Raw genomic sequence first — 72089 nt, forward strand, 5'->3', positions numbered from 1 at the left:
TCAATAGCATAAAAGTTACAAGGATTACCAACAGGGTGCAGCACTATTATTTTTTTTTTAATTTATGACAACAGCTAATTTCCAACCAAAAGGTGAGTGAGCGTAGCGAACGAACTTCAACCTGGAGGCGAGTTAGCGTAGCGAACGAGCTAACCTGAAGGCAAGTGAGCGCAGCGAACAAGCTCCAACCTAAAGGTGAGTGAGCGTAGCGAACGAACTTCAATCAGGACGAGAATGAGCCATGCGAATGCTTATGAAGTTAAACGGGGCGAAGCCCGCGGGTACAGCTAGTACACTATAAACGTAAACACTGTGTATACAGTGTTTGCTATTGAGATAATAGCAAACCCCCAAAATAACAAGTCACCCTTGATAACCAATTTCATTTTCAACTCAGAGAAGTAAGATGACATGCTTATGGAAAAACTGTGTGCTTTTAGCTCGGGAATGGTGGGGTGGAAATATACTAGTACCGAGCCAGGATGAGCCTGAAAGGCTATTGTTTACAACAGCAGTTGTAACGCACAGGCTCTTCCTACAGTGTGAGAGCAGTAGTATGTGATGGTGAGGGGGGGGGGGCGGAAGGGGACGACCAATGTGAACTAGACACAAGGGGCTGGTACTACTTAAGTGTACCATTATGAATGTATCCTCTGTATCTTTACTTCTGTGTTTTCAAATACCCTAGATTTTATTACCATTAATTACATGTTATTGCAAACTTTTTTTTGTAATCCCCATGAGTTACTTATTATCAAGGTTCTTTAGTAACTGATTGCTTCATCCAAGCTCTGCTATTGCTATATTTTGTGTTTACTAACACAAAATAAATTAAACTGGGTTTAGTATTGTCCTTCATTATTCTTTTTTGGACCTTTAAACAGCCATAATTTGTTATTTAACACTTGTGTATAAAGTAGCTGTGTGTCCTTCAAAGGTCAATCGATTAATCATGTTCTGTCGGTCAAGCCAACGCCTTCTACAACAGTCAGCTGTTTGGTCGCTACATATATCACATCTTGAGCTGTATTGTTGGAAGTTACTTGTTTGTTCCAGGAGGCAGTTCTTCACAAAAGATCCGAACTCTTATTGAGCTCTACTGGCTACTCTGCGAGGCGGTGCATCAAGCCAACGCCTTCTACGGCTGTCAACTGCTGGTTGCTGTTTTCTCTGCATTCATCCACATTGTCATCACTCTCTACTATTTCTTCTTGCACATATGGCCTACCATCAACCTGGACGAGATACCCTACTTGCTGATGCAGGGGTTATGGATTGTTACTCATGTTACGCATTTAATTCTCCTCATATGGCCAAGTACAGCTGTCACTGAAGCTGTGAGTTTTAAACTTAGATTTACACTATAATTTTAGAAAATGGAAATAACAATAATTTAATTTTTGTGTTTTTCAAACCTAAGAAAGGGTTATATGTATTTGAGATTTTACGATTAACATTCTGATGTAATGTTAACTTGTATTATTGGTGGAATAGTGGCTTGGCCGATAGCACAAGGAGTGTGAAACCACGGCAGCGCAGTTGAGGATTTGCAGCTCAGTTTTGTCACTTAAAATTGATCTGTATCGTTCATTTTAGATCTGTACCAGCTCACCCGCCTTGCTTTGCTGCATACATTCTAAGCACTGGCTTGAGGTCCATGTGGACAGGATCAACTCAAGGTTAAACGAGGTTGCCAATCTCATATAGTGGGTTAGCACTGTATCCACTTACTAAGCTATCCAAAGCCAATAAATTGTAGAAGTATCATCAAGTGGCATTCTCACAGGCAAATGCTGTAGATTCGTGGTCTTTAGGAAACGACTGTGTGATATCAGTCTAACACTTCTATCCTCCCTGGTTGTAAAAGTAGTAAGCCTCAGTAATTGTATCACCTAACATACCTAAGAGTTTAGTTTTCAGTGGAATTGCTATACTATGAAATACATGTTCAAAGAATGCAGATGGAATACAATATGGTGAGCTGGTAGCGCCACTGACATCTCTGGGCCCATGGCAGAGTTGTCGTGGGCTCAGATCCTGGTACCTTCCACTACTTTTTATCAGTACAGTTCACCCTTGTACTGTACTGGCTCACCTCTTGCTTTGCTGGATACGTTCCACGCCCAGGCCTCTGTGTACGAGCAAATGCAAGGTTAAAGAGGCTGAAAGGTCACACCTGAAAACATACTGCTTATACGAGCCCCTTTAAAAGTGTAATTCGTTGTCATGCTTCATAGTCTAAATCCTGCAATTATTGGCTTGAGTTTAATCATCTAATAGTTTCAGTTAAAATGAACATGATTACCTAAAAATTACATAATGTACTTTCTAGGCAGACGAAACTGCACCAATGATATGCAAGCTTATGAACAGGGACTTGGATCCAGAAATCAAGAAACAGGTAATATTTTCTCTTAAGAATTATGGATAATATTTATTTAACCATAGTAAATCTAACATGTGCGCTTTAAAACTCATTGATAAATCAAAATAACAAAATCTATCTACAGTCTTCTTTTTCAATTTTATTAATTCTTGCCTTTGATTTTGTTTTGTAAGGGCCATTTATACGAGCACTAATGACACATTTAACGAAGCGATAGCATCGTTTCATCGGGACAGTGGTACACCCATGCCGTCTGCGTTAGCTGAGCGCTGAGCGTTGCTAGAGCTACGTGTTGTCGAAGCGCACGTGAAATGATTGTTCCTAGCATTATTTATTGTTTAAAAGATTATCCAACTAGTGATGGACCAATTGGTAAAGATTGGCCCTATGCTTAAGTTGTCGATCAAGTTCTGATACGGTTCAGTAAAAAAAAAACGTGTTTTATTAAACATTGTAATTTGTTTTCTTTTTTTATGAAAATGTGTTATTAGCTATTATATATTTGAAAACTGCACAACTAAAAGCATTTCTATTTCTAAATTTTTAACGATCCTAAACAACCTAACTGGCTGGTATCCAGTAAATGACGCAACAACGCAGTGTCAGCCCTGTGTAGATCGGTAAACGCTAGCGATACGTGGTTTCCGCTGCACTTGTAGCGTCATATACAACATGGACATTTAGCACCCTGATTCCCACGACAAATGCGCCGCAGCATTAGCGTTTGTATAACAGAGCCCTAAGGTGTTAAAAATGTTTCTCTATCTATAATTAAAACTTTGTTTTGCAAACAACAATAACAATTTATATATTTTTTTCACAAAGTTGAGTGCCATACTTTTCTGATTTACAAACAGAGGCATTTCACACATTTTCTAAGCCTATACAGAAGTGGCCTAAAATAGTTTAAACGAACATCCATTGGTTACTATCATAAAACTTTGTGTATTATTGTTACAGCTGGAAACATTTTTGCTTCAATTGCTTCACCACAATGCCAGATTTTCAGCACTCGGATTTTTCCAGATTCATAGCCATATACTGACATCCGTAAGGAAATTCAAAATAGTATATTTATAACTGCCTACAACAAAACTAAGAGTTGCATATTTTACCCAATATTAACAAAAGCTTAGTTATAAAAAATCTTTCATGTAATACTATAAGGATAGGGTAATACTTTTTTTTACTCTTAGATTGTATTACTTTATTGTATTTTTGAGTGATAAACAAATAAATGAAAATTAAGTTACTGTTCCCAAGTAAATTTTACTTACATGTAACGTAAATGCTGAATGCAAATGAAATTTTGCTGAATTAAACTTTCCTTATAACTTTATAGGTAAAATTTTAATTAATTGCGAATGTCATATTGATATTGAACATTACAACCACTTTGGCAATTCCAGATGGCTGGGTCAGTGACGACGTACCTAGTTATCCTGATCCAGTTCCAGACGACCCCAGGGCCTAACACGATGGTGCAATCTTTACTTGCTGGCAATATTACTACAGTGTCTCCAAAACCTGATGTTTGAACGTTACGTGGATCAGAAAGAAGGATGTACTTTATACACTATCAGTATCACAAAAATTACAAAAAATGTACAAAAACAGTGTTGCTTGTGTGGAAACATGATTTAAATTCTCTATGTAATACTGGTGTTGCTTTAGATTTTTGATAGTGCGAAACTGAGCCCAGCTGTCCTTGATCATTTGCACTCTGGCCAAAGAAACAGCTGATCTCAGCAACAAAGCTACGCAGATAATCTCTCTCCATTCCACACTCATTATTCATTATATTTACTATAATAAGCTCCAAAGTGTGTGTCACTCTCTTAAAGAATTTAACTAAATAATTTGGATGTACATAGATTGTTTTTTGTTTTTACGTTCATTCACTATTTCATTACCCGATCATTACCAATTTTAGGCAGGGGTTTGTTTTGTTTAGGTGTTCTTGTTATTTATATATTTGAAAGTAGTAAATACAATTTAATGCACCAAATAAATTCTACTAAACCTCCGTTGTTTTATCTGAGTGTTCTCCAGTTCTTTCTTGTTTGTTACACCATACAATAAGTTTGGTTTACATTTTTAAGGTCCAGCACTAATTTACATCTTCTACTATCCTCAAAATAACAAGTTTTTTCTCAGGTTTGAAAGCTAAAAAGAACAAAATTTTCTGATCTGCAAAGATATATTGACCCTGCAAAAAAATAACTGGAATACAGCCAAGGGAGAAAATACAGGTGTATATAAAACCAGTTATTTATTGTCATTCATATTTGTATAAGAAGACTTTTACTAAGGATATTGAGGGAAACAGTGGTGGAACCATACCTAGGATTGTGGCTTATACAGACTTACAGGCACAAAAAACCCTCGATTGATATAAATCGTAAGTAAATCAGTAGTTTTTATCTCACAAACAGAAGCTGATATTTTTAGCTAAAAAAATAATCAAGGGCACAGTACAAAATGAGTTTCAGGATAGGCCTACTAGAAACAGTCTCCCTTAATATACAAAAATTGATCAAACCAGATCAACAACTTATTTTACATTTATTTACACCTATGAGACCATTACAAGAGTATAAACAGCTAAAACTAAAAATAAATAATCTCTCAGGGTACAACATAATCTAACTTTACACATATAAAATTCAAATTGTCATACACAATATCACAGGTAAACAAATTGCTTGTTATAAAAACTTGTTTGCCTAGTAGGAATATAATGACTCACTAGGACTGGTATTGTTTGATTCCCTTGAGTTCAACATAGGGCTGTTGAAGCCTCAACACCACAAACACGTCGTTGGCAAACACTCGTTGGAAAGGTAGCGGAGAGCCCATGAACAGTTTGGGACACAGAGGAGCCTGGTCCTTACTGACAGGGTCCTGGACATCCCACAGGTCTAGCAGATGACACCCATTCCTGACAATCAGGGAAATACAAGGTGAAAGAAAAACAAAGATGTGGAAGTTTATGAGATTGCATTTGAATACCCATGTGACTATAGAGATTATAGACTCTAGACTGTGTAGCTATCCTACTAAACCTATCCTACAAAACAGCACAGTAATATTTCTATGACAATGGTGATCTCAATTAGTCTCAAAGGTTAAAACTGCAACCCTCATCTTATTAACATGGTACAATTTTTTATTCACGACTCTAGTGTTTAAAATATTTGTGGTGCTTCAAAATATTGAGCAATCAAATTGTAGTAGGTCTTAAAAATGTTTTTTGTACGGTTCTAGTTCTTCTAAAAGAAAATGTATAACTCAGTAAAATGCTTACTTGCTTCTTCTGAAGCACCAGTGGTCTGAAATGACTAGATATTCCACCTTCATGGAAGACAGCGTTTTGAAAACATCGTCTGCTGAACTCCGGCTAAAAGCTGAGTACACCTTTAGTGTTCTTTCCCTGAAAAATAATATTCCATGAGCAATTTCAAACTTGAAAAATCTACAAGTTTGTTAGATGGATATTTTACTGTTTGTTCAAACTTTACTTTACTTCGTGGTTTATGATAGATTTTACTTATTTATTACTTCAAAGAACTTCTCTAATTATCTTAGCAATTCTAGACCAAACAATTACCTCATCGAGCAAAAAATAGCTTAACCTTATAGTACTCAAGTATCGGACCTTTTAGGTAATTAAATTAACAAATATTTCCACATTATGTCAAAACTCCATCAGCCAAGTATTTACCTAAGTCTGGCGTCCTCGTAGTGAGGGTGGTTGACTACGGGCCGCTTGGTAGACAACATGATGGCAGACATGACTGGCATCGGACCAGCAAACACTGCAGTGGTGGAGGTCCGAGTAGTGACCCACGTTAGCAGCTCCTCCAATGGTGGGTTAGAGTACTCTCCTGAATAAGTACAATCAAAATTACTGATCATGCTTTACTTTGGATCCATATCATAAGAGCGTAAAGAAAGGACTCTAAGAATTGAAATTGTCAGAGGTAACTTATTGCCTAACCACAGAATGCCATTTATACTTGGGGAAAGCGATAATTTTCTTTCAGGATTTTTAATAAAATTTTTAATGTCCTGACTAATTGTCCTATATTGATAGGAAGCAGCTAGAATTGTAGTAAATTAAGTAACAGGAGGTTGCTCTCACATTTGAGCTAGCCTGCTTAGTCGCAATGGACAACCATCGTACATTAATTACAGTAGAACTCGCATTAAGCGATAACCGTATTATCCGCCCTCGCTTGTAAAATATTACATTTTTGTTTGACTTTTAACAGACACTGATTTGAGAGCAGTTCAGTTTAACCAATGCTTTCTAGTGATCTTGTCATCTCCACTCCAACGCTCAGAAATGGGAATAACCGATAAAATAAGAGAGAGATAAAAAAATTTTAAATTAAAATTGTAATTTTTGTAGAGTAATTAAAGGTTTTTTAAAATTCATTTTCCTAATAGATCTTTTATAGTGTGTCAAACCGAAGCAAAACAGCGAGATCGTGTGTACAGAGAACAATTGGTATGTACTGTACACAAAATATTTGTACAAGCTTATTTATTTACATTTCTGAAAACAGCTGCAGTAATATGGTCTGGAGTAATATATTATTGCTAGAGTAAACAAACAAAGCACCTTGTAGGGAGGGGAGGGGAAGAGGGTCATCGACTCCAAGGTCAAGATAGTTCTTTTGTGACTCAGGCCTCCAGTGAGATGATATAAATGATCTCCTGTCTCATATCAAAATGGTTGCTTATCTTTAATTTTGACTACAAGTTCTGTACTGTATTACAATAGATTTTAAAAGCATCAATTAATATTACGCAAGGTATTAAAATGTTGCTCTCCATATCAAATAACTAACATTGGAGACCAGGTACTGTTAAGTATTCTGGATTTCCAATTTTGCCAAAAGGTGTCAAATAGTATTAATAAATGTTTCACTTATTTGTTACTTATTTTTAATAAGAAACAGAAGCTTAAGAAAATTAAACTAGTAAACAAAATGTCCAAACTTACCAATGATATTTCTTTGTTGTAAAATATTTGGTATGCCTTTAACACTCATTCCTCCGATAATGATGACCAGTAGGGCATACCTCACTTCATTTGTTTGTATTTTGTCTAGGTACTGGAATAAAAATAAATAAACTTGTAAGCACGTTTTGTGGGGTAGTACTTATTAGAGGTTAATTTTTACACTAAGTTCCTTTTGATCTCTTAAAGTCTGAGTAATTATATCACCATGAATATGCCTGGGCCGTGGTTTTTTTTAGCTTTTGAAGATATATTAAATGTAATTAAAACTGTACAAACTCATTTGCATTTGTACTAAAACATGTAGAATGTTTAAGTGCACTTTAGACATATAAATCTTACAGCGAGCACTTTAAATTTGGTATTTAGCAATGGTAATTAGGTACGGTATTTGGTAATTTTTTTAGTGATGCAATTTTAAAATTATGTTGGAAACTTTCAATGCATAATAACCAACTTACGTTTCACCAAATTTTAACACCAGATTGAATAATCAATATACTCTCAAGAACAGTTGCTATACATAATGCAAGAGTTTTAAAATTAGCAATCTACCTTTCTGGATGTAACTAACGATGAAATCAAACACAAATGAGGAGTGAAAAATAGCTTCAAGCGCATTACGAGCACAGCCATAACTGCAAAAGCTGCCATCTGGAGGATATTATAGGCAACTTCAGGCTCCACATGTTTAAAAGACCTAAAATAAAGAAATTGCATTAGAAGTTATATAGCGCATTTGAGCGACGCGAAGACATCAAAACGCTCTCTAAGACAATTTATTTCAAAACCTGAAAAGAAGCTTTTTCTTTCATGGTAGGATTTTCAAATTTTGCATGCTTACTAACAAATGTGCATTAGTAATAAAAAATAACACAAATATTGATAAAATAAGGTTGTTATTTATTTATTTTTATTTTTTTACTTACATTTGGAAACATTAAAATAAATCCATTCAAACCTTTATAAATATTATATTTTAATACAGGCAATTGTAATACAACGCTAGAAAAAAGTTTTATCAAAATATTTGCAAAAATAAAAAATTTTATGAACAGAACTTTTTTTATTACTAAACCTTCATTAGATTTTTATCTTATATCTTTTTGATATTATCACCAAGTTTGGTTGGTTAGGTTCGGTTATAAAAGTTTAATTTCATAAAATTAATTTAAGAATTTTTCTTAAATTGACATGAGGGGCTCTCCCACAATCCCCCACTCCTTCGCAGAAGAGGTTCTCATCGGTTTCTGACCAGGACCCTGAGACGCTAGTCGAACAAACCGGCATCACACTAACTCCGTCACTCACACACGGTCGAACTGACCAGTCCTTTTCGCAAAAATACAAGACACTAAATCTAGGAGAAGGGGGAGAGTGGGAAATTATTCATGTTGTTCCTAGAAAGATTCGGGTGAGGTACGGTGGCGATGAATACCACCGAGGCCCATTAAATACAAGTTTTACTAAAATTATTATCAATCCGGTCTTTTAAACCTGCATGTGAGTCCTCCCGGGTTAAGGATCTTGAACAATGGCATACTGACAGTAATTATATGTTTCCATAGAAACCATTTATTTTATTCATTCCCTAACACAGAAAAAGATTGCAAGATGAAAATGATTCCTCCTGTAAAAATTATTTAGAGGAAGAAAACAGGTTCAAGAAAGTTAAGTCTATTTGCCCCATTCAGAGGGTACTATGTAGAGCAGGCCTGGAAGATAAAACATCAGTGAAAACTTGGCAGAATTATTCCGTTCTTTTCACTACATAAGAACTAGCAGAGGGTCACAATAGTAAACAACCAAGCAGCAACTCCAGGGAAAATGGTATGTTATACTGTAGAACTTCTTGGAGGCCTGATAATGTGTTGTATTGCTTCAGTAAAACCAAAAGTATCCGCATAGTTGAAAGGATTGTTTAGTAGAGTAAAGTGTAGGGGTGTGCGAGTATTCGAACATCGAGCTTTTTCGAGCCGAATAGCGTCCTATTCGGCTCGGCTCGTGATTTTCAAAAAGTTCGAAATGTTCGAGCCGAATACTTTTTGAACTAGCAAATAAAACTTAAAATAGGAAATAAGGAACTAACTTTCATTTAAATTTAATCTCCGTTTCATAATTGTGTCAATATGTAATTCGATAAGCATAGCCTACATCATTACACGATGTTTGCTCAGTAAATACCGAACTGAACTGAAGAACGAAGAAGAACAGAAGAACCAACCAACCAGTGTTTCCACACGACAAAAAAAATAATCCCGCTTACTGGGTCGAGAAATCCCGTTTTATCCCGCTTTTAAATTCGTGAAAAATCCCGTTTTATCCCGCATGATTTTTTTGGTACAATACGTAGTATTAAACTTTACGTATCATTTTTATAAGTTGTTTAAACATCACTATTATATTTTGCTACAGTATTTAAACAATTGAGTTAATTAAGATTGCAGCGTCTTGGAAACGAAGTCGGGTCACAAGTTGACTTCTTCAATGAACAGTTGTCTTCCTTCAGAAGAAAATGCTCCAACATTATCTTTGTTATGCCTGTTTTGTAGCTGATGTTTGTTTGTTTTTCCTAAATCTCTTTCATTCTTGTTATTCATTCATAGATTTATTGTTGTTTGTTGTTATTTTTTCACGTTGAACTTAATGTCATCATAGTTTATATTTTGTTAAATCTTGAGGAGATATTTGTTGTTGTTGCTTTCAAAATCATATGCTTTTTCTGAAATCCAAATTAATATTAATTTTTTTTTTGTTATTATCTGTACAATACTTTGTTAATGTTATTATCTGTAATTTTTGCCACGTTGTTGTTTTCTTGTTATAATTTTGTTGCAAAGCTGCTTATTTGATTCATGGTCATTATGTTACTTATCTTGTATTTTTTGTTGTTATCTTTTCATTCTGCTCATGTGCTTAAAACACATATTTTGTAAATGGTGTATCCGTTGATATGAATAAATAAATAAATAAATAAATTTTTCTCTAAAATTGAGTAGAAAAAAAATTAAAATAGTCGTCACAGCTGAAAATCCCGTTTTATCCCGCATCCCGTTTTAATCCCGCTCATGGTCTAAAAATCCCGTTTTCGGGATAATAATCCCGCGAATGGAAACACTGCAACCAACGAAAGAATTACGCAATGACAAGACGAAATCAGCTGACTAAATCAACTAGCCAATGCCACTGCCGTCGACACTGCACATCATTTTTGCTGCAATGTTTGGATTGGACACTAAACTGAGACTGAGTGAGAAAGAATACTGGATTGAGAAGCACTGGAACGGCGACTTTGTTATAAAATCGACAATGTAAACAAATGACGTAACTGGTCCGGATCGAGTGCTAATAACAACATGGTTTGGACAAATCATTTTAAGCTATTTTAAATTTGCACTTTCCAGCCAGTAACACATTTGTTTATGTTTATGAACAATACCGTGTCTGTTTTAATCATGGCCGCCTTTAACTACAGGCCGCGGTCTGGTCGAATTGGCAACACATCGCAAGTGGTGTTGTTCAGTGACAGACGTCCGATAAGATAACATGGCAGACATGTGACATTAGCTCATTAAATCGCACTTTATTGATTTAAATTTATTAATATAAATTTATTAAAATATTGAAAATAAAACATACAGAATTGAAAACCGAAACAATATGAATTTATCTGTAGATTTTTAAGCGGAGTCAATAATGTCATAGTCCAGTAACCATTCGTTCGTAAATACACAAATACCATTAGCTGCTTCCAAACAAAAACAGCTGTTACAACACCACTTGCGACGTTGCCAGTTCGAAGGCCGCGGCCTGTAGTTAGAGGCGGCCGTGGTTTTAATATTCGTGGTATTAGCATTGACAAAGCGGGAACGCGTCAAGATGACACCACATCAACCAACCACCAACAAGAAGAAGCAGTTTAGGGTTGCATCATTGATTATACATCTTGGGGAAGAAGTATAATCAATGGTTGCGGGTTGATGTGGTGCACGTTGTCGTGGTGGCACCTCTTCCGTGTGGTGGCGGATTGTCGGGGTGGCACGTTAGTGCCTTCGTGCTTGGTGGCGGGTTGACGGTACAACCATATTAGTATATAATATTTGTGGATTTTTTATTCCATTAAAATCGTTATGATTGACCAACTTCGTATAAAGCAATTGCTTCGTCAATGATTTTAATCACATAATTGTTGACGTTACGCTTATTATGTTATAAAGGTACTATAATCAATGGTTAAAGATTGCATTTGGTTTTACTTTGTACTGCACGAATGTGAAAAAATCATATTGCGTGTTGCCGTTTCGTTTCTGAATCGTTGTTTGTTGTTATTGTTTTTGGTTTTACTTCTTGACTGTTATCTCTGTTTAGTGTTTGTTTACTTTTAAAATTTTTTATCTTTCTCTAGTCGTAACATTGTTATAATTTATTTGTTATTTTATAAAGTAGTTTGTTACAAAAATAGTTTCGCCCAAAATGTAGGAAGTGCGTGTATTTCTCTAGTCACGTCGTGTAATGAAAGTACAATTAGAACAGTTTGGACGTAGCGAGTTTAATTAATTTCGATTGTATTTGTAGTTTTTAAGGCCTGACCTTTTGTTTAGTTTACCGAGTTTCGTTCAAATTACAAGATGGATAGTGAAGATGAACAATGCATTGATGACCCACCAGCTGGACCTTCTACAAGTACTTCTGTTGAAGTGATCAACCCAGTTAGTCCTAGGCCTAGTTCTAGTATTACACAACCAGTTGGTCAGGCCATTATTTGGAAATATTTTACTAAGACAAGCTCCAAAGAAGCAAAATGTAATAGTTGCAAAAAAACCTTCAAAACTCCTACAGGGACTACATCGTCTATAATAAGACATTTGGAAAATAAACATGCTAACATATATAAACAATATGACACAGAACAGAAGGGATTTTTAAGTTTAAAAGCTGAACAAAAAAGGTCTAAAATGCCTAGGCCTACAGCCCCTAAGCAACTTAAAATAGATGAGCATTTTAGAACAACTGAGAAATTATCTTCCAACCATCCCAGATCGCAACTGATAACCAAGGCAATTGGAAAGTGGATGGCCAAAAGTTTCCATCCATATACTTTGGTTGAGGAAGATGGTTTCAGAAACCTAATGGGTATTGTGGAACCCAGATATCAAATACCTTCAAGAACGACCTTTTCTCGCAGTGTTATACCGGATCTTTTCAAAGAGACAAAAGTAAAAATATCAAATGATTTTAAAAATACAATGCAGGATTTAAAATCCTTATCTCTGACCTCTGATATCTGAACATCCGCAGCAAACGATTCATTTATCTCCCTGACAGGCCACTTTGTTGATCTAGATTTCAATATAAAATCTTATTGCTTGAGTAATTCTCATTTCCCCGAAGAACATAACGCTATAAATATTTCTTCTAAATTGATGGAATTACTAAATGATTGGAATCATCAACAAGGAACTGATTGTACTATTCCAGTTTTTTGTGTAACAGACAACGCTGCCAATATGGTCAGTGCAGCGTCGATGACACCATGGACGCATATACGGTGTTTTGCGCACACCCTTCAGTTAGCACTCAGCGATGCTAAAAAAGATGTTCCTGGTATGCTACACATGCTGGCCAAAGCTAGGGCTATTGTCAGCCACTACAAGCATAGTTCTTCCGCAAATACCAGACTAAACAAATTACAACAACAATTAGGCAAAACTCCCCTCCAACTTGTTCAAGACTGCGAGACAAGATGGAATTCTGAATACAACATGCTTTCTCGTCTTGTTACTCTAAAGCAGGCAATTTCAGCTGAACTATCGACATCAATAAAACCTAACAACCTCACTTCTACCGAATGGGACTTGGCTGAAGGCTATATACATATATTGAAACCACTTGATGATGCCACAAAATTATCTTCCAGTGGCTATCTTCCAACGTTATCAACAGTACTACCTCTGATTGATGGAATAAGAACTGTCATTAGACAATTCATTACATCTGGGGCAAGAGGCACAATGTTCGCTAGGGCCCTTGACAAGGCAATCAATGCAAGATTTCCGCCAGATGAATATCTACTTAGCAAACATTATCAATTGGCAATGCTGGTTGATCCGAGGTATAAGGCACTAATCCTAGATGATATCAACAAGAAGCTTGCAATTGACTTATTGGAGAGGGAAGCAATGAGTTTCTACGCTGAAGATAACCCACCAGCATCCATAGGTTCTTCTACTTCTGGTGGTCCAAAAGGTCAGTACAAGCTTTAGGGTAAGACCTAGTTGTATTTAGGCCTAGTATATTTTTAGTCAGCAGAATGGCTAAAATTATAAAGTTAGGGCCAAATCTTTGCCCTACTAGTTTATATAAAAAATGAAAACATTAATTTTATAATGCTCTACACAAGAGTTTGTTGAGGCTTTGACAATTACACTGAATGTAATGTTCTATGAGAGTACTGGATGTAGTAACAGCTTGATTAGTTTACTGAGTAAAAAAAAATGTTTTCTTATTGCGTTAGCCAAAAGGCGGGAATTTTGGAAGGATTTAAGAGGGCATTTTCTTTTTGTCAATATTGTCTTTATTGTTGTAGGCCTATTGGCATTTTACAACTTTTACTCATGAAAACCTATCAAGTTGAACAAGTATCAACCTTCTGTACTCTTTTCAGAGGGTCTACCAGAGATGTCATTATGGGGTCACCTCCAGTCTCTCTCACAAAGAACCAGACCGAGTTCAAAAGAAGATGCAGTGAAACAACATGTCCAGGCCTACATAAATTCTCCTTGCATACCAATGCAAGAAAATCCATGTTCATGGTGGAAACAGCATTCTCAATTATATGGACCAATCGCTTCAGTTGCAAAGCGTTATCTGGGGATTCCTGCCACTGAAGTAGCAAGTGAGAGAATCTTCTCGAGTGCCGGAAATGTGGTGAATGAAAGGCGCAGGTGTTTAACCCAGGAACACATTAGTGAATTGGTTTTTTTGCACCATAATATAGATATTTAAGATATTTCGAAAATGCACAAGGGACGTTTGGGTCATGGTTATGCACCCTCACAATCTCAAATCAATATCATTTTATGATACAAAGTACAAACGCTAACTAAGCTAACTAACTGCCATTGGCGTTCATTTTCATGTTACATGAAACATTATAAACATAACCACACTTTTTCATGAACTCTGGAAATACAAAATGTTGAGTGTTTGGTAGGCCTATATTTTTATAGTGCAATATAATTATTTTCTACATACATGGTTAAGTTATCCATTCAATTAGTTTTGTTGTTATCTGGTTACAGGTTGAGTTATCTGTTTAGGTCTAGGTTATATTTTTATATTCAAGATGTTGAGTGTTTGTTTGGTATATTTATATTTTTATAGTAGGCTATAATATAATTATTTTCTACATGCGTGGTTATGTTATCCATTCAATAATTTTTGTTAAATTTAGATAGTTTTTGAGTGTTCATGTTTTACTGCTGTAACTTTCTCTTGATCTCAGTAACTATCTTTACCATAGGCCAAGTGGCTTTCGATTACCATACTTTTGGGTTAGTTATAGCCAATTCAATTTTACAAAATAGGCTTACACACCTGAAACAAGGCACTGCCTAGTACTCATTTGAAATATAGCCTAATATAGCAGATAAAAAATGCTAAAGTTCTAAGTTAGGCTATATCTTTTGCGTAAGGAAGTAGTTTCCTGATTGAGTTATCTATTTACTGTACGTAGGCTTAAAAATATTTTTATATTCACAACGGTTTCTTATGTATTTTTTATTTGTTTAGCTGTTAATGTTTTTATTACTTGCCTAAAATAACATGGGCTGAACATTTTCATCTTGATCTCAGTTTCATGTTCCTAATTTTCTAGTATTATCTTATGATTAAATGTTTAAGATGATTTAACATTTTGTAGGCCTATAATTTCAATAACCACTGCCTTTTTTTGCTTGGTAAAATGTTGATGCAGGGTTTTGAAGTGTATCTTTTTGGTTACATTATTTATTTATGTAATATTGCTACCAGTTATTATTTAAAAAAAATTATTTCATCTCTTAGTTTTGGCATTTTTAATTGGATATCACTTTCAAAGTTTGTTTCATTTTCGAGTATGCAAGATACCATACAACAGTTTGTTGTATAGTTTTTTATTTATTACACTGTTAATTGTTTTCATCGATATTCCTTAAATAATATAGCCTAGTCATTTTCATTTTGATCTCGGTTTTATGTTGTTTATTTTATAGTAGGTAGCTGTTGATTTAATTTGTTAAGATGATTTAAGGAGTTGTATTAATTTCAACAAAATACTTCCTTTTTAGGAAATTAAAATGTAGTGTCAGGGTAAAGTGTGTATCCTAATCTTTAGTATGGATTTTTATTTGTTACATTATCTATTCATGTGTTATTGTTACCGTTATTTTTTCATCTCCTAGTTTTGGCATTATCAACTTGATCTCAGTTTCCAATGTTTGGTTAATTTTCAAATAGGCTATATTTCCAAGATAAATCTATTGTTTTGTATTGATATATTATTTACTTGTATAAAATAAATTTGCATTTTTATTAAGAATGTTATCTTGTATTTCCCATTAAACCTTTAATAAATAGGCCTAGTAGGATAAGCAAACTCATTGAATATATAGGGGCTTGGTAAAATACTTACTTATTAAACACCTATTTGAGTAAGTTTAAACAATTACATGTATTTTGTATCTTTATTTTTGCGTAAAAACAGGAATATACCACAAACTTTAGAAGGTTAAGGTTCGGCTCGAAAAAGCTCGAAGCTCGGAACTTTTTGCTTAAGTTCGGCTCGGCTCGGCTCGAACCTAAAAATCACTATTCGCACACCCCTAGTAAAGTGCCAAAGGATTTGCCATGGAAAAATGTTTGATAAACATGATGAAATGTAGGACATAATGCAACCATGGATGATGAAATTGAATCTCTGAGGAGAAACTCCAAGAGGAAGAACCTGAAGAGTTCTGCAACAACACTGACCACACTGTGAGCCAATTGAAGACACGTGGGGCAAGTCCTGAAGAAGATGGAACAGTATGAGTTAGAACCAACTTTTTAGTTTTAAGTATGCAATGTATCTATCTAGTATTAAGTATCTTTGTACCTAGTGTTAGTATTTTATGTATCTTGTAATAAAGTATCCGTGCGCTTTCCTACTTCAGCGTATACGGAGCGTCCCCTGGGTGGCGGATAGGGGGAAGGTCGGTGGATCTGCTTGTCAGATCTCCCGGCTAGGTCCGATGGACCCGCTGACCAGAAGTAGGTGAGGTCCTCCATTCATATTGGGGGTTGAGGTGATGGGCTAACCACCCTCCCTTGTAAAACAACCCTGGTTACGAATCGCCTATGAAATGCCTCGGGGAAGATGGATCACATCGGACAACGACCTTAGATGCGTCATAAGGACTTGAGATATGAAGGTGGAACGTTCGCTCTCTGGCTATGACAGGTGCTGTGGACATCATTAGCAGGGAACTGGAAAAGTACAAAATGGATGTGGTAGCCCTGCAGGAAAGTAGGTGACCATTTAATGGAATTATTAACGCTGGAAGTTTTATGTTAAACGACAGTGATAGAGATGATGACATACATCAAGCAGGAATGGGATTAGCCATGAATAAAAAGATTGTAGATATTCTTTTTTGACAAAAATATTGTCAAATTTGAGGTTGTGATTGAAAGACTTTGCTATGAAAGATTAAAAGGAAATTTAAAAACCTATCTGTGTTAAACATTTATGTTGCAATGGAGAATAAGAGTGATGACGAGAAAGATGATTTTTATGGTCAATTTAAATTCAGTATTTTGGCTCCTATACACTACAAGCTGATTAATTTTTTTTTTTAACTTTATTTAATTTACAATCTGAATTATCAAATAAATTGTTCGCTTGGCTCATATGCACTACGATCTGTAGAGTAAGTGAACCCTCTTCATTATTTTTATATGCCTATTAATATATAGATAAAGGCTCGTAGTGTATACGAGCTTGTAGTGCAAGTGAACCATCAAAATTATTTATTAGGCTCGTATACGCTATGATCTATAAAATAAATATATGATCTATAACACAATATTTGTTGATAATCAAGTATTGAACTAATTAGAAGACGCATCATTTTTAGGTTTGTCTATGGTCTAATCATAGATGAGAATCTAGCATGGGATAATCATAATATTATTAATAATCTTGTTCGAATAACATCTAGCAGCCTTTACGCGTTGAGGAAAATGGCTTTGTCATGTAATATTGAAATTTAAAAAGCAATCTATTATGCATTAATTCATTCACACATTGCCTATGGCATTTTTGTCAATGGATCGACTACAAAAAAACATGGACAAAGTTTTGCTCCATCAAAAAAGGGCATTGAGGGGTTTAGTATACTGAAAGTATTCACAGTCAACAGTCTTTTCAATTATGAGTCAATAAAACTTGTTTTGATCAATGATAAAATTGCATTAGGTAACAATGTTCATAAATAGAACACAAGATCATACCAATTCAAAGAGCAGCACAATTTGGAATTTTATAAGAAGAAAACTAGCTATTTAGGGAAAAAAATTTACACCACCTTCTAGAAACTTTAGAATTAGAAAAAACCCAAATAACTTTTTAAAATCATTAAGAAAACTAGATATTTCATGTACCAAAAAATGTACATTATATGGAATAAAATGATGATGATAACTATTTTGAGATTAGAAATTCATGGTATCGAACATCATTATATTATTTTAAAGCTATAAAGCGGAATTAACATAACTTCTTGCCATGTAAAAAAATGAGGTTAGCCTATTTACCTGAATACCAACGCCCGCTGGGCCCAATGTGTGCTGACCAGCAAGAGCACTAGACACACAGCTGGTAGCAGCCACGTCTCAAACAGCTTCATGATCGGTTCCCAACCGAGGACATCAAACTCCACAGCACAGGTGTACAACAGTGTGTGGAAGTCCTTGTAGCTGCTGATCTTTGACTTCAATATATTCAACACATGAGCCTGAAAAGATAGAATACATTGCAAGTTGGTTGAAATATTAAAGGAAATCATGGATAGAAAGGGTGTGTTGCAAACCAAAGTCAACTTTCGAAGCCTCAAAGATTATTTATTGGTCCAACGATGCCTAGTTTTATTTATCATTCTTTTCATCATGCTTATGAACACAAAAATTTCTTTTCTTACTAAAGAAGTTTTTTGCAGGTACTATAACAATAAGAACAGAAAACGATAGTAAAATGTGTGATTATAGGTGCATTTTACAAAGAATCTACGGATTCCGTAAACTTTCACAATGTGTATACAGTTTTGCTGGGAGGAAAGAAGATGTAAGAGAGGGTTTTGTTATATTTTGCTGTTATGGCAAACTGTACCTAACAAAATTAAAATTATTTTACTGTCTCATAAGATAAAATTCTGTAGAGGAATTAGTACTATTAAACTAATTAAAGTCTGACAAATGTGTAAGAATTTAAAACATAAAAGCATAGAAAGAAAATAATAAAAATAAGCTTTAAAATATATCAGCTTATGATAAAAAATCTTTGATGATCCGAGATACTGAAATAAGCTTTAAAACTGTATCACCCTCGTCGTAAACAGCCCAAGTTAATGTGAATCAATTGGTAAAAACATACTACATGCTAACATTGTGTAAGATTCCTTAGAAACTAAAAACATTCTGAATAAATTTTAGGGATGCAAAAGTATTAACGAAACTGTAAACAAACAAATAATTTCACAAACAAAAGTTCAAGGCCACTTACATCTTGATTAGCAGTGAACACTCTAGTTTTCATCAGCAGTGTGAAGGATGCAATGAAGACTAGAACCAGAAGAGATCTAACACTAACATGCCACCGTGTTGGCAACACTGGCGCAACGAACAGTAGAGCCACTGATGAAGACATGATCAGACACGTTAGTAGAGAAGTCAACAACATCTCATTGCCAAACATCACCACGAGACTTTGTATAACACCTATCTGCAACAAGAACAGAAGAGTTATTTTGGTTTAAACTAGTATAGGCCTATTAGTGGTTTAGTTTGTTGTTCCATCCAATATACAAATATTCATACGTGATTAGGTTAGTAGGGGAGGGTCTCTAAAACTAAACCAGTTTCACAACGTAGACATTAATTTTAGTCTATCTGGGTAGTAGGTCTAAATAGGTTCTGAGCCCTAAGAGTTTTTTTCTTGTTTTGCCAAGGAAAATGCTTATGTAAACGTCACACACTTTTAAGGAGAAGGAATCCAACCCCTCAAATTTGTGTGTGTGTGCTGGGGTTTGAACCCGTCCCACTCACATGCTAATTTCTAGATTGGAATCACAACCAAGTAATATTACTAGATAGCTCCAGCCTGAACCTTGGGCACCAGAACTAAGTATAAGGCATAAGCAAATTTTTTTACTTACAGCAAGTCCATAAATGATTATGAGCGTTGAGAACCGACTGGTGATGTTCAACAAGTAGAGAAGTAGTACGGCTGTCAACTGAGTGACAAGAAAGAACTGAGAAAACTGCCACAGAGTCAGACACAACAACGAAGAGAGGCCCAACAGGGTTACCTGGTCAATAACACAACAACATGAATACTTGCATTGAAAAAGATGTCTTGCCTATGTAATATCAGTACATTGACAACAATATATCATTCTCTTGCGCATAGCCACATTCCATACGGTATATCTTTGTATGGAGCTACAACAAAGAAAAGCCTTATCAAATCCTAAAATTACAGCAAAGGGCATTAAGACTAATCATGGGACTAAAAAACTATAAAAGTGTTAAAATTCATTTAAATACATTTTTGAAACTGCACTCATTGATAGAGAAAGTATACCAGATAACGCACAATTATGCTACAATACAAGAGGAAAAACCTTAAGAGAAAATAGTCCCGATCATCTTTTATTTTTAAATAAAAAGCCCACCTGTGCCGGAAGAAGGTTTTTACGTTAACTTCCAAATAATTTAAAAACCATTGACAGCATCAAATTTAAGAATTAAAAATATCTTATAGAAGTTGCTCCTTACTCCATTAAAGATTTGTTTCCTCAATTAAATAGATTTTATTGGTTGTTTCTAAGTATTGTATACATTTTAATTTTAAAAGTAATTTTAGCTTATAACTGTATTTACTAGGTTAGGAATTTTGACACTATTCAATGTACAATGTGATAAAGATTGAAATGAAACTAAATATGACAAAAACTGTATAATCTGGCTTTGTTCCAAGGGTTTTCAATTTTTCTTTACACTCAATAAGCCTTTCTGAGCGGGTTCAAAAGAGTTTTTAAGCCATCATCAGCTTAGGTCATTAATACTCAGAAAAATGTTTTTTTTCTATTTTTCAACTCTTTTTTACTTTTTATAACTCAAACTCAACTATCCTCTTGAAAATGACTTATTTTTAAACCACCCTCAGTAATTCGGCATTTTCATTAAAATGGCACAGACCTGTTTAATGTGGTTATTTTACAGAACTGCAAGTTTAAAAGATATCTACCTCACAGAAACTAACATATTGATTAATTCAACTGTCAGCGTCAAAATACCCATAACCTAAGTAAGAGGTTATTTGAGGGGGTACCCTTGAGCCAGTTTTATTTACAAGACATATTAACATGACAAAACTCACTTGGTAACCGTGGTGGTATTGGTAAACGTTATCCAAGATTATAATATACCTCAATCCTTAAAGACAACACAGATCAGAGAAATACAGGAGTAGTCCTACTGATTAAAATGATGACTTCCGATTTTTTTTTAAGTGGCAGCTTAAGACGTTCCCGTCAGTAAATGACACAACATTTTTATAACAGCTTTACTTCATGTTTTAAGAAAAGAAGAATTAAATAATTACAACAATTAAAACAACTTAACACACTAAACAAAAAGGTCACACCAAATCTTGATATACTGGTACTTGAAATTTTTTATACTACCAACCGAAGTAAATTTTCTACAATAAAAAAAATAAAATCAGGATGTCATACCTGCATGGCATGATATCTGTTGAAACCAGTTTCCTCCGAGCTGTGTCGGTTCTGGTTGAGAAATATCGTCACTGCCATCATGTGTAGCAGACAGAAAGGGTAAGCGAAGGTCTCGCGTAGAGGAGGAGCCCACTGCACTCTAGTGCACTAGCAACACATCATGTGACTTAAACTCTATTGCTCTACGAATTGGAAACAAATTCAATTTACTGGACTAGGAGTAATTATTTTCCACCTAAATAAATTTGTAGGCAGTGCATTCATATTCAATACAAATCTTACAATTTAGTCAAACCTTTAAACGTAATTATTTTAACCTTCACAAGTTTTTTTTATGTTTTTGTAAAAGAATTGTCCAAATCCTGGTTTTAATCCTATAGTCAGCTGTGTGTAACAAATTAAAAATGGCATCAGGGTTCGGCATTGATACAGGAGCCTGACAAGACCTATATCGGATGGGCTATTCAGACGATTATTATCATTAATAAGTAAGTTTTGACATTCAGGCTTGTTACTTACCTCACCATGATTATAGAAGAAGCATACAACTGCAATGATTCCTCCAAGTAACGATTCACTACAACAATCAATTGAATGTTATTTCAAAACAATATTAAAATCAGTGTTGAAAAGCGAGATATTTTATGAAGCATTGCTCAGTTGAGGAAATAGTAGCTAGCAGCTATAGCACGTTAGTTTTATAGCAAATTTTCCTATAGGGAAGTAGCTACGGTATTACTGTAGGTGGCACAGTAAGACATAGATGTTCCTTGAGGCTAAAAACACTATTCAAACAAATGTTTATATACATATAAATTTGGCTGGAAGGTGTAGGGCGGGATAAACTTTGAGTCATGGGAAAAGGGTATTGAGATTTTGAAATTTGCAAAAGTTGTTTTAACTTTTTTAAAATATGGAAATGCCCAATTTTTGTTGTGACATCATATAGAGCTAAAAATAACAGACAATTTTGTATAGCCTACTGAACCATGGACTGGTTATACAATTAAAGGTTACCGAGAAAATAAAAAAAAACTGTAAATTTAAAATTTTCATATGCCATTCTTACGGAGAAAAAGAAAAACTGTTGTAGTTTGTTTTTGTTGATACTATTTGGCAAATTTAATTATTCCATACTATACTATTAACATTTAGTCAAAAACCGCTTTTTCCTTTCCCCTTGCAGCAAACCTAAGTAGGCCTATTTATTTCTTAAATTTAATGTTAATAAAATGGGAAATAAATATGTTTGCTAATGGAAATCTATAAGTAAAATCCAATCAGACAAATTGAAATTCACTCAGTTTCTAGGTGTGCTGGGGCAGGGGGAATGTTGGCAATACCTAGTTTTGGCAGTTTAAAAGCTACTTCTAAAACACTTTTTTTTGTAATGCAGACAATATTTACATGAAATGCCTTAGAAAAAAAACTGTTTTTCTACTAATGTTTTAATAACATGTTAGGATTATTATGTACAAGGATAGGGATCAGCTAGCTTACCTGGTAGACAGAGTCCAGTTTAGCCTTGGTAAGACTCATAAAACAAATATCACTACACCAAAGACATAATATTTCGTCCCAGTTAGGGACTTCATCAGAAGGGAGAAGAAAGAAGACTGACTTTTTTAGCGAATTTCCCATATAGGGAATAAGCTATTACCGTAGTACTCATGGTAAGACCTGGACGCGGGACTGATTTTTTTTTTGTTTTGAGGTCCCTAGAGGCCAAAAACACCATCCGTTCAAATTCATATATATATATATATATATATATATATATATATATATATATATATTAAGCAAATCAAAATACCACAGTACCCTAAAAAATTTTTGATTTGCTTAATAACATTTAAAGTATACAATGATGTATACATTGATGTATACAATAACAAAATATATATTTATATATGTGTCCGTTAGCACGATAACTCTAGCAAAAATGATCCGATTTTGATGAAATTTGGTACAAACGTGTAAACCTACGTTTATTCTAACGAGTTTGCGATCCAGCATGATCGGACCATGGGAACGGGGGTTTACGTGGGGTTTTATGGGGTAAAAATAGGTTTTTCCCATTTTTGACCCAAAAAACATAAAATTTTGCAATTTCTTTCCAAACCATTTTGTAGAGCTTAAAAAAACAAATAATTTAGTATATTGAAGCGTTATTATGCGCCTAATGGTTACGGAGAAAATTAAAAAAAAATTGTAAATTTAAAATTCCCATGTTATTCTTATGGAGAATAAGTAAACTGTTGTAGTTTGCTTGTTTATGAACATATTTTGATCAAATTTGGAAAACGTTTTTATTTCTTACTAACTATTAACATAAAAAAAAAAAAAAAACAGTTTTACCCTCCCTGATGCAGCAAACCTAAGTACTTGTTAAACTAATTCTATTTCAATCGGGAATAAATGTCATATTTTTAAGTAGACATTTCAGTGTAAATCAAATCAGTCAAATGGAAATTTGCTTAGTCTGCAGGTTTGCTGCGGCGGGGGTATTTATATGTGTAGGTACAAATATCAAAATCCACAAGAGAGGTCTGAGAAACCTGTGTAGGCCTTTACACATTTACTATCTTTCAACGTATTTGTTTCCAAGGAAACAAAGGAACTGAAATTTAAGAAAAATATTTGTAAAGGCATAAGCAGCCTTCCCTGAGCTGAGCTAAACTAAGACAACACTATGTCCAGGAAGTCGTCAGACCGTAAGTACTCTTGAACTTGTTATTTTTCCCAAAGTCTTACTCTTAAATGGAACTCATTTGGTAAATGGTAAATAATTTTTGTAAGCCCTTCGATATTTGTAAACTGTTAAGATTTACTGTAAAGGTAATACTTTTGCGGAGTTAGGTATTTTTTTTACCAAACTGAATATTAGGTATACGAGGATCAATATTCCTAACTTAAAATAGTAAAATAGTATAAAGTAGGTAACTAATAAAAGTTGTGATATAGGGATATTTTCATGATGATTCCTATATTTGAAAACTGCCTTTAAGCCGGATTTTCCAAGACGCAGAAGAGGAGCGCGGAGAGCGGAAAAGCAATTAACATGGTGTTCCGCTCCGCTTCTGGGAAAGCAGTAACATTAAATTACCTAAGACAAGAGGAGTCCGCTATCCGCGCCTAGGAAATCAAAGCTTTAGCAAATAGAGAATATATCAGATTATAATTTTAAAGTTAATATTGAACTAGGGCGTTTACGAAGGCGTCGCTAATAGGATTGTAAAAGGGTCGTGCGGGTCCAGCTGGTAATGGCCCTGCAGGTCAGTTTGGGCTGCCTCAAGTTATGGTGGCAAGAAATATAACACTTTAGCTTGTTCAAAATTAACTATAAGTGAATAGCTCAATAACTTTTGTTAAGGTATTGGATATTGCTTTGCTTATTGAATGAAGTCAAGAAATTGACAACTAAAGTTTGCGATCGGCCGATCCTTTTCAGGTATATGTTCCTTTTTTATTATTTTCGATCCATAAAAAATTGCGTGGACATTAACGGTTTGTTATGAATTATGAAGATAAAAAGGGTTTACATTTAGGGAATTCCTAATTCAATTAATGATTGAATAACTCAAGCGTGGTTTTTCCTGAAACTAAATCAAAATTGATTTAGTTTCATGTTTCTTCTAGCTTGTCCCTTCCAGCATCCCGTTGGATCAGATTATGCTAAAGGTGCAAATTCATTAGAGATTGATAATCTAGGCGCTGAGCCTGAAGAATGATTATGCAAAATGCTGGTATAAAACACATTAAACACATTCTTTCATTTTGGAAATTGCTAAAGCAAATCCCTTAGGTACTCTGACAGGTATCTCTTCATGAGTTTCAGCAGACCGGGTAACATTTAGTTAAATGTTAAACCTCATTAATAGCACTGTGAGATCATATCTAATAAGGTATACTTACAGCTTATAAAGAAACCGTTTTCATACCTGTACCTATGGTCATGAAACTCTGGCAATTTTTGTTTGTTCTAGGATGCTAGGCATGACCCCCGGATTATTTTTAACATTACTTCAGGCTAGACCTAGTGGTTGGTTTGTCTCTTAGATAAAATCCATTGGTGATTTGGTGGGATTTGAACCCAGGACGGGCTGAAGTCCCACGCTCTAGATCAGCTCGCTCCCCGGCTATTTTAAATAAGTGTATGTTACAAGTTACATCCATTCCACAAATATTTGTGTATGGAAGTGGATAGAAAGGGTGTCAAAGATTGTAATGTCAGGAATGAGAGGCTAGACGGAGAGCCCACAGATATGTAAGGTACAGAGGAAACATGCTTATGGGACAACTGTGCACTTTGGGCTCTGGTATGTTGGGGCGGAAATATACTTGTGACAAGCAAGGAAGAGCCCAAACGGCAAGCACTGTGAAAATTCCAATCCCACAGGGCATAGGGTCTTCCTCCACCGTGAGCATTGCAGTAAATGAGAGCAATCGAGGCAGTCGGGACATTGCTCTAGACACCAGCTCTAGAGCTAGCCACCACTTAAGTGTATCATGAAGTGTATTGTCTGTTTCTTACTTCTCTGTGGAGAGCCTCGCTACAATATCAACCGTGTTACTCTCAATGCTAGGTTTACGTTTTTACGCAGGGAAAAAAACAGGTGAAAAATAACAGATTATATGACAATTGTTGAAAATTCTATCTCAATAAAACCAAAACGCAATTTATGTATTTATGTATAGTGTTTGTGATTTGTATCGCCTGCAAAAGCTAATGAGATAGAAATAATTTATAACATACTAGCTGTAACACGCGGGCTTTGCCCCATTTAACTTCTTAATTTTCAAGATGATCTCGTTCGCATGGCTCAATCACGTCCTGGTTGAAGTTCGTTCGCTACGCTCACTCACCTTTAGGTTGCAGCTCGTTCGCTGCGCTCACTTGCCTTCAGGTTAGCTCGTTCGCTACGCTCACTTGCCTTCAGGCTTTCACTTTGTTGGACTGCATACTATTTCACTTTAAAATTTAGTTTTTTTTTTCTACCGTGAAGGATCTGCTTTACCAGGAAATGTGTTATTTTGATCTATACATCTCAAACAGTTTAATCAAGTTTTTTCGTAACTTAAATGCAAACTGTGTAAGTAAGTTATTTAGTTTATGGCATGGAAATTTCATCTCATAATTGGGAAATCTTTTTTTCAGGAATTTATTGCTTAATCGTTTGAGATATAGGTGGTTTACGTGTTGATACTTCTTTTTCTGTGTGTCCGAATGTATGTGAGTCATACTATAATTTTGGTTAGTAATGAAAGCGTCAATTGGTGTAGTAGGTCTCTATAAAACTGTCCAATGAGCTGCAAGGTGCAGTAGAAACCAAAGTCGAATCATACCATACCATAACTCTCCCCGTAGTATTGAAAAGTGCAGACAAAATATACAGACCAGTTCAAGATAACGGAGGTCGAGATAAAAACAAACAGAGAGCTAAGAGAAATGTGTAAACACCCAGATATAGGGGTGCTTTCCAGAAGTAAAATGCTTAGATGGGCAGGCTATGCGTGGTGGATAGGAGATAAATCAACTTTTAAAAGTATATTTCTTAGTACCACAAGATAAAAGACCACTTGGAAGACCAAGAATTAGGTGGAAAGACCAAGTTATGAAATATCTCCTCAGACCGGGATCTAAATTAGAAGAGACAGGGGATGGAGAGAATGGGTGGCCAGAATCCTCATAAGGTGTCAGTCTGTGGTCACGGAGGTAAAGGTGCGGTAAGTACATATATAAGTGGTATATGCAATTGTAGCAACTCTACTCAATACCAGTGTATGTGAATCGGTCTCCAATCTCACTTCAAGTCTTTTCAAATCGACGCAACTGCTATTTTATGGTAAAATTATCGAATATAAAATGCATATCGCTATATTTTAGGTCTATAATCGGATGGAAGAAATAGGTAGTAACGTGACATTTGTTAGTAAGGTCAACAACTAAAAAATAACAATTAATTGTTAATTAGATTGTTTTGGGGGCAGTTTGCCCCAATTAAAACTGCCAGAATTTGTCACTGTGCGTGTAAACTAGATGTTCTGAACTATTCCGTTTTAATTGACTACTCGATTCCCGTACGTAGGACGGGCCAACAGCTCGTACTTATTATTATTGTTTCCATGGATTACACTAACAAATACATCTTTAACAAGCAAATTAACTACACCAGAAAATTTTCTTCTTGTATAAAATAACATGGAATATCGAGTAACCAATGTAGGTGAGCAAATATTTTAATTACATTTGGCTGGTTATTTAACTGGTTAAGACAATTGCCAAAAAAAAACTTATATTCATTTCAGTAGGCGAAAAACCTAAATTTCATTTTGAGTCTTAACGTTTGGGTTTATAATAAATCCCAAATATAATATAATAATAATATAATCTTAATATAATATTGTTCACAATTTATAATATTAAGATCACAATAATAATAATAATAAAGACATACAAGATTATTATTTTACCTATTGATTGAGAGAAACTACTCTTGATAATCAAAGGTGTAAATAAAGACATAATTTTTTAAAGCCGCGTCCCCACCAAACATGTTTGTCGAACAGTGTTTGACGGACATTTGTGATGTCCGCCGAACATTGTTCCGGTGTTGGTTTGGTAGAGACGCCTTCTCAAGCATTCTGAGCCTCAAGGTGGGTGTAGTGGTATGAAGCTGATGATTTAATTCTAGAAAGAAGGTTGTTGCCCATAACTGTTATGAGGGTGAAAAATAACAGATTATAAGATAATCGTTTAAAATTCTATCTCAATAAAAACAAAAAGTAAGGGTTCTTTTAAACTATCTATAAGGGTTGGTGAATTAGCAGCATCTACATCATAAGATTTGTTACTATTAACTAATCTATATATATAAAAGGCAAAGCCCTCACTGACTGACTGACTCACTCACTCATCACTAATTCTCCCACTTCCCACTTACCTAGGAGGCTGAAATTTGGTACACTGATTCTTTAGGCATTAAATAGGAAAACTAAGTGGTTTTTATTCTAATCGGACTCTCGGGCTCCGCCCCAGTGGCTCTGGAGTTTCCCATGTAAACCTAATGAGTACCCATATTTAAATGGAATTAATGAATCATAACAGCTGTTTCAATTAAACAAGTTGGTTCTGTTCTATGATTTTCAATAGCATTAAAGTTACAAGGATTACCAACAGAGTGCAGCACTATTATTTTTTTTTTTTATATATTTGACAACAGCTAATTTGAAACCAGAAGGTGAGTGAGCGTAGCGAACGAACTTCAACCCGGAGGCGAGGTAGCGTAGCGAACGAGCTAACCTGAAGGCAAGTGAGCGGAGCGAACGAGCTCCAACCGTAAAGGTGAGTGAGCGTAGCGAACGAACTTCAACCAGGACGTGATTGAACCATGCGAACGAGCTCACATATGAAGTTAAACGGGGCAAAGCCCGCGGGTACAGCTAGTATGGTACCTATTATTTGTTTCCAGGGAAACACTGGTTTGAAAGGATTCAGAAATTAAAAATGAAAGATGCCTGACAGCCAGCCGTAAGTAGTCTCTTATACGGATATTACCTAAGACAGCGCTGTGAAAATCTTCATATTGTGAGTAACGTCAACAGTGTGTCATCTCATTTTCATCATGCAGTTTTGATCAAATCATAGTAGTAGCCCGACAGTTTAAAGTACATATTAAAACTGTCACTACATTAATCTAAAAACATATCTGAAAACATTAATATAGCACAAGTATTGGGAGTATAAAAAAAGTGTAATTTCATTTCCCACGATTAAGGTTGTATGATAAAAAGTAATTCTACATTTAAGCCTTGAACCAACACAGTTTAAATTCTAAGCATGAAAATTCCGCCAAAATCCTGTCAACTTCAAGAGTTTCAAAGTTTCTAAGCTCAATGGATGTTGCACGTAAGTAGTTATTATCATTTTGTATTTTAATTTAATATTATTGACATTAACTAGTGCATTCCTTTAAGATAACACAAGTACTGTACAGGAGGCATACAAATGTTTGTCTAGGAACCATTATAAATAACTATATTGAGTGATTGACTGATGGAGACTTCAGATCCCTTGCGATGATAGTGTTCTCCCCATAACGAAAGTATTCCAGACTCAAAGAACAAATCATATCTAAGTACATAGTAAAAATTTACTCTCCATTGCAACAATACTCAACTACTTGCCTCAAAACATTATCTCAACCTGTTGTTAACATAAAGGGATCAAGTTGAAACTTTGGTTAAAACACTGTTGCAATTGACAAAATAATATTGCAAATTTGTAAATAAAAAAAAATGCACAAATCAAAAACTAATTTAATGAATTAATTTTCTATCTCTGTCTTATTACAACCTCATATTAGTGGCAATATTAGTTAATTTTATACACATCTTGAAACTTACTGACCATAATATTGATGTTCAGATGTTCCGGAATCCATGAAAAGAAGATGAAGTTTGCTTGGATCAAAAAAGAAGATGAAGTTTGCTTGGATCAAAAAAGAAGATGTATGGTTGTTTGTGTGTGTGAGAGTAAGGGGGTGGGTTTGATAGCTAGGGAATTCGTTGAAAACAAAAACGGACCAGAAAGATTTTTATGTTATCGTTTCATAGTTATTGAACAGGTCATTTGTACTTCCGACTACGACAGGGAGGGGAACTTGCTAGGCTAGCCAGGGAGAGGGAATAAAAAAAAGTAGGTTAGAGGGGGGTTGTAAAGGGGGGAGGGTCAACATTTTACTTAGGGACGTGGGATATATCATGGTAGGCTAGTCAGGGCCCGGGGTTATGGGGTGAAGTAGGCTAGAGGGGGGCATCGAAAGTCGGAAGTTCTAATGACCTGTGTATATACAAAGGCAAAAGATTTTAAAGAAATATGATTTTATCATGAAAAAGATTTTATGGGTTTAAGACATAGGGAAAAAATTGTTACTAAAATATTTTAATAACAGGTCCTTGGATCATCCATTTCAGACAGGGAGGGTGATAAAGTAGGCTAGACAGGGACGAGGGAACTTAAAAAAGTAGGTTATTGGGGGGTTTAAGGGGGGAGGGTTCATTTTTGAGTTAGGGAGTGGGATGTATATTGGTAGACTAGTCAGGGTCTGGGGTTATGGGGAAGTAGGCTAGAGGGGGGCATCGTGGGGATGGATGATCTAATGACTTGATTCTTTTTGGAGGAATAATCCTGTTTATTTCTCTGGGAATAGTGGGAATAGCAGGGGGAGGGTGGTTCTAGGTAATCTGGATCTACATTTGAAGAGTCAAGACACTGGTAGAAGAGATGTTAGAAGAGGACGATATTAGAAGATGATCGTCATGACAGTGGTGTGACAAGTCTGAAGTCAAGAAACTGAGAAAAGGATATCTGGAGCATTCCATGAGGTGTGTAAATGTTTAAATTATATATATATTTAAAAGGTCAAACATGCATAATCAGCACTATTAAGGTAAGTATTTTTCAGGAAGTTGGCTGGATTATTTGGCTAAACTGTGTTGGTTCAATGATAAATGTGTGCACTAGTAAGGGAAAGATTGTGATTTAAAACACTTATTAGGTTTTTATGAATGATAAGGAATTGTGTTTTTTACGTAGAATTTAATGATAATGGGCAAAACAAATATTTAAACACTACAAGTGACAAGTTACGTTAAGAGGAAATTAATAAGTGTTTGCATTAGTACATTAACACATAGGTACCGAGTAATAATTTAAATTTTCACAGTAATTTACAAAACATTATTTTGACGGGAATGGATGACATTACTTGACGAACATGAATTTCTATTTCGTTTAAGATATAACTACAGTAGTGAGTTGTTTTCATCCCTCAGAGCCATCGGGTTCATTAATAAAATATCAGGAATAAAGAAGTCTTTGCCTTTTTTGTAATGGATACCAAAGCTGGAAGATAGCAACCTCATTCGAAACCAATGAAGATGGGCAGAACGACTGTGATGGGCTTATCACCAAGAATTTTGAAGCGGTAAGTGATCAGTAATCAAGTCAAAAGACCCTGACACAAATTGAGAAAGATAGTTGCAAGCCCATGTTTATGACAAAGCCTCCTTTTCTATTTGATCATATCTCCATTCAACTTCACCGAGACTTTGAGAAATGAATCTAACTGGCCGCCAAATTCTGTTGAGCCACTGATCCAATACTCCACCAATCCCAAGGCCTAATGAATCTGCACAAATTCTCATAAGCAGCTCTGGGTCAAATGTGACAAGCGACACATCATCAGTAGCTAGATTCTTGATGTTCTCAAATTGCATCTGATTTTGATCAGTCCAAATCTATTCGTAATTTGTATTAAGTATAATTATAAGTGGAACTACATGATTCAACAAATGAGGAATGAATTTCATGAGGTAGTTCACCATACCAAGAAAAGACCGCAGCTCCTTCACATTCCTTGGAGGTTGCACAGCTTTAATGGCAGAAACCTTATTTGGATCAGGTTTTATTTGACCATTCTCAAACCTATGACCTAATAAATTCAATGACTTCACTTTAAACACATATTTGTTCTTGTTCTAAGTAATGCCTTTGTCTTGCATATTCTTAGTAGCATATCAAGTAGTTTATAAGGTAATTGACAACACCTTTCAACCCCTCGATAGCCTTAATAATCTTTCTTTGGAAATGCTCCGGAGCTGTTATTAACTCTGTAAGCAACGCAAAGTCAAATAGAACCACCCTTTTTGGGTGCTTCTACCATAAGGTACACCAGTCAATTATTTTTGTGACAGGAACAATAATAACGGTCTTAATCATATTGTCCAGTTTAGCCTTTAAGAGTAGAGCTACCCGACGAGGGCTAGATACTGCAAACTGTTTGGCATCATCAGATAATTAAATGTTGTATTGGTTACCTTTTACAACTCCAAAACAGCTGAAAACAATAGGGTACTGAGTCACCCACTCGACATCTGAGTCAACTTGATCTACAGACCTACACAACAAACCAAAGGCAATGATTGGTGACACTTCTAGTAATGGCTCTTTTTTTGGCCCTCCACTCCCTCCCTTTTGGATAAAACCAAAATGCAACTGTTTATATATAGGGTTTTTGGCGTAGGGGTTGGCGATCCCATCGCCCAATGGCTAGCCATTGCAATCAGCCTCCCTGACTCCCTATTCATCAACTGAGCAGGGTCTGTCCTTTTACTCCATGGTTTTTCTTCTTCTTCTTCACAAACATGGACAAAACTGTCTTATCTTTCATGTCTCTGCTCTCTTCTTCTCCCAACTTCCACCCCTTCCTTTTCCTTCTTCTGTTACAGGCCAACCCAAGGTGTTAAGTGGACCGTGCTGTGGGGTGGATGGCACCAGGCCTCTTTTGTATGGTGTCTGAACGGTACTTCGTAAGGTGGGGCTGAGCAGGGCAGGAACCCGCTGGTATCTACACTTCTTAGTACAGGGCTTGGAACCTGATGAAGCCGGGAAGAAAGTGGATCAAAGGAAGGCATCATCAGCGCAGGACAAACGGGTGCCTAGAAAAGGAAAAAAGGGAGATTCAAGAGATTACCCCACCCCTGAGTAAGAACTTTAACAGGTTTTGTAACTGAACATTGTAGGCACAGAGGTTATCTAAAAAAAATAACATCGTTCAGGAATGTGACTGTAGACCTTGCCAATCAGGACAAGAAACACCCAGACATCTATTGGCTGAATGCGATGCAGTTGAGAGAAAGAGAATAGCTTGCGAATGCAACAAGAAGCAGTTGGAGATTTTCCTCAGAACCCCACCTGATGCTAAACTTCATTAAGGAGTTAGGATTGGAGGAGGTTCTCTAGGCAAAGACCGTAGACTAGTTTTGGGGACACAATAGATCTTACAGGTCGCAGTGTAATCTTCCCCCAGGCATCATCAAGTATCAGTCTCAGTAACTATATACGGTTCGTGAATTGTATCACCTGCAAAAGCAGATTTGAAAGAGATTATTTACAACATAACACTTCTTAGTATTTACTAATTTGGTGCATATTTGTTTCCAGAGAAACCCAAGTTGAAAGGATTCTGAAATTAAAAATGAAAGGTTCATGAGAGACGTAAGCCTCTTCAAAGGATAATATCCAAGACAGCGCTGTGAAAATCGTCAGACGGTGAGTAACGTCAACAGTGTGTCATCTCATCTTCATCATGCAGATTTGATCAAATCATATTAGCCCGACAGTTTAAACTACATATTAAAATTGTCAATACTTCCATCTAAACACATATCTGAAAATATTCAGATAGCACAAGTATTGAGAGGATATAAAAGTGTATGCTGATACATCTATTGATGAATGATAATAATTTCTCAGTACTTGTTGTCATTATACTCTGATATTTCAATTGTTATAATGTTATGTTGTTGTAATCAATCTAATTTCATTTCACAGCTAATAAATCACCGTATAAATATTCATGTTTCTAGCCCCTGAGCTATTTGCTAAGACATAACAATTTGTTAGGTATCTCCGTCAAATAGTCTAAAAATTATTCAGATTGCTCAGTAGCTTACAATATAATCATAAGAATATAGTACTGTATAATCATATTATGTTTTGATGTGAAGAAAACATTTCTAAAGGTTGCAACTCATCACACATATAATTAAAACAAACACATCACGAACATAAACATGCTACAAACATTTAGATAGCACTGTTATGATAATATAATTCCGGCGCGGGGGTGGTTGCTGACTAGTCTGTTACAAATAGTAAAAAATACTCTTACTTTACCTCAACATTTGAGCCTATTTTTGGACGAAGAGTTCATCAAAGCAAATTTCCAGGCGTATTTGCTAAGTTTGTTTTGATTTAATGTTTGCAAAATGTGAGTTAACTTACCATTCCAAATCTTAATTACCGGTACAAATTGAAAAAATCTAATTAATATTATAGTTTACAGCTTTGTGCTAGAAACATTTACTAACGTTTACAACCGTTACTGTTTCAACCCAGGTAACAACTAATGAACAGCAAAAAAAGGTTTGTTGTTGTTAACTAATAAACAACACAGATTGCTACTTATAAGGCTTTAGTAATTCTGCATAATATTTCATTTCCCTCAATTGGTTGTATAGTAAAATGCTCATAGGTTGTAAAAGGTAATTCTCCATTCAAGCCTTGAACCAACACAGTTTAAATTCTAAGCATAAGAATTTAGCCCAAATCCAGCCAACTTCAAGAGTTTCAAAGTTTCTAAGCTCAACGGATGTTGCAAGTAAGTAGCTATTATCGTTTTATTATTATTGATATTTACTAGTAATATACCTTTAATATATCACGAGTACAGAGAGAATTTTCAAAATACTAACAAAGTATTTAAAGAAACAAATAATCAACAAATTATTTTAGTGCTTTAAATTATCAGCCAGAAAACTAATGTTTGTCTAACAACCCTTATCAATTGAATATTGAGTGATTGTCAGATTGGAGACCTCAGATCCTTTGGGATGAGACTTTTCTCCCCATAAAATAGTATTCCAGACTTGAAGAATAAATCATCAAGAAGAACAAAGTGCATAGTCAGGTTTAAAGTTTTCAGAGACTTTACTCTCCATTGCGACAATACTCAACTACTTGCCTCAGCTCATTATATAAACCAGTTGTTAATATAAAGATATATTCAAAGCAATGTTGAAACCACTGTTGCAGTTGACAAATAACATTGCATACATTTTAAAATTACAATCATGCACAAAGTAAAACCAATACATAAAAAAATAATATTTTTCTTGTCTTGTTACAACTTTATCAAATTAAAATTGTAGTTAATTTTATAAACATCTTGAAACTTTTACTAACCACAATATTTATGTTCAGATGTTCCGGATTCCTTGAAAAGAAGAGGATGTTTGCTTGGATAAAAAAAGAAGATGTATGGTTGTTTGTGTGTGTGAGAGTGCGGGGGGGGGGAGGTTGTTAGCTAGGGAATTTGTTGAGTACTGAAAGGGACCAGAAAGATGTTTAGGTTATCTTTTCAAAGTTATTGAACAGGTCATTTGTACTTCTGACTACGACAGGGAGGGGAACTTGCTAGGCTAGCCAGGGAGAGGGAATAAAAAAAAGTAGGTTAGAGGGGGGTTGTAAAGGGGGGAGGGTTTGAACATTTTACTTAGGGACGTGGGATATATCATGGTAGGCTAGTCAGGGCCCGGGGTTATGGGGTGAAGTAGGCTAGAGGGGGGCATCGAAAGTCGGAAGTTCTAATGACCTGTGTATGTACAAAGACAAAAAGTTTTAAAGAAACATGATTTTATCATGAAAAAGATTTTATGGGTTTAAGAAGCAGTGAAAAGAAAATTGTTACTAAAATATTTTAAAAGTAGGGCATTTACATGTTAGTTACAGGGAATTAAGTAACAATTCAGAGTTGATAATCTTGGGTTAATTGTATAGAGAAGTATACAACAGGTCCTTGGATCATCCATTTCAGACAGGGAGGGGGATAAAGTAGGCTAGACAGGGACGAGGGAACTTAAAAAATAGTAGGTTATTGGGGGGGTTTAAGGGGGGAGGGTTAACATTTTTGAGTTAGGGCGTGGAAGTATATTGGTAGGCTAGTCAGGGTCTGGGGTTATGGGGAACTAGGCTAGAGGGGGGCATCGTGGGGATGGATGATCTAAAGACTTGATTCTTTTTGGAGAAATAATCCTTTTTTATCCGGGAATAGTGGGGATAGCAGGGGGAGGGTGGTTCTAGGTAATCTGGATCTACATTTGAAGAGCCAAGACACTGGAAGAAGAGATGTTAGAAGAGGACAACATTAGAAGATGATCGTCATGACAGCATAGTGAGAAGTTTGAAGTCAAGAAACTGAGAAAAGGCTACCTGGAGTACTCCAACAGGTTTGTAAAATACTAACTGTTATAACTTTTTATATTTGAATTATCCATTAAGAAAAAATAACATTGCAAATTTGTAAATTAAAAACTAATGTAATGAATTAATTTTCTATCTCTGTCTTATTAGAACCTTATCTTAGTTGCAATTTTAGTTAACTTTATAGACATATTGAAACTTTTACTAACCACAATATTGATGTTCAGATGTTCCAGATTCCCTGAAAAGAAGATGATGTTTGCTTGGATCATAAAAGAAGATGTCTGGTTGTTAGTGCGTGTGGGTTTGAGGGGGGGGTGGGGGGTTGTTAGCTAGGGAATTCGTTGAGAACAAAAACGGACCAGAAAGATTTTTAGGTTATCTTTTCAAAGTTATTGAACAGGTCCTTTGTACTTCCGACTACGACAGGGAGGGGAACTTGCTAGGCTAGCCAGGGAGAGGGAATAAAAAAAAGTAGGTTAGAGGGGGGTTGTAAAGGGGGGAGGGTCAACATTTTACTTAGGGACGTGGGATATATCATGGTAGGCTAGTCAGGGCCCGGGGTTATGGGGTGAAGTAGGCTAGAGGGGGGCATCGAAAGTCGGAAGTTCTAATGACCTGTGTACATACAAAGGCAAAAGATTTTAAAGAAATATGATTTTATCATGAAAAAGATTTTATGGGTTTAAGTCATAGTGCAAAAGAAAATTGTTACTAAAATACTTTAAAAGTAGGGCATTTACATGCTAGCCAGGGAGAGGGAATAAAAAAAAGTAGGTTAGAGGGGGGTTGTAAAGGGGGGAGGGTCAACATTTTACTTAGGGACGTGGGATATATCATGGTAGGCTAGTCAGGGCCCGGGGTTATGGGGTGAAGTAGGCTAGAGGGGGGCATCGAAAGTCGGAAGTTCTAATGACCTGTGTACATACAAAGGCAAAAGATTTTAAAGAAATATGATTTTATCATGAAAAAGATTTTATGGGTTTAAGTCATAGTGCAAAAGAAAATTGTTACTAAAATACTTTAAAAGTAGGGCATTTACATGTTAATTACAGGGAATCAAGTAACAATTCAGGGTTGATAATCTTGGGTTTATTGTATAGATAAGTATACAACAGGTCCTTGGATCATCCATTTCAGACAGGGAGGGGGATAAAGTAGGCTAGACAGGGACGAGGGAACTTAAAAAATAGTAGGTTATTGGGGGGTTTAAGGGGGGAGGGTTAACATTTTTGAGTTAGGGAGTGGGAAGTATATTGGTAGGCTAGTTAAGGGTCTGGGGTTATGGGGAAGTAGGCTAGAGGAGGGCATCGTGGGGATGGATGATCTAATGACTTGAGTCTGTTTGGAGGAATAATCCTTTATTTCTCTGGAAAGACTAAGGGGGGAGGGGCGTTAGGTCCTATGTCATCTGGATCTACATTTGAGGAGTCAATACACTAGTAGAAGAGATGTTAGAAAAGGACAACATTAGAAGATGATCGTCATGACAGTCGTGTGACAAGTCTGAAGTCAAGAAACTGAGAAAAGGATACCTGGAGCACTCCAAGAGGTTTGTGCTACCCTTATAACTTTTTATATTTGAATTATCCATTAAGCATGATCAGCACTATTAAGGTAAGTATTTTTCAGGAAGTTGGCTGGATTATTTGGCTAAACTGTGTTGGTTCAATGATACATGTATGCACTAGGGTGTAGCGCAGAGCAGCGCATGTTTTAAGTCAAAACCATGTATTGTAATGAGGTATGACATACTAATAGCGCATTTCGGCGTAGCGTAGCGCAGCACAGCGTACGACCGAGGAATAAACAATTTTGTTTTTAATCAAACGTTGTAGTCAACATTCTTGTATAATTGATAAACCGAGACTCGTGTTTCCTAAGGGAAATAAGAGGTGATATTCGCCATGTTTTTTCCTGCCTTTACACACTTTATGCACCCCAACGCTTCTCCTACTGATCAAAAACTGCCACCATAAGGTATTTTCGACAACTCAAATACGTGTAGTCTTCGACAGAGCCATCCTCTATACTGATGTACCTTATTAAGACCGTCTACAACCTATAATGCGCTACGCTACGCTGCGCTCTCGATGTGTATTGGACAATGCTGTGCTCGGCTATGCTTAGTTGCGCTGCGCTACGCTGTCTGTATGTTTCTACACTAAGGGAAAGGGAAAGATTGTGATTTAATACGAGGGCGGTTTTATAAGTAAGGGCTCATTTTGCGAATAAATCCATAGTTCACTTGTACTACACAACGAGGCTCATCACCATTTACTGGCATCATTTGTAAACAGAATGACACAGCTCTGTAGCTGTCATGTATTGTTTATATATAGGGTTTTTGGCGTAGGGGTTGGCGATCCCATCGCCCAATGGCTAGCCATTGCAATCTGCCTCCCTGACTCCCTATTCTTCAACTGAGCAGGGTCTGTCCTTTTACTCTTTTTTAGCGAATTTCCCTATAGGGAAGTAATCTATTACCGTAGGTGGCATGGTAAGACCTAGACCCGGGACTGATTTACTTTTTCATATTGATGTCCCCAGAGGCCAAAAACACCATTCGTTAACATTTTTATACATGTATATATATATAGATTTATATATATATGTGTGTCCGTGAACGCGATAACTTGAGTAACTTTTGTCCGGTTTTAATGAAATTTGGTTTGAAGGTGTAAGGCGGGATAAACTTGAATGAGTTCGCGAACCAGCATGATCGGATCATGGGAACGGGGGCTTTTATGGGTAAAAAAAATGGTTTTTCTCAATTTTGAAACTCAAAACACAAAATGTCCCAATTTAACCTTTTTAAAGAGCACAAAAAACAAATAGTTTAGTATATCAATTTGTTTTTATACGGTTATTGGTAATGGAGAAAATTCAAAAAAATTGTAAATTTAAAATTCCCATGTTATTCTTATGGAGAATATTGTTGGAGAGCGAGCTGGCGTAGTGGTTAGAACGCGGGATCTCAGTCCCCTAGGTCTAGCCTGAAGTAATGTAAAAAACAATCCCAGGCTCATGCCTAGCATCCTAGGGAAAAAAAATTTATTCTTATGGAGAATATTGTAAAATGATGTAGTTTGTTTGTTTATTGATATATTTCGATCAAACTTGGTCAATTTATTTATTTTATGAGCTATTAATATTTTACAAAAAAACTTGCTTTATTAGTTTCCTTGTAGCAGCAAACCAAGGTACTCGTTAAACCTTATGTTATTTAAATAGATTTGATTGCAAATCAATTCAGACAAATGGAAATTTGCTTAGTCGGCAGGTTTGCTGTGGCGGGGGTATTCTGTGTTGTGTTATTTGTTTTATGAGTGTTACCAAAGCTAATCTGGACATCTACCAGGTAAGCTAGCTGATTCCTATCCTTGTAAATAATAATCCTAATCAGCCAATTGGATTTTCCTTAACCTCTCGATAACATGTTATTCATTCATTCATTTTATATTCATATCATCCATCAATCATCTTCTCAGTTACTTTATGGTACCAATTTTTTAGCAAACCACTAGAAATTCTGAAAAATTATACCATAAAACACCCCACTTAAACTACTTCTTAGAGTAAATTGGTGAGAAATAGTACTCCACTCTTTGAATAAGATGAACTACCAACAAAATATAAGTGTTTTGGAGCATTTTAACATTAGCCTTTGGGCTAGGTATAGATTTTGAAGTTTTAAGCTAGGTAAGCTGAACTCTTTTTAATCAAAAATGGCTTTTGCATACAAAAGGAAGAACAAATAGTTAAGCAACTAGCTCATCTTAGAAAATAATTACAGGCATTTGAAAGCACACAAAATATTCAACAAAAATAACTTGAAATTTAACTTAGCCACTATGTGGGGGTTTCTTCAGAAGAATGACATGGGATGGCTATCACAAAACTGGCACTGTTTGAAGTTAGTGCTGTATCCATTCCTTCTTATTCAATAATAAAATTTTTGTTACTTATATTGGCAAGAACAAACAAAGGTCGTAGTCTCTTACATTGGCAACTAACCTCAAATAAACAGCGTAGAGGAAGAGGAAGGCAGTGGTGAGGCTGGCGCAACACCAGGCTGCCTCCAAGTAGAAGTATGTCGGATCTCCCAGACCCTCACAGCTGGTGACTGGCGGCAGACCATTGCCTCTCTCTACCTGCCAACACTGCTTCGTAGCGATACCAAGCATGTCTGTGACCTGGGCAAACCCACGGTACAAACCTCCAATCACCAACTGTAACAGAAATATTATTTAAGTTTACTATTTCTGTCTTCTCTTCACATCCTAGAACACTAGGCTCTAGTTTAAGAATGTTTATGATACATTACTTCAAGATAGGCCTATAGGGTCCCGGCACTATCACATTACAGCCATTGATGATTGACGGGATTTGAATCCCATCCATGTATTGTTGGATGATTTCCGTGAGCTTGGTCTCCAAAGCTTGGAGTGTAGAAGAAGAGTTGCTGATGTTGCCTTCCTCTTCAAGCTGCTAAACAACCAGATCAGCAGCCCTTTTCTGCTCGAGAGGATCAATCTGCACGTTCCCAGAAGCACCAGGCATTAACGCTTGTTTGAGCTAGACCATGCTTCGACCAGCTATCTACGCTTCTGCCCCATACCACGTCTGATGCGCTCCGGGAACGAAATATGTTCGTCGGTCGACTTTTTCGCTTCCAGTTTGGTGGCTGTTAGGCGAGTGGCAGCAGAGGAGCGAGTCGACCAATAATAATTTCTCTTTGTTTTTTCTGTTATCAATATATATTGCATGTTATCTCAAATCATTTGTATTGTTGTTAATTTAATTATTTATTATTGTTGTTTACGCATTTCATTGTCTATTATTGTTATCAATTTCGTTTCTGTTAATCTAGTCATAAGCACAAATATTACATGTTGAAGCTGTCAAACTACTGACTATCTTTGTATATTGGTGTATTGCCGTTGGTAAATAAAAATAAAAATAAAATAAAATAAATAAAATCCGCGACATTAGGGACTAAAGCCCCTGGTTTACCACCAGGTCGCTTCCTATGTAAAGTTTAAATCTCTATGTAGTTAAATTTTCTAATGAACAATACTTTTTAACACAGATAAAAAAACAGATAGCCTATGTGTATCAAGAAACAACAATAGTAGGCCTAACATAGCCTATATAAAATACTTGCTTAAAGATTAATTTAAAATCTTCTCTAGGATATTTAGGAGATCTGGTTTATTGCACTTTAAGGGAAATTAAATTTTATAGGCTATTTATTTTAGTTTTACAATTAGGCCCAATTCACCAAGAAAGAAGAGTATTCTTAAAAGTTGTTTTGTATTTGAGATACAACCAAACGACAAGGCTCAATTTGACACAGGATGCAAAGGAAAGATGAATTTGGGTATTTCTTTAACTTAAAAAATAAATCAGTCTTAACTTAAACACTATTTCCAAGATAATTTGCCAAAAGAATAATAATTCTGTTGTTATTATACAACTTTTTGTAGTTTTATATTTCAATATCATCAATAAATGGTGGGAAGGAATGAGGAGAATGGTGGGGAATGAAAAGGAGAGGGGTCTTATGTTAGGCTTTAGTTGTAATATCTTCAATATCATGAAATCAAGGAAGACCTATAGTTTATCTCATAAGATATAAAAAAACTTAAGGATGGTTATAAAAAACCGTTACTTACTTCTGGAAGCAGGTTGAACCTCTCCAATGTGTTGATGACAGAGGGATATTCAGTCAAGTTATCATTTGTAATCTGATTAAATCCATCAAGAAATGTGGGTGCTTCAACAATCCTCTTGTAATATGAATAATACATTCCCTGAACACGAGAAACATTTAAAATATAATCAAATTAATGAATATTATAAGGATTCTCTACGTAAGGTTAAGTTAAAAGTTAAAATCAACATCATGGACAAGTTAAAGGAGAACAATGGTTTGAGTTAGAGAGACAAACGTTAGGTGTTTGAAAAATGGTGGAGAAATAGGCTAGTTCTGAAAAAATAAGTTGCTATCGACCACTTTAGTTATCAAAGATGATATTTCATTACAGTGCTAGCATGGATAAAACATACTCCCTTAGTAGATTTCCCATCCTTATGGAACACTTGAAGCCAATTTTATCGTTAGTTCAGTCAGGTTGCACTGTAGAGGTAGTTTTTTGTTTACAATTTGATTATTCTTATTTAGTCATTTAAAACCCTGTTTAACCAAATAAAACGATATTTAATCATAAACACTAACTCATCTTCTAGTTGTATAACAAAACAGTAAAGCACAAATCATTAAATTAACTCTAAAATAATAGAAACATAATTTTGTCGACACCTAACCACCAGTGTCACCGGACATGAACTAGACACGAAAACGAGCTTCAAAATTTACAATGGGATGGGAAGTCTACTTGTGTTGGTTAGTCTCTGGCGCTAGCTAAAATCATTGGCTCAGAGTGTTCCTATCTAAAAATTGATATACAAGTCAAGTTCCTGTACAAAAAAGAGATAGAATTTGAAATCTTTTTATAAACTTAATTTGTTGGTAACTAAAGGCCTAGTTGTCAAAGAAACGCGGCTCAGCTATAAATACACTAACTCCATTAGAAAGATATAAAAGTAAAAGGCTAAGTTACCATCATGTAGGCTTATATTGAAAATATAACTTAAATAGGGCCTAGGCCTAATTAATTTTGAACTTAGCCTATTTAAAAACTCATCTCACCATTTCACTGTGAAATGTCATTTCTCTTTCCAAAGTTGACAAATGAGAAAAATGTCGATCGTTCTCAAACATCGTTGAAACGTGGTAATTATGGAGGAGAGCGAAACCACAGGCTGTAAATTGCAATTCCATTAGTACCGAGACAAGTCAAGCTAAATAAAAATGTAGGCTATGTACGGTAGATCGTTCTCAAACATCGTTGAAACGTGGTAATTATGGAGGAGAGCGAAACCACAGGCTGTAAATTGCAATTCCATTAGTACCGAGACAAGTCAAGCTAAATAAAAATGTAGGCTATGTACGGTAGCGTGCTTGTGTAAATTATGTGAAACCATATTTATCTTTAAAAAATCGGTCAATTATAGACTACCTATTTAGGTCTAACTTATCCGCATTTGGCAGAACCTTGATATCAGACTCAATTGTGTTATCGGACATAAAAGTAAGTTAGCCTAACTTGGGTTGATTTGATTTGATAAGTAACCAGACTTATACTTAACCAAAAGCCAGACTTTTACTTCAGTTAGTTTATTGATACTAAAAATTGGTTGGGTTTAGTTAACTTAGATGGAGTCAGGTATCAAAGTTTTGCTTAGGATTTTTATGAGATCCTATTAACTTGTTGATATGTTGGCACATTGTTATTTGATTGTTTCAAGTCTTCGTTCTTCCACCAATGAGGACATCTATGGAATGAGCTCCCAGGTCTTGAAGGGTGTGATTAATGATATTGTTGACCCCTTAACCCTGGTTATTAACACCTGCCTGGCTCATGGGATATTCCCTGAAGAATTAAAGACCGCAAGAGTTGTGCCAGTCTATAAGAAAGGTGACAGGGCCTCTATCGCCAGCTATCGTCCAATTGCTATTCTTCCTGTGATATCTAAGGTTTTTGTAAGGGTCATGTATGATCAACTGGTCGAACATCTGGACCAGAATGAACTCTTCTTGGAATCTCAGCATGGTTATAGGAGGGGCCGCTCGACTTCAACTGCCTTGCTTCGGGTTGCTGAAAGGATATCTGAGGCTTTTGAGAACCAAAAGTCAATTATAGTTCGGCCGCTTAGAAAGCGACCTCCTCTAGCATTGGTTTAGCATTAGCACGCAGGTCGTTTTCTATGTGGCCGAACTATAGTTTGACACTCCTAGATCTGAGTAAGGCTTTAGAAATTGCCTCACATGATGTCCTTTTAAGAAAGCTTGAATGTTATGGAGAAACTGGTGTCGTACTGGAAACCTTCAAGTCGTAATTGAGAGATAGGAAGCAGGTTGTTGTGGTTAGGGGTGCTTCCTCTGGTGAACTTCTGGTCGAACATGGAGTCCCCCAAGGATCAATTCTGGGCCCTCTGCTCTTTCTCCTAATGATAAACGACTTCAGTGGTAGGGAGGAAGCTCTCCTTTACGCAGACGACACCACACTGATTAGGGGAGGAGCGAGCTTGGACGGAATCAGAGAGGCGGCAGCTGCTGACCTTGCTTTAGCAGAGATATGGTTTAGAAACAACAAATTTCAAGTCAATGGCGATAAAACACAACAGATTGTCTGCAGTTTAAGTCAAGATTTGGCCGTATCAAAACACTACCAATCCCAAGAAGTTAAACTTCTGGGCTTCACCATGGACAGGAAATTAAGTTGGCAACCTCAAATTGATGAAACGTGCAAAAAATTATCTAGAGTTGTCTTTCTGCTGCGTAGGCTAAAGAGTAGATTAAGTGAAGCCTTCCTTATAAACATCTACCATGGACTGTTCCATAGTCAAATTACTTACGGCATAGGCCTACTTCTCTGGGGCCATGCTTCAGGGTGTGATGAAGTGCTCAGACTACAAAAATCTGCCTTGAGTGAGAGCCATAACATCTATCGCTCCTTTGGAACACTGTAAGCCAAACTTTAGAAGGCTAAAGGTGCATACTGTTATTGGGCAGTATAAGTCTATTTTCCTCCCTTGTACACGTCAGGTCGAACATTGAGCTAGGACGAGAGGAGATGTTCATTGCTTTAATACACGTAGCAGAAGCAAAATTGACATTCGTAGATTCCGCCTCACGGGAACACAGCGCAGTTTTCCTGCTTTTTCTTGGAAGTTGTTCAACAAGCTCCCCCAGAGATCAGCAGTCTTCCGAAAAAAAATTTTGCCAGGGTTGTGCGAGATGGGCTTCTTCAAATTCAAATTTATTTCCTTGAAAGATACAAGTTATTTTGTTGATGTTAATAATTGATAAGTTATTTATATTTAAAAATTGGCACAGTTCATCCAGCTATGCTGGTCAACAACGCAGCTTTGGTAATAAGGTATACCTGTTGTATCTGGTTTCCTTAGGCCCAGATAATTAAGTTAACTTGGAGCTACAGTTATCAGTTTGGAGTGTTCATACTTCGTAAGGCCCAAAGAACACAATTGTCAGCAGGAAAACTGAAAATGCTAACATGTCTGCGCTGAAATAGTGAATGTAACTTAATATGAACAGTTCATTTAATCTAGAAATATGTAGGCCTAGCCCAATTTAAGTATATGTAAGTTTTAATTAGCCTACAGTTAAGTTACAGACCTAGGCCTAGGACATGAAACCATGAAAAATACTTTGCTGCTTTAAATTGTCTCTTATGAGTTCTGATTTAACTTTGAAAACTTTGTTAAAAGGAAATTAATCGACAGTCCCATTCTATGATCAATACCCCCGCCGCAGCAAACCTGCCGACTAAGCGAATTTCCATTTGTCTGAATTGATTTTCAATTAAACCTATTTAACCCTTTGTAGATCGGCTTTTAATTACAGCCCGAGAAGTGCCATCACCTTCCGTCGCGAGAAATGCCAGCTGCCGATGACATCGGCGCCTGGTGTCTGCGCGAGAAATGCCCGCCGCCAATCTAATCGGCATTTTGTAAATTCATTGTAGCAAACGCATATTTACCAGTAAACGTTCTTACCACAACTCAAATTAAAGCTTAAGAGCTGTAGTACTTGAAAAATATGCGTTGGTAAACGAAAAAAGAGCGGATTAGTTTCATATAGCATTCTAAAGTCATGAGTGTTGAGGTTATACGGATGGCTGTGGCATTGGGCGTCACGCTGTCTGCCGCTCTCAGACTGCGTGGAACCAATTTTTTTAAACATTTGATTTGTCAATCTAGCGGGAATACCTTATTATTATGCTTTTGGATGTTAGGTTATGGCTTAGGCTTATGTAAAACAGCGTGCCTTGTGTTTGTTTATACAGTATTGTATTGTGTGTTTCCCGAGCATTACTGTGGTTTTTTTCAAAATAAATAGGCCTAGTAAAAACTAAAACTTCAGTGAAATCAAGTTACACTTGTATTTACGGGTACAGTTTTTTAACTGGGCTGTGCTAATATCGATTGGAACTATCAATCCAATTAGTAAACCTTTATTTGATTTTTTCATTAGGCCTATCAGTAAGTTTGGTTAGTTAGGCCTAGATAGGTTATGACAGTTTATTTTTAGAACTGTTTTTTTTTATAATTGATAAAGTTAAAAATATATATTTTTAATTGATATTTTCAATTCGATAGTTTCAATTGATATTAGCATAGCCCAGTAAAGATACTGTACCCAATCTGACTTATGTGACTAAGTTTACTTATATTTAGATTTAGGCCTATACAGATTTTTGCTCCGTTTAGGCCTGAATATAAAATCGATATTATCATTATTATACGAAATTATCAATCGATAATAATGTAATTTTATAAAATCAAATCAATCGATACAACAAATCCTATTCCTATCATAACCTATAAAATACCAACCAAAACTTAAAAGCAAAATTCGATGGATATGAGATGAATATCTCCAACTCTTTTGGCCATGTTGTCTTGGGTTACTCAAATTCTTAACTGATTTTATTTGTTTTTCTCTTTTCATTATCTTCAGCTAATTAACACCCACAAATATATAGACAGCAGCACATCACTATCCAGTATCCATTAGGGGAGTGGGGAGTAAAACTGAAAACAAAAACAAACAAACGTTTAGTGGGATTGGGAATGAACGAGTGCAAGTTAGTGTAGTGTGGTGAGTGAATGTGAAAAACAATACCCCGTCCACAGCAAACCTGCAGACTAAGCGAGTTTCCATTTGATTGAAATGATTTGCAATTAATTATATTTAAATAACATTTTAAGTTTAGCCAGTACCTAGGTTTACTGCTACAGATAGGCAAATAAAGTGTTTTTATTAAAATATTAATAGCTTAGTATAAAATAAATAAATACCACATTACAAAATTCGTTAAAAAAAAATGAAAATTATCGAGCAACAAACACCATTGTATATTAAAAAATTGCAATTATTGTTCAGTTCTCTATTGGGTGAGTGTATTTTCTGTATTTTTACTTTCTCCCCCTATACCATAGTACAAATCATATCATATACTTTCATAGGGGGAGAAAGTAAAAATACACAAATTACCACTAGCCGGTTCCAAACAAAACAACTGTTTCAACCACATCCATTAAATGTATATCTCCCAAAAGAGGATCTTGGAATACATATAATCAATGCTATATCATTTTAATTTGACTTTCCGTAATATTAATGGATCATCATTATCATTTTTTCAGACTAAGTCAGCTGTTTTTGGTCTTTGTCAGTTTAGCCAGCTCCAGGCTCCAGCTGACTAATCCATGGTGGTGAAGAAACCAAGAAACTTACTAACTTACTTACTTACTTGTGTTACAACTTAACTTACGTTCTCGGTTTGCAACATTAGATTGTGTTGTTTATTTTGTGGCTTTTATAATTTCGTGTTCTACAGGATACTATTATTTTTCTTATTTCTTTTCCTCTTTAAAATGTTTTAAAATAATTCTATAAACGTTTATTTAGAACTACTTGACATTGGAACCTTTGTTTACTCACTCAATCATACTGCGATGAGTTTCTTGTTGTAAGTTTTCTCCCTTACATTTTTATCTCAATTGATTGATTCATACTTATTTTACATTTCTTGTATTGAAACCCTAATTCGAGAAAATTACTAACTGAAGTTGTCTTTTAAAACCAGTAGCCTAGTTATTAATGATAGGACCTTAGTAGCACTAGTAGCCTACTAGGCCTATTCCTTTCTCCTCTTTAGATTGGATCTTGAATGTGATTTTTACATTTTATGGTATTCCAAGTTGTTTATTTTGTGTGAGGTTTTAAGGACGATTCACGCACATCAGTTACGGAACGTCACAGCCCAGCCACTTCTTCCGGCACGTCACAGTTAACAAAAATATTCTTTAATAGATTTTCTATTGCCCTATCTACACTCATCCGTTGCAGTCCCGTCAGTCTCTCTGCCGGCATCCGACAGTCAATTCCAGATCTCTTTCCACCGATAGTTTTTGATTATTCGGACGCTTGACGGAACTGTTTGAGGTTAGAAAATAGTGTTAATTGTTATTTAAATGGTTGTGTTTATATTTTGAGCACTGTTTGTAACAATCAACAAGAGTGCCAGTGATAATTTGATAGAATATAGGTTTATAATTTAACATTTTTCACTGTACATTAAATTACCTACTTTAAATATTAGAGACGGAAGACTGATTGAGACCAACTGACGGACAATTGACTGAGAAATTGCAGATGCAACTGAGACTGAACTGTAACTGGACTGTAACAGAACTGTGACTGAACTGATGTGTGTGAATCAACCTTTAGGCCTAAGGTTGCAAATTAAGATTCACACATATCAGTTCAGTCACAATTCCGTTACAGTCCAGTTACAGTTCAGTCTCAATTGCATCCACAATTTTTTCAGTCAACTGTCTGTCAGTTGGTTCAGTTAGTCATCTGTCTCTAATATTTACAGTAATTTACAGTCAAAAATTTTAAATTATAAACCTATAACTTAATCTATCAAATTTTCACTGTCCATCTTGTTGATTGTTACAAACAGTACTCAAAATATAAACACAACCATTTAACTAACAATAACACTATTTTCTAACCTCAAACAGGTCCGTCAGGCGTCCGAACAATCCAAAAATATGGGTGGAAAGAAATCTGAAATTGACTGACGGGACTGCAACGGATAAGTGTAGATAGCGCAATAAAACATAAATTAAAGAACATTTTTTGTTAACTGTGACGTGCCTGAGGTGACTGGACTGTGACGTGTCGTAACTGATATGTGGGAATCGACCTTAACGCGGGTTTTGATTAAATGAGGCTCGGTGAACACGGGTCAATATAACGACCATAGCAAGGAACTTTATCTTTCTAAACACTTTTCTGCTCATTTTGGGAAACTCTTGTATTGTAAATACCAAGAATCAAGCTTAGACAGACGATGCTTGGAAATTGTCATTGTATGAGAACTGATCTCTCACTTATGTCTCATCATATTTGATAGTTTCAATGAGTGGATGATTCATTCCGTTGTAACAAAGTGTTCAAACAAGAGAACAGACATTCGAATCGGTTAATCTAATAGGCTACTATGAAATCATTAAAAAAGATTTATATTCATCAGGAGATTAAAATTTTTCATTAGAGCTATAGTAGCCTAAAACAGTTACTAAATTGGTCAGACTAACTTTATTTTATAATTTTAAAGTTTATAGTTTATAGTTGTGACCTTTAACAGTCACAATCAGCCAATCTATTAATGTCTGACTTAAATTCAAGAAAGCAATTTTGTATCCATTTCAGATAGGTACTGTGCAGTTTGACTTATAAAAGTTACCTATCAGTTATAAGAATAAGAATAAGAATAAGAAAGTTTATTGCCATTGACCAAGTTGTACATAGGAATAGGCATTGTCAAATTACATTAAATAAAATATTACTAAACATGTTCATATCTATAGGTAACAAAGATTGAGAATAATGATTGAGAGTTCTTGATTTACAGGATGAATGATTTGGCTTTAATTTTATAATTTATGAAGTCCTTAACTGAGTAAAATGGGTTAGCTACAAGCCAGTTATGAATTTTTGTCTTAAAAAGAGGAAGAGAAAGGCTGTCTGCCTGAAGAGGCTCAGTCGGCTTATTATAAAATTTCACACAATTGAGTTTGAAAGAATTACCTGTGATGGCCAGCCTGTGATGTGGTATATCCAGTTGTTCCTTATTTCGTGTATGGTGGAAATGGTACTTCGTCCTGGTGGAAAACTCATTGAGATTAGCTTTAGTGTATATAAGTACATTGTAGATGTATAAGTTAATGATTGTGCAAATGTTTAGTCTGACAAAAAGTGGCTTGCAGTGCTCCGCAGGGCCAGCCCCCGACATAGTGCGGAAATACCCGCACTATGTCACATTTTCACAGCCCCCGACAGTTCAGTGAAATAATCAGCAGGTCTTTGATATTCAACTCCCGTAATTAACTTAACCTTAACTTATTTTACGGTATTATTTTTTTTAACTCTCCGAACTCAACCAAGCACTCTATAGGCTACTCGATCAAGTTGGCTATTTAAAGTAGGAACACTAAGTTATTCTTATATAGGTATATGAAGTGTTTTTTAGGTTGCATTTTAGTTTACGTCCTAAATTTACTATTACACATTTTACATTAACTACCAGCTGATTATAAAATGAAACTGTTCCAAACTAAACCTAACCTTAACAAAACTGCAGCATGTGAGTAAATGTAGAACGTAAACTAAAGTGCAGCCTGTTTTCATGTAGGTTTATCATGATAAGTGATAGGGAAAATTACAAGGAGCCTGAAATTGAAGAAATCAGCATTTTTGTTGAATCTGTTTAAAAGCAATAAAAAGATTCTTTGCAGTCTAGCTATCTGATAAATATTTTTAAATCGTCTACCTATGTGATGTTTATTAAAATTAAATTGAAACCACTTTAAAGGGCATGGGTAGACTTCCTTATCTGTTGGCACAAACAACCGAATGAAAATATCGAAATTAAACAATCAAATAGGTACCGTAATCAATATTTTCATTCAGTTGTGTGTGCTAACAGATATGGAAGTCTACCCAAGTGCGTAATATAATGGAATCAACTTCAGGTTTTTCTGAACAAAAATCTTTCATGAAAACTTACTGTTAGCCGACCTGCACTCTAAGGATAATTTGAACTTCAGATTTGTAGGCCAATTTAAATTTGTGTAATTCCCCCAAGTGTGCAAGTCCTATTTATTTCTGAAGTGACTGTCTGCAACATTTAACTTAGGCCTAGATGTAATTTGAATTTGTTTTTCAGTTCATTATCAGTGCACATATTTCGAGCAAATGTAGGCCTAACTTACAGTACATTTTTACTTGTTTTGTTCTCATTGACATTTGTTGTGAAACATTAACTTCTCTATAAGTAATGCATTGTACGTTGTTATGCAGTGTATACACGTTAAAACACACAGCTATTCTTTACTTGACAGTAAAAACTTAATTAATTTCCTGTCTTTAATAATTTTCTTGTTACTTTTTTTATAGTGGAAGTCGGTCTTCAAAGACTTTCAAACCTAAGAAAAATATTCCAGAGGGAACACATCAGTATGATTTGATGAAACATGCAGCAGCTACTCTAGGCTCGGGGAATCTTCGATTGGCTGTTATGTTACCTGAAGGGGAGGATCTGAATGAATGGGTAGCAGTGAATAGTAAGTTCGTTAAACACATGTTAAATAATCTAAATAGGAACCGCTAATATGCCAGTGACATAAGATCGATGAAGAATTGTGCAGCTTGATGTCTAAAGGCAATGAATTTTGCCGCTGCGCGTGCGTAGGTACGGAGTCGCGTTTTTACTAGTAGTAGAGTTAGTAGTAGTAGTGTGTTTGTGCGTACCGATTGGCACACAATGACCCCGCGCTACCTGCCCGTCCACACCCCCAAAACGCAATTTTAACAACATTTTAAATTTACTTTTGGACAAATATTTGTCAACTAAGTTATTTATTTATTTTCAAAAAATACAAGTTACAAACTTACACAATTTAGCTACAAAATCCATTAGGCCTAATGGCTTGTCTGCAGCAATATTATAATTTGTGTTATTTTGAAAAAGTGCTTTTTTATTGATTCAGTTTGTTTGCCTTTTTTTTGTGTTTGTCATATAAAATCTCCAGGGGATGTATGGAGTGCCCCCTTGTATGAGCCCCCCCCCCCCCCTCATTTAAGCTAGCTAGGCTCAACAAAAAAAATAATAGGCTACATCATTGAGATTTGTCCTGGAATCGGTTTAAGAAAATTAAAAAACCGATGACATCAACATTGCAGAATAGTTTTGTGTTGCAGCTCAACATATTTCTGTTGCAAAATGTTAGCTCGCAGGAGCAATAATATAAGCTATTATATTCATAATGCAAGCCTAATGGCGTTTTAAATCATTTGCTCCAAAATTTAATTTTAACTTAAAAGGATGTATCGACATTTTGGCTTATAGATAGACTTTTAATCGTAAGATACATTTATAACACACCCAATTCTGAAAATGTTAAAATTAGATAGGCTATTAATGAGGGAGATCATTACAACTCATAACCTTGCAAAAATTATCTTTACAGCATATTAAAAAAGATTCCAGTAAAAATCAATACCGTTCGTACATCATTAAAAACAATGACTATGAAACATGAGGTTGAGTTTATCCTAAAGCCTACTGAAATGTAGCCTAGGCCTACTCATTTACTAACCGTGATTTTTAACTTTGCAGCAGTGGATTTCTTCAACCAGATCAACATGCTGTATGGCACAATCACAGAATTCTGCACAGAGGAGAGTTGCCCCATCATGTCTGCAGGGCCTAAGTACGAGTACCACTGGGCAGACGGACACACGGTAAAAAAACCAATCAAGTGCTCGGCCCCCAAGTACATTGACTACTTGATGACATGGGTTCAGGATCAACTAGACGATGAAACTCTGTTCCCCTCCAAGATTGGTGAGTGTCAAATGATTTGTAAGATAAAATGATCAAGTTTATTAGGTGAGCTGGTAAGTGGCTTGGTGAGTTAGTGGCTTAGTCGGTAATGCAACTGACTAAAGGCCGGCACACACAGAGACAGACGGACTCATGAGAACGGACTCCTGCAGGCGGTAGGATTTTTTTGTAATGCACACAGCCACAGGAGTCCACAAGCAGACAGGCTATCACTTCCCCTCCTTCACCTCGTGCTTTCACTACCGTACTTCGGGGCTGTGAAATAACGTGTAGTGTTGTGCAGCCATGATTTTCAAAAATTATGCAAAAAACAACAAAAGAACCGGAACCACGAGTGGAACAGGATGACAGTCCCTCACAAGTCATAAGTAGGGTGTTCAGCGTCCCATCAAAATAAAACTCAAGGACAATTCCAGGTTTTCCAGGTTCAAAATTTCCAGGACAAAACCAAACCTGAAAAAGCAAAACTTACTTATTTGAACTTGCGATTATATTACAACCGCTTCTGCAAATCCCGTGACTATTTTTTGTGATTGCAGCCACATTAGTGGTCATAAAATTTGAACACGGTACAATTTGAGATTATCTCTTGTGATTGCGGACACATCGGTGATGATTTTCAGCAATCGTGGCAAAATCCGTTTGATGATTTCCCGCTATCGCAACATTACCAGTCATGATCTCTCAACATCAATGAACGTATTTTGAATTGCCTAGCGACAGATTCACAAACAATCTACCGAGTCCAGTACTGGAATCCTACAGAATTATTAAGTAGACTCATTACCTCGTTTGACTCGATACTCAATGAGTACCGCCCTTGACTTTCAGTCGTCACATCACTTTGTATAAATATGCTCTGTATCAGGTTTTCAATCCATACAAGTAGCAGGTATTACAAGTTGAACTCTTTTAGTATTGAGTCTTTGCTTGGTAGCTCAGTGGTTGTGTTTTGGGCTCATAAGTCGTAAACATTGCTGTTTCAAGACTGTCTGCAGTTATCTTGCTCTTTAAAGTATACCTAATGGTACTATTCTGAGGAGCAAGCTGGTCTAGTGGTAAAGCGAGGGACTTGAGGTCCCGGCTTCAAATCCTGCCAAATCACCAATGGAATTTTTCTAAGTGATAATGCTGCAACCCTTAGTCGTAGCCTGAAGTAATGTGAAAGATGATCCCGGGCTAGAGCCTAGCATCCTAGGACTGTAAAAAGGTACTCAATGTCTTCAGAGCACTGCTTAGTTTGGCCAGTTATGACTAACATTATTGAGAATAAGTACCTGTGTATCTTTTTGCAGTACAAAGCAAGCAGTAGCAGCAAATTTTCATCTTCAGTTGTTAAAAGTGTTTAAATTTGAATCAATCTATTTAGCCTATCTAGATATGGGCTTACCACGATCCATAGTAGATTGTCAAATCAGGTCTCTGGGTGTTGACCAGGTCGTTAAATAAGCTTAACTAGAGGCCTATGTCTTGGATCAGTAAAAGTAAAAGCTATCCATCTTTTGGACAAGCTACTATTCATCTAAGGTTTAGTTAAGTTAGCTTAATCAACGACGCAGTCATCATCCGAAGACGTAACGCTGTATGTTAAGTTTTCACAGCGTTGCAGGATCTGGAATCTGATCCCATCCTCAGGCGAGAAAGTCTATAAAAATTTCAAGGTTATACAAACCCAGCCTAAAAGCTGGAAAATGGCAAAAGGAAAACCACACAATTTTACTAATCAAGATTGAAAATGCTTGCTACATTCCTTAAGATAACATTAACTCACCATTAGAAAAAAAATAGGAAAGCAAACATGTATTTTGGGTGTCAATTACACATATAGGTCCTACTAAAAGTGTAGTGTGTAGTCTATAAATTCAAAAAATAAATAGACTGCTTACTGTTGTATTTTTTGTGGATGGTTACTACACCACAGGATTACTGGTAACTGCAATTACTTATATTTCCATGTTTTTAGGTGTTCCTTTTCCAAAAAACTTCCTTTCGATAGCCAAAACAATCTTAAAGAGGTTGTTCCGAGTATATGCGCACATTTACCACCAACACTTTTCTGAAGTGGTGCAACTCGGGGAAGAAGCACATCTCAACACCAGCTTTAAACACTTCATCTTCTTTGTCCAGGTAAGAACACCTTTATTAAAACATGCCTTAGGTTCAAAGCTTGAAAAGGCAGATTTATTTTGTTACAAGGGCAATTCTGTCCCCTTGTAAGTTTTGTGCTATGTTAGCCTAATAAGTAGGGAACGTTTCTTTCTGACGCTTCCATGCACTGATTGCACACTTTTAAGTACAGATGTGTTCAACTCCTCAGTAACTGTCCAACCTTCTAAGCAAAAGGATATTGCACTGCTTGTTGTTGCAATATCCAAGTAGCAAATGTGTGCTGCAATTGAAACCCCTACTAGTTGTGAGGTGCAGTCTGAAATAAGGTTTTGTGGGCCAATCATCATTAACTATTTTCCATGGACTAAATTAAAACTACAAAAGCTCATGAAATAGACTGCTGAGGTTTCATGATAAAGCCCTTGATAGGAAGCTAAGTCAGTTAAATAATAGCTAAGTCGGTTTAGGAAGCTGACCACAAAGGACTCCAGATCCCTTCCCTCATTTCTGTGATCCTAGTCTTATGGTATAATGGTTTGTTGACAGGAGTTCAGTCTGATTGACAGAAGAGAGTTAGCACCTCTACAAGAGCTCATAGAGAAGCTGACAGCCAAGGACTCCCGATGAAGCCTTTCCCTCACTTCTGTGATCCTAGTCTTATAGTATAATGGTTTGTTGACAGGAGTTCAGTCTGATTGACAGAAGAGAGTTAGCACCTCTACAAGAGCTCATAGAGAAGCTGACAGCCAAGGACTCCAGATCCCTTCCCTCACTTCTGTGATCCTAGTCTTATGGTATAATGGTTTGTTGACAGGAGCTCAGTCTGATTTGACAGAAGAGAGTTAGCACCTCTACAAGAGCTCATAGAGAAGCTGACAGCCAAGGACTCCAGATCCCTTCCCTCACTTCTGTGATCCTAGTCTTATGGTATAATGGTTTGTTGACAGGAGCTCAGTCTGATTTGACAGAAGAGAGTTAGCACCTCTACAAGAGCTCATAGAGAAGCTGACAGCCAAGGACTCCAGATCCCTTCCCTCACTTCTGTGATCCTAGTCTTATGGTATAATGGTTTGTTGACAGGAGCTCAGTCTGATTGACAGAAGAGAGTTAGCATCTCTACAAGAGCTCATAGAGAAGCTGACAGCCAAGGACTCCCGATGAAGCCTTTCCCTCACTTCTGTGATCCTAGTCTTATGGTATAATGGTTTGTTGACAGGAGTTCAGTCTGATTGACAGAAGAGAGTTAGCATCTCTACAAGAGCTCATAGAGAAGCTGAACGCCAAGGACTCCCGATGAAACCCTTCCCTCACTTCTGTGATCCTAGTCTTATGGTATAATGGTTTGTTGACAGGAGCTCAGTCTGATTGACAGAAGAGAGTTAGCACCTCTACAAGAGCTCATAGAGAAGCTGACAGCCAAGGACTCCCGATGAAGCCTTTCCCTCACTTCTGTGATCCTAGTCTTATAGTATAATGGTTTGTTGACAGGAGCTCAGTCTGATTTGACAGAAGAGAGTTAGCACCTCTACAAGAGCTCATAGAGAAGCTGACAGCCAAGGACTCCAGATCCCTTCCCTCACTTCTGTGATCCTAGTCTTATAGTATAATGGTTTGTTGACAGGAGTTCAGTCTGATTGACAGAAGAGAGTTAGCACCTCTACAAGAGCTCATAGAGAAGCTGACAGCCAAGGACTCCCGATGAAGCCTTTCCCTCACTTCTGTGATCCTAGTCTTATGGTATAATGGTTTGTTGACAGGAGTTCAGTCTGATTGACAGAAGAGAGTTAGCACCTCTACAAGAGCTCATAGAGAAGCTGACAGCCAAGGACTCCCGATGAAGCCTTTCCCTCACTTCTGTGATCCTAGTCTTTCTCTCTGCCGAGGGTTCGTTTTACGACACTGTAGTTCGTCGACTGTCCGATGACACCCTTTTACGTGACTGCAAGGAGGTAGTTTTAATTTAATAATTTATTTTTACTACTGTATCTTTGTAAATTTACTGTAGTGTATATGTAACTTAAGTATTATCGGTTGATTTCACTGTAAATTTAGGGATTGTGCAAATTCTCTTTGGTTTTGTAATAGTCACACCTTGAAAAGAGCAAAGTATAAAAGATCTGTAAATGTTTTTTTTTCACTTCTTTACTTTGGTGTAAAAAGAATAGGAGAGTACCCAACTTTGGTAATGGAGGCATTTATTTTCACAATACATACTAGCTGATTTGTGTCCGTATAAACATAAAAGTATGAATATCATTTGGTGTTGTCTTCTATTTTCAATTGTAATAATATGTTTTAAATTCCTATGAACATTTTAATAGTTCTCGCAAAAATTTAACATTTACTTACAGGAGAGAATTAGACCTACAGTATATAAAATTGTATCACCTTGCAAGTGAAAAACTAACAGGTAATGTCCAATTGTCCATGTCCGCTGAATTTCATCTGGTTCAATCTACTATCTACTCTTCATAACAGAACTACGCTTGCCATCCTGAAAACATAGTCTCCTCATTGTAATTCCATCTGATCCCTATTTTAGTCTACACCACCGATATAACAAAGAAAGCTTTTTTTACACACAGTTTACCAATGTCTGTTTATGGTGCCTATTGTACCAAAGCTTTAGTTTCAATTCAGTTGTCAGATGTTTGTAGTCTGAGTAGTAGCGTGTTGCCTTTCCTTATTTCCTTACAATCAAGGTGTGTGCTGCCCCTTCCTTTAATTTCTGGTTTTTCACTTGCAAGGCAATAAAAAATTCTGCTTTTTCACTGCAGAATTGTTGTAAAATGTGATAATGTTTTGCCAGTTAGTCACATAATGAAAATCCGAAAACATTGTTTGAATGATGAAGGTTTGGGGTATTAAAAGGTTGGTTTATTTTCAACAAATTCGTTACACAGAGTAGAAGTGTCAAGTTTCATAAATGTTAACATGACCACTGAATCTTGAATAAGTTCACTAAGCAATCATAAATTTCAAATTGAAAAGAAATGTTTAATCTATAAGTATAACTCATTCATAAAATAGTAAGTAACATGAATGCGATAATAATTACTCACATGGACAATACAAAGGTCAGACAATATAACAACTATAAAGATTAATATTTAATCTGACAATAAATTACAAACAGAATTGGATTTACAAACTCATCATAATTCATAATCATATTAGGCCTATATTAGACTGTCTGAGTAAAGAAAAGTTTGAAGGGATTTCCCCTCATCAATACAAACTAGTATACCAAGACTGTAGAGCAGTTCAAACTTGTTTATACAACTATATTACATTACCATGAGATTAAATTCCTTACCTATTCCTACCAAAAAACATAAATGTATTTTTAAAAGTGTTTTTTTTTTATAGTTTAATCCTTTTGTAAAAATTATGGTTTCTATATGACCATTAAATAGCTTGAAAAAGCTGTTAAAGATTGTCTGGTATTTTTATATTTTTATTTTGTATCAAATAAATAAACAATTTTGGCCGCAGCAATTTTACAAGGTGGAACACTAATGTTTTCAAAATGTAAAATGGCTCGATGTTATTTAAAAATGTTTGTTAACAAATGGAAATAAGTTATATGTAATTTGGATGGCTGAAAATGCAATATTACTTTACAATATTTTCATTCTCTCTTACACATATCTACTACTGAATGTTTTTATATTCTTACAAACTTATCACCTCTGCACTTATCAGACTAAGGCTTTCTTGACTAAGTGTTATATGTTCCGAAACAACTGAAAATCGGAGATCTCCCTGAAAATGTTTTACCATGTTGACTGTCGTAAAGTTTTAAATGTTAAGGTCATATTAATGTAATCGTAAGTTTTTATACAATATTTTTTTATCGACCCTACCATTGCCTTAAGCATATTACATTTTTGACCTCACATTTACAATGTATACACATTTGTAAGAACTTTTTTGTTTTCTAAAAAGTGCCTATTTCTACCACGAATGAACAGTTTTGAAACATTACAATTTAATGGTGAAAACCGAAAGTATTGATAGACTTTTTTTGTCTACAATGCATACTTGGTGTAATTTTGTTAGTTTACAACATAATTGATTCGCGCCAATAAAGAAATTGCTTACCTCTGTCGAAAACCGTGTATATTTAGATTTGCATTTAATATAAAAATAGTTTTAATGTTTGCAGTTTACTTGTGATCGTGCTTTTTTGATTTTTTATAAGTTGTTTAGATCTTATTATTGTTAGTTTGTTTATATTTCGAATTGTATGGTTATTATGAATAAACACAGATTTTGCACATTATTCCTTTCTCGATAGTTATTTGTTTTAATCTGTTCTTTAGTAAGTATTGACAAAAAATAGTGAGGGGATCACCCCACCTCACATTGGTCACATCTGATCAGTTGTGTGAAGTTGAAGAATGAACTATAGATTTAATTCAATATTGGCATGTAGTACCAATAAAAAGTTTTTACAATAAAACCTCGTTAGACCAACATCTGACATTCCAGCATTGGTCCGAGGGGTTTTATACTACGAATAACCTTTGATGCACACATTCAGTAGAGTTCACGAGCAGTTGGCTTGTCAGGCGTAACAACAAATATTTTTAGATGGCGCGTTATTTATTATTTTCAATAATTCAGCCAAATTCTTAATCAAGTCTTATGTATTAGCAAAGTAGTGTCTTGCGTACAATTTCTGTACCAACTTCAAAAACGTAGATTTTTTAAAACAAAAACACTCCCTTGTTTTGTCCTCTAGATTTTTACCTCTAACTCAGACCTAAAACAAAATTAGTTAAAATTAAATAAGAACTTTTACTTCATTCAAGGGGTTTTCTTTAAATTAAAAAGCCTAAGTAAGTGACTTTAAACAATTTTTACCGTTTACACGTGATATCTTTCCTGATTTGAGGTAATCACGGTGGTGCAAATTTAATACACACATACCCTGCAACTTCTAATCCTATCGAACTCATTGTTTTCATCTTATTAAATAATTTCTGACTCAAAATTATTAATCTCACGTGAATGAATAATTTATTTCAATATGTATTTATAAAAATTGATACAAAAAAATTATTGTATGCACTATTTTGAAATAATTTGATGAAAAGTGAGGAAAATGATTGCTTGCACACATATTTGTAATCCCTAGTTCAATGCAGGATTAATTCAATTTTAAGTGTCTGAGTTTATAGATCATGAAAGAAATCAGGAGGTCAATGCTTGTTGTAGACTACATTATTAGTCAGCTGGGCATCTGTATATGGCCTTGAAACTCTTATCACTGATAAGAGTGGGGTTCATCCGTCCAGATAACTTTGTTCAGCAGAATTTAGTTCAAGTTCAACAGAATTCTCATTTTTCCTTCCCTTCAGTGAAACCATTATTCATTTGTCCATATTATAAAAAATATTTAGCAATCATTTTGTTTTAAACCTTGTATTTCTTTTTTGTGTTGTTATTGTTTGTTAGCTACATAACTTTAAATAGCGGGTTTTTTTTATAACAAGTCTTTTATAAATTAAAAGAAATTTTATTCTTAACTTATATTTAGATGTAGGGGAATTAGGAAGGTATTCAATAATTTAAAGTAATGTTTTGTATAAAACATTATTATTATTGCTAAATTATAAAAATACATTTTGACTCATTTATACAGGCAAAGGGTAAACTTTATACAATATAATTCAATACAATCATCACTTTATATTGCACTTTTGTGTAGCTTACTCAAAAAGTACGAGTTAAGAAAAATAATATTCATACCAAGCTCTGTTGCCGTAGAGGGGACAAACTGCGGTAGTAACTGAAGACTACAAGTAGCCCATAGATATCATCCACTGAAAAATAATCATGTTACATCTACGAGTGTTGTCCGTAGTCAAGCTCCCGTCGCAGCCAAGCGAGATATTTAAGTCTGAGACAAACGTTTTGTTTCTTACTTCATTAACTACTATTTTAGCCAATTTCTCATCGCTTTAGATTATTCTCGTCATAGTATTTGAAATCTTGAGAGAAAACGGGTGCTGTCCCCAACACCAAGTATGAATCACAATTCTGCAATTAATTATGCTCTTGTAGGAAAGGGATCACTCTGTTAATTACTACTGTCATATAACACATGTATGAAAAGTGTTTTGAGGTAGAAAATGTGCATAAGTTAGGAAGGTCTTATAATGTCATACTGTACATGTTAGCACAACAGGGCCGACAGTGGGTGTTCATTGAGTTTCGATTGAAACACGGATTGAATTTGAAGACACTTCAAAGACAAGACACTTGATCAGCGTGTTTCAGTTTTCAGGGGCTTACCATAGTACTGTTGGAGAGGCTACCGTTATATAAACATCCTCTATTACTATTAGTTTGACAATCTATCTTGTTTAGTCACGCCACAATTCACATGAAAAATTCCCCAACGTTTATTACTTCAAACAAGACTAATGAATGACAGAAGTTGGACGTACAAATGTTTAACCCATCTTTAAACTCCTTCCAACTTTTGGACACATTTTCATAGCCCTAACTTCACTCCATTCACACAGGCCTGAGGTTTGCTCAACGCTTTGCGACTGAGAGATAATTAACCCTCTCTCCACTTTCCTTGCTAGGGGATTTTTCTCTTTCTTGTGCCCCCAGCAAACCTAAAACCTCTTGCGTCCCTGGGCCCAAGCCCACCGGGCCCATTTTATTTGAGAAAGTGTCCCAGCTTTCATGTCCTTCAACTGGCGATGGACGTCAATAACAGCTGGAGACAGAACCCTCAGAAATCTTATCACATAATGTGATTTTTACATGGCAGGAGCATCAATTTTATTGACGTTTCCAAAATACTATGACAAGACTTATCATGCCATTGAGGTGGAAACCGGCTACAATAGTAGTGGGTGAAGTAAGGAACACAAAATTGGTTTCAGATTTTAACTTGCTTGTTTCGCTGGAACGGGAGCTCAATGGAGGAGACCCTAATTAGAAGTAGGCGTAAATTAAACCTTTGCAATATGAAAGACCATGTATATATTTTTACTGCTTTTACAGAGTTTCTTTCAATTGTACAGAAATTCGGATAATTTTCACATTGATTGTTCCTATCATTCAGATGGTCCTTGATATTGATATTACAGACTGTATAGTGCCTGCCTTCAAATCCGAAGGTTGCTGTGGTTCGATATTGGCTAGATTGTTTCCAGATCTAGACTACATTTGTCACTAGGCTATCAGTTAATGATGATATACAATAAAGGTCGACTTAAGATAGCAAACAAAACCAAATTTTAAACCGTTCACTTACAATGAAAAAAAAAACTGAAAAATGCTATTTACATAGACACAAAATAAAATAAAATTATGTGCTGTACTGTCAATGATGTGGCCAACCTAGCGAAAGAATTTATAATTAGCATTTATTTATCTGTTTAAATGTTAGTATTTGGAGACTTACATAGCATGAAGATAGTAAAAATTAGCCATTGAGTGATAGTCCTGTGGCGTACTCCGACAATCTCTCCTACCACAGAAGGCATGAAGAACACCTCTAACACAGCCGAGACAAATGTGGATATGAGCCACGGAGGAATCAGCTTAGCTTGCTCCTGGTGAACAATAAAAGGAAGTATTACAAATTTGTCATCAGCATCAACTATACTAAATTGAATAAACCACAGTTGAATTTGTTCAGAATGAAAATTAAACCAGTTGGATTTATGAGTAGTTGCACCTCCTGTAAATACAAGTGGAGACAGATCCTGTCAGTCATGTAGGGGAAGTTTGCAACAATCCAAAGAACGCTAGTTTTTTTTGCTAAATACTATATTTCGATGTTGAGTTTTTTAGTGTTGACAACCAAAATCTTGTTATCTTATGTAGTCAGAACATATGTTTACACTACAGCACTTGTTTTAAGCCCTGTTTACATTGGAATTGTAATGTAACAAAATTAAACTTTTTGGCAACAATTGTCGCTCCTGTCCCCCGTATTGTTAAACCCTTACTAAAGTGAACAAATCCTTCTAATTTGTAGTTTGCATACTGCACAAAGCAACTTTTAATTGAAATGTGTCATAATATTCAACCATGCATCAACATCAAGTGAGTTAATAAAAGTGTAGGCTAGATTAGGATCAATTAAGGAAGCAAAATGGTAGGAAGAGTAGTAGAAAACTGTAAGCATTTTTTATAAAAGTTTACCAAGTGAAATAATATGGGGGAGCGAGCTGGTCTAGTAGTTAGAGCGTGGGACTTTGGCCCCTGAGGTCCTGGGTTCAAATCCCGCCAAATCACCAATGGATTTTATCTAAGTGATAATGCCGCAACCCCTAGGTCTAGCTTGAAGTAGTGTGAAAAACAATCCAGGGTTCGTGCCTAGCGTCTTGAAAAAAAAAGGGAAAAAGTGTAAAGTGCAATAAATACTCATGATAATCACTATAGGATTTAGTGTGTTGTTTAGAATGAAGCAACAATATTATTATCATAAATCTACAATGTAAATAAAAACATTATTCATTTCCTTCCTAAGAAGCAGTGTGTAATCATGTGAAGTAACTCTTTATTACACCATTCAATTGATCAAGTTTGTAAATCTAAGTCAAGTCTATGGAGATACATAAAACTTGCACATGTCGACAAGATTCATAAAACTCTTAGCGTTATTATTTTTAGAGTGTAACTACTACCCTAAATACCATTTTTCAACACAAATTTAATGCAAATTAGCTGATAAAAGAAGGTGTTAAAATGCTACATAAAAAACTCCAAGTGTTTTAGCAAGAAAATCGCAAATAAAAAATACATTACCATTTTCTCAAAATCAGCCTGTAGTTAATGTATTTTAACACCTTTAATTTTTTTATTTTTCTGTGCATACAATTATAAAATTTACCATACTATCTTTTCAATAAAAAAAATGGAAATTTGTCCGCTTTTGCTACTAATGCAGTTCAAAATTGGCTGCTGTTGCCGATGCTATTCAAAGTTGTGTACTACAATAATCAAAATCTCACCTGATATGTTCCAACCAGAAGAAGAACTGATGTGCCCATTTGTACCAACAATGCAACCAGTTCCAGCACTAACATCCACTCTATATAACCTGGGGACAGAGGGTTTAGACAAATTTTAATTGAGTAACAATTATTAAGTATTACAATTGATAATTACAACTTACGTCAATCAATCCAGTTATATTTTTGGAGGACGCACTCTTACTTAAAAAAAGACCCTCTTAATAATAGAATATGATATACAGTAATACGTACTGTGATGTTTCGCCTCATACACCAACTCCGCGAATGAAAAGAAACTTGCCACAAGACAACCCACCTGAAACATTTTATCAAAATTAGTTTGAACAATTATTTTAAAATGTTTTATCAACACTTTAAGCTAATTAGGTTCCAGATCCTAATTTTACACACAAAATGGTCTAATTTATTTGTGTTTTCTGTGCCATTGGTATTTTTATGTTTTTATAAGGGAATGGTCCAAACACTGGTCTTGTTACCATCTAATGTCCATCTTTTGTTAGATAGCATTATTTATTTGTGGCCCAATCACAAATGGCATCTGTCCAGTCTTATGTTTGTTGAATTGGATATTAATGGTAGGTATTTTTTGAATCAGCTACAGAGTTTTAGTGTTACTGTTGTAGCTTTTGGTTTGATTGAAATCATAGCTTTCTGAAATGATATTGTTTTGAAGTAAAACTACATTATGTTAAAAGCTAATTTAGATCCAACCTACTCAACTAGAAACTTACAAGATTTCTAAGTTGATAATATACTAACCAAAGATATAAATCCAAATAGTTTGGCTCCAGTCCTTAAAGGTATAAAAAAGCAGCAGGAATGAACTTCAAAATTGTCAATCCGCATCTTACCTCTAGGTTTTTATCTGAAAAAATAAATATTTAAGATTAAAATTTTGTTAAACTTTTAAAATAATATGCTTTAAATAAGTTCACTTAATTTCTACAGTTAAACCAATCTTAGTTCAAAAAGTGCCACATTTTTTAAGCAAAATTTTATACTGTTAAGTTTTTTATGTTTATCTTGGAAGAGGCGCTTTAAAAAAGGTAATCTGCCTAGGGTGCTATGATTTTGCTAGTTTTTACTGTTTGTAAACGTTTGTTTGGACCATACACGTTGAAAAACATATTGGATCATTTGGCAATAGTTTATCATCTTGTTCAAGTCCTTTGGGAAAACTTTCTGATGTTTATTAATTTTCCTACCATCAACGCCAGAGATATTTTTTTGGAAGGTTTTTTAACTCTATTAAGTTTGTCAATCAGAAATGGACAATTGTTAAATTGTTATCTCTTTATAATGCATCATATCAACAAATTTACATAAAATCAAATCAAAATATAACTTCATTCTTCATTAAAACGTAAACATGCATAGTTCAGAGCCTTCCAGAGTTTTTTAATATAGTAAAATTTACAAGGTATTACAAAGTAATAACTAAAAATATTTAAAAAGTGATATAAGAACACAACAAGATTTTTTGAGTTGGTATGAAGTCCTCAGGTAGGCTTAGATTTTTGAATGAGTACGGTACAAGGCTTTGTCTATCAAATAATTGTTCAAGTTGCATTTGAATGAGTTTTAATTTGGTTCTCTTATAATTTCATTTGGCAACTTAAAAAAAAAATATTTTTCTATAAATAGTTTTGTTTTTGTAACACTGTAAATTATGTTAGTCAAAAATGACTATTTCGAGTGATATAATAGTTATTCGTCTAAACCAAAATATCATTATCATGCTCTTTGACATATTAAATTGTATCTTACAGTTACAATTTTATATACAAACGTCTATCGGAGTCTGATTGTGCAAGGCCCGTCATGGTACTTTTATTATTTAAACCTAATTTTCAACATTAAAATATCCTACAATCAATTTCCTTTATATCCTCCCTTCTTTTGCAAATCATTCAATGACATGATGATTCAGTAATAAAAATATGCAACTTAATCATTTTACTAGGCATACCTTTTTATAAGAAAATCAATTACATCCAGATCCACGCTAATCGAGAAAATTGTGCACAGTTTCATAAACAATCATTCAACACACAACACATTGATGTAGACTTCGCTGGGAGACTGTGGGCGACTGACCCATATGTATCTTCTGCTCAGTAGATAATGAGTGATAAGTGATCACACTGCCAGACCTCTCCCAAGAGCGTCATCACAATCTGCACCCATGAAAATGTAACAAAATATTGAGTGCAATGTTACAATTTTTTTAGAAATATAAATGGTCATTTTGTGTATTGTTGGTTTCTGATGCGAAATTATGTCGAAACAACATAATAAGTCTGTAAGTCTGTATCTTGACACAGTGTACCAGACTTTGTAGTGGTGTATTTCATTTAAAAATATAAATACATTTTAATCTTAATGTTTTTTTGTGGTGTACGCCACTTGAACATTTCATATGACTTTTTAATCCATTGACATTTTTTACATTTTTGTAGGAAACTGCCCAAACCCTGGTCTGATAAGTATCTAATTTTGACCCTTCGTTGGTGGCAAAAGGGTTTTTGGTTCCACTAAGGATGGAATCACTCAGTGCCTTGCCTTCAGGTTTTAATGTGAGAAAATTAACCATGTCCCTGCACAGACCGAATTTGGCTTAAGAATTTTGAATTATTATTTTATTAGCTAGTTTCCAATTAGAGAACAAGCTACCACTATTATCTTAGGTCGCACGATAAGATCTCGATTTACTTTTTTAATTCTGTCCCCAGAGGCCAGAAACAAATTTTCATATATGTGTGTCTGAAAACATGAACACTCAATTTTGGTCCCATTTTGATTTAGTTTAGCATGAATGTGTCAGACGGGATAACCTCGAATGAGTTTGTGAACCAGCAAGTTTAGGAAAATGGGAAGAGAATGCTTTGGAATTTTTCAAATTTTTCAAAAAGTGGTTTTTTTCACATTTTTACCCCATAATGCCAAATTTCCATTACAGCCATCATGTAGGGCTTAAAAACAAATAGTTTAACAGCCAGTTTTAAGTGTCAAATTAATTAATTGGCATTGCAATGAACATTTTTTTTCATCAAATTTCTTTTAACCCTTCAACAAATCGCATAACATTCAAACTCTTAACAAAATTAAGAGGTTCTCAAAACTGGTGTTTTATCCTATACTCTTATATGAGCAATGTTTGCTTGTATGTATGTAAGTTATGCCTGTATGCTTGCTTGCACAAATATCTCGAAAACGGCTTTGACTATTTCCTTTAAATGTTGTAAATAATTAATTTCTTTCCAAAAATTTGCTGTAATGCAGTTAAAACTGTCAATAAAAATCTAATCACGTAAAAATTAAATTGAAAGTCAACATTTTTTAATGTTATGGCCTTATGTTGCCAAATAACCAAGTTAGTTGAACAATATAGCAAGGAAAAAGTAAATAAAAGACTTGTAACATGTGTTTATAACAAGCCATTCACAGTATACTAGCAAATTACAAAATACAGTACAAAGGGGAAAATATCAGTTGTTACTATTGAGCAAAGATTACACTGAAGATTACTCATATAGGGGCACAATGGAAATATACTACCGTTTACCAAACCATGGCTCGGTCCCCAGGTCATTATATGAATAAACTGAGAAAAAAAATCAAAACAACCACAGGAAGACCCTATTTATTTAACTTGTGAACATACAGAAACACCCAAAAGACACTCTAAGGACAAGGTTTTTGCTCCTCGCATTTAGCGTTTAGGTTGGGGCAGTCCTTGGTGGTGTCGCAAGGAAATGTCCCTTGTTCTCTCTGCTCGTCCCATTTCTCGATCCAAGCGTTGGGACAGATTGAGTTGTAGCAGCGGTAGAAGTAGTTACACTGTTTAGCATTCTCACCCAACAGGTGTCTACAGGACTGGTAGTCCACGTACATCCGGTAACACCACTTGGTCCTATTGGTCTGTTGGAATCTAGAAAATTGTTGTAGGTGTTATATTGTTGCAAATGTAACTTCAGTTTAGTTTCTAATGCAGTAAACCTGTTCTCATTTAGGTAAGTTAACAAACAGTGAAAAATGATACTTTAATACTTTTTTGAAATGGCGACCATACAAAGTAGGTATTTTAAGCCAAGTATGAATGGAGATCGAGTGTGGGATGAGCGGCGCGATCTTGTAGTCTTTAGTGACTATTTATTTATTTGTTAGGTAACAATTTATTTTAAAGTAAATCAATTTGAAATTATCTTCAAAATGAACACACACAGATGGACAGTCTTTGTGGGAATTATATCCTTGTACTTTTGTTCTAAAGCCACTGTGTATGTATCTGTGTTTGCCATTTTTTGGAAAATAAATTATCTTATAAGATCTAACAACAAGTTTATAGTCCCTAATAAATGTAATGAAAACATTTGTTTTTAATTTCAATTGTTGTTCTTATTTGTTGCACAACAATAAAAGTGTATATTCTTATGTGTGTCGTTAAAATTTTAAGAAAGTAATCTTTAATGTTACGTATTTGTAATTAATTAATAGGTACCGGTACTGAATATTCTATAATTATTCAAACCTGTCCAAAATGTTTAAACACTCTTGGTTGTCAAACCTTTGACCTTAATGTAGGTACTTCTGAAACACTATAAACTTTGGTTTGTTATCTCCAAATATATGCAATAAATTCACTCTAACGTCTTTAAATAGATTGTATTGAAGTATTTTAATTTTATGCAATTAACCGTTTGAGATTTATTAAATGATCTTTTGGTGAATTCATTGATTACTTCTTTATTAGCCATACTCATTGGACTACTTGTAGTCTACAGTCCAAGTAGCCAAATGTTATCCTTCCTGACCCTTTAAGTATGAAAGTTACAAGTTCCAATCTCGGGAGTGATACTGAACCCAAAGACCGTTTGTTATTGTGCTATCAATTAATGATGTTGTAACACAGAGAAGTAAGGTACAGAGGAATCTCACTTATGGGACGACTGAGCACTTTGAGCTGTGGTATGTTGGGGCGGAAATATATTTGTCACGAGCAAGGAAGAGCCCTAATGGCGAGTGCTGTGTAGAGACATTGACTATACTGTATAGTGTTATATAGTCAATGGTAGAGATTCCTATCGCACAGGGTCTTCCTACACCATGAGGGTTGTAGTACATGAGATGGTACACAAGTGTACCATTGAATTTTTCATCTGTACCTTACTTCTCTGTGATAGTAATAAGACCATGGATTGAGCTGTTCACTTAAAATCGTTTAGAAGCCAATGGTGTAGAAAAACACTCCTTTGGAAAGTAACACCCATATAAGATGTAATTTGCACTATAGTGTGTATACTGTGTGTACTAAAAGGTTAACTTCCACCTTTTGAGGTGCATAGTGGTTATATTTGTCAACACATCAATCAATTAATCAATTATTTGAGATCCCCAGGTGACCTGGATGCGTTAACACCAACTATGAATGAAGAATGAGAGTAGAAGGTTCCATCAATATGTCAACCTTTTAAAACAGTAGTGCTATTTCCACACACAATTCAAACAAAACCCCATTGTATGGTTGCAATTGCAATGTGTAGGTTACATTGTATGCTTTCATTCTGACGTTTGGAAAAATGTTCAATGTTTGATCTATATAATGAGAATAATAGTTTTTTTTTCAGAAAAATCTACCCCTTAATCCCTAGCAATTAATAAAGTTTGAATCCTCTATTACCTAGGATCTTCTGGACAAGTAGAGAACTCATGCTCAACGTCCTCTATCTCCTTCTCCTCCTCCACCACTACTTCCTCTTCAGCCTCCACAGGGAAGCAGATATATCCGTCCTTCTCTACTCCATCTTTCCGCTGGAACTGTACAGTTTCTCCACTTCCATTCTCCTCCTCTCCATCTACTCTGTTTGTACTACTCTCCATAATTTAGGCACAGCGATATTTGATTATAAATACTAATTTTCCTCATGGACGGTTGTCATGGATTTGTTGCTCAAAGTTAAGATAGCAGATACAGTTTTGTTGTAATTCTGAATATTCTTGTTTAAATAATATGTTTTACTTTAAATTCTCTTTTCGCACCTCATTATTGGAGAGCCCAGTGCCTCTGGACATACTCTTCGCAGAATGGTTCTCTGGGGAGTGCTCGGTATAGCAAGGTTCATCACAAAATTCAAAAAGGGCTTTGCGTATTTTGTTCCTGTTTTTTACAACAAACTCTCAAAAGCTTTCGTCTAATTCAATTTAAAAGAAAGCCAGAAGTTGTTTTGAACTGGGTTTAGTTATGATCGTAACATTGCTTAGAGGTTTTAATTGTGTATTTTTAAATGGTGATCTTTGACAGAAGAAGAGTTTTGAAAAACTTGAAAATTGAGAATAACTTGAGACTTTAGGCAGTTTTGTTGATTTATAACCATAATTTTAAACAATTTCTCGTCTAATCTATCTTATGTGATCAAACTCTGGTAACAAAGTTTGGACGCTCGCTGTGAGATTAGCCCTATTTGTAAGAAGTAAACAACCCACAAATAAAGAAATTTAAATGTGAGTTTCTATCAAGTGGATGCAATTTTAGCTGTTTTAGTTTTAGAGTTAGTTGAAGAGGTGTGATCAGGAGGAAACGGAGATCCCAAGCTGAAAATGGGTTGAAACGCAAAAAGGTTTTTTTGTAATACCTATGTGCTGAGGAGTTTAACATAAATGTGTACTTCACACAAAAGCCCCCAATGGTTATTTCTTGGTTACACTACCACAACAGAGGTTTGTATAATCTTGTCATGTAAATACAAGTGTCATGTAAATCTAAGTGGATGCAATTTTAGCTGTTTTAGTCTCAGAGTTAGTTGAAGAGGTGTGATCAGAAGGAAACAGAGATCTCAAGCTGAAAATGGGTTGAAACGCAAAAAGGTTTTTTTGTAATATGTGCTGTGGAGTTAACATAAATGTGCACTTTACACAAAACGCCCCCAATGATTATTTCTTGGTTACATTACCACAACAGAGGTTTGTCTAATCTTGTCATAATGTCTGTGAAAACATATCTATGTTCGTCTCATTTGTAAAAAGGTTTACCTAGATAGATGTAGGACAAAAATAAATACTCAATTATATTTACCAGTTTATAATTAATTGTCATAAGGTTTTAAATCTTAACACACATTCGGTTCGGATATAAAATTCACAGCTTTACCAATACTAAAACCAATTTTTGAAAACCTTCATTTTGTTATTTTATGTGTTTTTATTCCTCAAAATCCAGCTACAAGTTATCAATTCAAGCAAAACTTTTATTAAAATATTCTTGCTTGTAGTTTAATTGTTCCCTTCAGATTTTTATTTAAGAGTCTAATTAATTTGGCACATGTAGAAGGGGATTTTATCATATTCTATTCTATCCTCTACTGTATCTTGACTTCTCATTTTTTTCTTACAACTATAAAATAAATATACTTATCTACAATTCATTATCCAATGTATATTTTCCTTCCTCATAATTGAATTGAATATCAGAAAATGTCATTATTGTTTTTGGAAACGTCAAAACTCACAAAAGTTTTAGTCGATATTTTAAAACTTTTATTGGTTTTTGTAAAATTACTATGGACAATGTTTACTCTTTATCTTAAAGTAAAATTTTCACCACACTCTCCAATTTCAGGCACCTCTCAAAATAATCTTTAATAAATATTACTTTGTCACTGGTTACTTAATTTCAGTTGTCACTTTGTTTGTTACTCTAACACACATTTAGAAGCAGAATTTGAATGGCTGTTGCTGCGGAGGTTTATCCTTGGTTGAGGTAAGGCTCGACTTGTTTGAGGCAGTTTTGGAACTTGTCCTGGTATTGGGCATCGAGGGGGCTGCGGCATCCGTACCCTCCCTGTCTGTGAATGGCTGCGTAGTCGTAACAATTGACAACTCCGTCTCCATTGCAATCCTGAAATATTTAGATCAATTGTATAAATGATTGAAGGGATAAGGTGTTGCTACATAGTGGAAGGAAAATACATAGGTGTGCTATTCCCGTCATATGCTGACGTCACCCAGATTGCAACAAAAGATCAGCTGATTGTATTGAACAACTGAACTGGAGCCGTTGTCACTATTCAATAAAACTTCCAAAAATTTCAGAGAGGATTTATCGATTTAACTGCTAATTT

At 35.4% G+C, this 72089-nt stretch overlaps 6 protein-coding genes across 6 annotated transcripts in view; 2 read left to right on the forward strand and 4 right to left on the reverse strand.

Moving 5' to 3' along the window:
- Positions 1–4656: 4656 nt before the first annotated feature.
- Positions 4657–46922, reverse strand: LOC128991004 (probable C-mannosyltransferase DPY19L1). The gene is made up of 14 exons (XM_054413705.1): positions 46761–46922; positions 42991–43103; positions 41954–42091; positions 40293–40507; positions 21968–22025; positions 21449–21595; positions 19865–20017; positions 19213–19431; positions 18249–18448; positions 7971–8115; positions 7398–7509; positions 6111–6273; positions 5694–5819; positions 4657–5327 (listed from the first exon to the last, which is right to left on the reverse strand). Exons 1-14 carry the CDS (start codon positions 46873–46875, stop codon positions 5135–5137), a joined length of 2097 nt encoding a protein of 698 aa, XP_054269680.1. The 5' UTR covers positions 46876–46922; the 3' UTR covers positions 4657–5134.
- On the forward strand, positions 13276–14434 carry LOC128991006 (E3 SUMO-protein ligase ZBED1-like). Its single transcript, XM_054413706.1, has 2 exons — positions 13276–13661; positions 14080–14434. The coding sequence occupies exons 1-2, from the start codon at positions 13427–13429 to the stop codon at positions 14418–14420; spliced, it is 576 nt and encodes a 191-aa protein (XP_054269681.1). The 5' UTR covers positions 13276–13426; the 3' UTR covers positions 14421–14434.
- A 744-nt stretch (positions 46923–47666) lies between the features above and the next one.
- Positions 47667–55617, forward strand: LOC128990262 (MOB kinase activator 1B). Its single transcript, XM_054412575.1, has 5 exons — positions 47667–47899; positions 51400–51566; positions 52622–52849; positions 54813–54976; positions 55505–55617. The coding sequence occupies exons 1-5, from the start codon at positions 47886–47888 to the stop codon at positions 55583–55585; spliced, it is 654 nt and encodes a 217-aa protein (XP_054268550.1). The 5' UTR covers positions 47667–47885; the 3' UTR covers positions 55586–55617.
- A 4928-nt stretch (positions 55618–60545) lies between these two features.
- LOC128990828 (uncharacterized) lies at positions 60546–66074 on the reverse strand. The gene is made up of 6 exons (XM_054413437.1): positions 65942–66074; positions 64732–64837; positions 64204–64267; positions 63949–64037; positions 62391–62541; positions 60546–60789 (listed from the first exon to the last, which is right to left on the reverse strand). Exons 2-6 carry the CDS (start codon positions 64816–64818, stop codon positions 60710–60712), a joined length of 471 nt encoding a protein of 156 aa, XP_054269412.1. The 5' UTR covers positions 64819–64837; positions 65942–66074; the 3' UTR covers positions 60546–60709.
- Positions 66075–67600: 1526 nt separating this feature from the next.
- LOC128991019 (uncharacterized) lies at positions 67601–69912 on the reverse strand. The gene is made up of 2 exons (XM_054413726.1): positions 69653–69912; positions 67601–67903 (listed from the first exon to the last, which is right to left on the reverse strand). The coding sequence occupies exons 1-2, from the start codon at positions 69850–69852 to the stop codon at positions 67657–67659; spliced, it is 447 nt and encodes a 148-aa protein (XP_054269701.1). The 5' UTR covers positions 69853–69912; the 3' UTR covers positions 67601–67656.
- Positions 69913–71034: 1122 nt separating this feature from the next.
- LOC128989819 (lysozyme-like) overlaps positions 71035–72089 on the reverse strand; it is an 11296-nt gene continuing 10241 nt past the window's right edge. The window contains exon 4 of the mRNA XM_054411882.1: positions 71035–71866. Coding sequence (XP_054267857.1) covers positions 71714–71866 — 153 coding nt within the window. The 3' untranslated portion in view covers positions 71035–71713. The remainder of the gene's footprint in view (positions 71867–72089) is intronic.

The sequence above is a fragment of the Macrosteles quadrilineatus genome, unplaced genomic scaffold (genome assembly GCF_028750875.1).
Source record: "Macrosteles quadrilineatus isolate MER2022 unplaced genomic scaffold, UCM_ALF_1.0 Scaffold_3__2_contigs__length_128488019, whole genome shotgun sequence".
In the NCBI taxonomy this organism is placed as follows: domain Eukaryota; kingdom Metazoa; phylum Arthropoda; class Insecta; order Hemiptera; family Cicadellidae; genus Macrosteles; species Macrosteles quadrilineatus.

Excerpts from the sequence above, each read along its gene's own strand:
- LOC128991006 (XM_054413706.1), top strand. The coding sequence starts at position 13,427 with ATGTTCGCTAGGGCCCTTGACAAGGCAATCAATGCAAGATTTCCGCCA. Across the intron at positions 13,662-14,079 it reads TACTTCTGGTGGTCCAAAAG|AGGGTCTACCAGAGATGTCA; the intron begins GTCAGTACAAGC and ends TACTCTTTTCAG.
- LOC128991004 (XM_054413705.1), bottom strand. The coding sequence starts at position 46,875 with ATGAAAAGAGAAAAACAAATAAAATCAGTTAAGAATTTGAGTAACCCA. Across the intron at positions 22,026-40,292 it reads CTCTACGCTGTTTATTTGAG|TGAATCGTTACTTGGAGGAA; the intron begins GTTAGTTGCCAA and ends TGATTGTTGTAG. Across the intron at positions 5,820-6,110 it reads TACGAGGACGCCAGACTTAG|GGAAAGAACACTAAAGGTGT; the intron begins GTAAATACTTGG and ends ATTATTTTTCAG.
- LOC128990262 (XM_054412575.1), top strand. Across the intron at positions 51,567-52,621 it reads TGAATGGGTAGCAGTGAATA|CAGTGGATTTCTTCAACCAG; the intron begins GTAAGTTCGTTA and ends TTAACTTTGCAG. Across the intron at positions 54,977-55,504 it reads ACTTCATCTTCTTTGTCCAG|GAGTTCAGTCTGATTGACAG; the intron begins GTAAGAACACCT and ends GTTTGTTGACAG.
- LOC128990828 (XM_054413437.1), bottom strand. The coding sequence starts at position 64,818 with ATGCGGATTGACAATTTTGAAGTTCATTCCTGCTGCTTTTTTATACCT. Across the intron at positions 64,268-64,731 it reads TATTTGGATTTATATCTTTG|GTGGGTTGTCTTGTGGCAAG; the intron begins GTTAGTATATTA and ends AAAATGTTTCAG. Across the intron at positions 62,542-63,948 it reads TTCTGGTTGGAACATATCAG|GAGCAAGCTAAGCTGATTCC; the intron begins GTGAGATTTTGA and ends ATTGTTCACCAG.
- LOC128991019 (XM_054413726.1), bottom strand. The coding sequence starts at position 69,852 with ATGGAGAGTAGTACAAACAGAGTAGATGGAGAGGAGGAGAATGGAAGT. Across the intron at positions 67,904-69,652 it reads ACTTGTCCAGAAGATCCTAG|ATTCCAACAGACCAATAGGA; the intron begins GTAATAGAGGAT and ends ACAATTTTCTAG.